Below are 72,089 nucleotides of genomic sequence, written 5' to 3'. Positions count from 1 at the left end.
AATCCAAGTACATTTTTCACCCTATCATCCTTTGTGTTTTCTGCAAGTGTTGCTCAATTTGGGGTGAAATGATTCATCAGCCAAGGGAGGACAGTATGTAGTAATCAACAGGGTGTTTCCTTGTCCATGTTTAACCTGATGCCTTGAGGCTTCATGGTGGCTTGAGCCAATATCTTGGACTCCCAGGGCAATTCCATTTTGATTCTAGAATGCAAGAGGGAGTGTCTTAGACTGAAGGATGATTGTGATCATTTCTGGGGAAGTTGGGTCCTGTACAAGCAGAATAGTCTGCACGGGTACCAGAATAGAACCAACTTGCTTACGGTTGGGTTTGCTAATGCCAAAGGGAGGAATTTAAGCTCGTTCAACTGTGGGAGAGAATATAGTGTATGAGTATAATAAGAACACAACATACTTTAGTGAAGGAACCATGGTAGAGGAAGTCCAGGCATGATGAGTTCCAAGGGAGTAATGTGAGGCTGGATGGCAGTATTATAGGTAATATAAATTATGATGAATTCCTTCACCAGGAAAGGGCTTTTGCCCGAAACATCGATTGTCCTGCTCCTTGCATGCTGCCTGACCTGCTGTGCTTTTCCAGCACTACTCTAACCTTGACTCTAATTTCCAGCATCTGCAGTAGCCACTTTAGCCTAGTATTATAAGTAAGACATATGAATTAAGAGGATGGATTGAGAGGTAGAATTATGATGCTGATGTCATCACAGAAAAGTGGTGGAGGGAGGACAGGACTGGAAATTCAACATGTTGGAATAAAATCTTCCAACAGGACAGGTAGGGTGTAAAAGAGAAGGCAGTGTCACATTATTAATTGAACTATCAGTTCTGCAGTGAGGAGGAACAATATCTGGAAAGGGTCTTCAAATGAGGCATTGTGGGAAGAGTGTAGGAATAGAGCATGGCTTTATCAGAGGGAGGTTATGCTTAACAACTATGACTGATTTTTCAAGGAGATGACCAGGTATGGAGATAAGGAAGTGCAGTTTGTGTAGTTTGTATGGATTTTAGCAAAGCTGTTGACGAGGTCACACATGGCAGACTGATAAAGAAGATAAAGACACATAGGATCCAAGGTACCTTGGAAAGTTGAATCCAAGATTAGCTTGGCGGCAGGAGAAGGCTGTTTAAGTGACTTGAGGTCAGTGTACTGTGGCATATATATACAACAATATAGAAGAAACTGGGCAGGGGACGACAAATGCAGATGACACAAAGATTGGCCAGGTGATTGACACTGAGGAGGAAGATCTTGGGTTACAGAAACATATAGATGGGTTGGTCAGATGGGAAGATCACTGGCAAGTGGAATTTACTCTGATAAGTGTGAGGTGATGTTCTTCAGAACAAGTAACAAAACAAAGGAGTACTCAATGAAGGACACGAGGAAGCTCAGAAGAATATTGGGGTTTTGTGGAGCTTGTCCACAGATCCTTAAAACTGACAGAACAGGTTACTAGGATGATTTAAGAAGTCGTACATGAAACTTGCCTTTCTCAGTTATAGATTATAATAGCAGGGAGGTTATCTTGGAGCTGTACAAAACTTTGGTTAGGCTACAGTACTATATGCAATTTTGTTCACTACACTATCGGAAGGATGTGATTGCACTGAAAGGATATAAAGGAGATTTACCAGGATGTTGCCCATTTTAGCAATGAAGAAAGTTTGGAGAATCTCAGGTTTTTTTCCTGAAAGCAAAGAAGGTTGAGATGGGACTTAGTTGAGGCATGTAAGATTATAATAGGCATGGCCAGTGTGGACAGAAAGCAGCTGTTCCCCTTAGTTGAAGAGTCAATAACAAGGGTGATGATGATTTATTGTTACTTATATCAACAATGAACAACAGTAAAATACAGCGAAAAACTTAACCTGCTGCCACAATCTGGCACCATTTTGAATAGTTTAAGAATAAAAAGAAAAAAAAAGACATAGCTGAGAGAGAGTCTATCGTTGTTCCAACTCCTCTACCATGAGTCCAACCCTGAACTGGCTTGCCAACGACAACCGCATCGCTACTTGTGCCAGACACACCAACGCTGGAGTCGTCACTCTTTGAGTGCCATCTCTTTGTCGCTGGGCCGCTGATATCGGGTCCCATCCTGGGTCACACTCACCTTGCAACAAGAAATCCTCGGCCCCGTTGCCACCACCACCTCACTAATAACTACGAGACCCCAGCTCTGGGCCTACTGCAACCAGGAATCCCCGGTCCCATTGCTGCCACCACCTCACCGATAACCAGGAGAACCCAGCTCTGGGCCTACCACAAACAAGAATCCCTGGCTCCACTGCTGCCACCATCTCACTGATCACCAGAAGACCCCAACTTTGGGCCTGCCACAAGCAGGAATCACTTGCCCCACTGCTGCCACCACCTCGACAATGCCTGGAGTCCCTGTTCTGGGCTTTACTGACATCCAGGAGTCCCTAGCTCCGCTGCCAGGTCAGGCACTTAGCCAAGACTCCCAATCTGGCTGTTATCTTTGCGATGTTATCTTCTTCTCCACTGCCACCAGAAGCAGGTGAAGAAAAAAAACAAAGAAAACAAGAAGGGTAAGGAAAGAAGGGAGGAAGACACCAGTCTGGAGCAGATGGGCCCAGGATTCTGATGCTACCTACCCTGCTGGCACTTCTATCTTGAGGCAACATTTTAAGGTGAAAGGCAGGAGGTTCAGAGGGGATTCGAGGAAAAACTCTTTTTACCTAGAAGGTGAAAATGTCTGATGGATAGTTTGGAATTCTTGATGTTGTGAGTTTCTTTTATATTGTACATTTATATTGCTCCTCCTGGTCTTTTAAGTTTGTGATGTCATTGACTCTATGACTCTACTTGTAGCTCAAAGCACCTGAAATGACAGAAATGACCTTAAACATTTTGAAATGAGGCAGATCTTGATCTCAGACCAAATGATTTCTTGAAATGTGAGAACTCTGCTGTGGAATTGCCTCTTTTTACTAAGGCCTTAGAACTTGATGTTCCTTTTAGCAAAGTATAAAGTTTGTTTCTCTGTTGTCCAGTCCTCAATTCACGGAGTTCTGTTCCACCTCCAGGTTATATGCCATCGCCATTTCATGAATGTCATAGATGACACACACATGCGACAAGCCAGTGAGCTATGAAATGTGGTAGCTAATACAATTAAGCTCTCTCTTTAGCTGTCCCGGCTGTATGTTAATACTATTCACCATAACATATTATACATATCATAATCAGTTGCAAAATGCCTGAAAACCATTACACAATATCTTGATTTGGAGATGTGGGTGTTTGACTGGGGTGTACAACATTAAAATCACAAAACACCAGGTTGTAGTCCAACAGGTTTATTTGGAAGCACTAGCTTTTGGAGCACTGCTTCTTCATCAGATGATGACGGAGCAGTGCTCCGAAAGCTAGTGCTTCCAGATAAACCTGTTGGACTGTAGCCTGGTGTTATGTGATTTTTAACAATATCTTGTGTGTCATTACCACATGAAAGGCAAGAGTTCAGCTGGGAATCTCTCCCTACTTTTTATCCTCGGAAGCATTGTCTGTGCTTTTGGCATTTGTTAGGTCTATAACTATATTTATAGCGCAGTTTTAAAGACAAATAATATCTGCCCTCTACACAAACTGTCCCAAGAGGTGTGGTAAAGTGTTATATGAATGGAAATCTTCTTTCTACTAAACTTAATATTTCTTCTCATGATGATAAAATCAGACCATTTTACCTGATCTAGCACTCCAGAAAAACACAGCTCAGTCCCATTTCTCTATTCAATGCCTCAGCTTCTTTAAGATCTTTTTTTAAAAATATCTATCGACCACTCTTTTGGTAGCATTAATGGATTCTGTTTCTGTTACTCTGTTTGATAGCGTTGTTCTAACAAATGTCTGAGTGAAGACATTTTCCAAACCTTACCTTTTGTTCTTTTGTGATGATCTTAAATTGAAGTCCTCCAGTCATTGTCTTTTGAAAATCACTCTTCTGCATTGTAGCCTTTCAGTTTTCAAACATTTTTCTCGGGTTTATTTTTAACCTATTCTGTTCGAAAATGAAAGAATCCTCTATTTCTCTGGTCTCTCATCAATCTAACTCCTTTAACCCCTGACCTCACCTTGACAACTAATTTTTGTACATCTTCATGCAACTTTCCTGAAATAGGAAGAAAAACACTGAACAGTAATTTAACAAACCATTTGAATAGATTCAATATTATATTTACAAGAGTCATAGAGTCATAGAGGTGTACAGCATGGAAACAGACCCTTCGGTCCAACCCGTCCAGGCCGACCAGATATCCCAACCCAATCTAGTCCCACTTGCCAGCACACGGCCCATATCCCTCCAAACCCTTCCTATTCATATACCCATCCAAATACGTCTTAAATGTTGCAATTGTACCATCTTCCACCACATCCTCTGGCAGCTCATTCCGTACATGTACCACCCTCTGTGTGAAAAAGTTGCCCCTTAGGTCTCTTTTATATCGTTCCCCTCTCAACCTAAACCTATGTCCTCTAGTTCTGGACTCCCCAGCCCCAGGGAAAAGACTTTGCCTATTTATCCTATCCATGCCTCTCATAATTTTGTAAACCTCTATAAGGTCACCCCTCAGCCTCCGACGCTCCAGGGAAAACAGCCCCAGCCTGTTCAGCCTCTCCCTGAAGCTCAGATCCTCCAACACTGGCAACATCCTTGTAAATCTTTTCTGAACCCTTTCAAGTTTCACAACATCTTTCCGATAGGAAGGAGACCAGAACTGCACGCAATATTCCAACAGTGGCCTAACCAATGTCTTGTACAGCCGCAACAAGACCTCCCAACTCCTGTACTCAATACTCTGACCAATAAAGGAAAGCATATCAAACGCCTTCTTCACTATCTTATCTACCTGCGACTCCACTTTCAAGGAGCTATGAACCTGCACTCCAAGGTCTCTTTGTCCAGCAACACTCCTTAGGACATGAAGTGTATAAGCCCTGCAAAGATTTGCTTTCCCAAAATGCAGCACCTCGCATTTATCTGAATTAAACTCCATCTGCCACTTCTCAGCCCATTGGCCCATCTGGTCCAGATCCTGTTGTAATATGAGGTAACCCTCTTCGCTGTCCACTATGCCTCCAATTTTGGTGTCATCTGCAAACTTACTAATTGTACCTCTTATGCTCGCATCCAAATCATTTATGTAAATGACAAAAGGTAGAGGAACCAGCACCGATCCTTGCGGCACTCCACTGGTCACAGGCCTCCAGTCTGAAAAACAACCCTCCACCACCACCCTCTGTCTTCTACCTTTGAGCCAGTTCTGTATCCAAATGGCTAATTCTCCCTGTATTCCATGAGATCTAGCCTTGCTAATCAGTCTCCAATGGGGAACCTTGTCGAACGCCTTACTGAAGTCCATATAGCTCACATCTACTGCTCTGTCCTCATCAATTTTCTTTGTTACTTCTTCAAAAAACTCAATCAAGTTTGTGAGACATGATTTCCCACGCACAAAGTCATGCTGACTATCCCTAATCAGACCTTGCCTTTCCAAATGCATGTACATCCTGTCCCTCAAGATTCCCACCAACAACTTGCCCACCACCAAGGGTCAAGCTCACTGGTCTATAGTCCCTGCCTTGTCCTTACCACCCTTCTTGAACAATGGCACCACGTTTGCCAATCTCCAGTCTTCCGGCACCTCACCTGTGACTATCGATGATCCAAATTTCTCATCAAGAGGCCCAGCAATCACTTCTCTAGCTTCCCACAGAGTTCTCGGGTACACCTGATCAGGTCCTGGGGATTTATCCACCTTTAACCGTTTCAAGACATCTAGCACTTCCTCCTCTGTAATCTGGACATTTTGCAAGGTGTCACCATCTATTTCCCTACAGTCTATATCTTCCATATCCTTTTCCACAGGAAATACTGATGCAAAATATTCATTTAGTATCTCCCATTTTCTGTGGATCCACACAAAGGCCGCTTTGCTGATCTTTAAGGGGCCCTATTCTCTCCCTAGTTACCCTTTTGTCCTTAATATATTTGTAAAAACCCTTTGGATTCTCCTTAATTCTATTTACCAAAGCTATCTCATGTCCCCGTTTTGCCCTCCTGATTTCCCTCTTAAGTATACTTCTACTTACTTTATAATCTTCTAAGGATTCACTCGATCTATCCTGTCTATACCTGGCATATGCTTCCTTCTTTTTCTTAACCAAACCATCAATTTCTTTAGTCATCCAGCATTCCCTATACCTACCAGCCTTCCCTTTCACCTTGACAGGAATATACTTTCTCTGGATTCTTGTTATCTCATTTCTGAAGGCTTCCCATTTTCCAGCCGTCGCTTACCTGCGAACATCGACCTCCAATCAGCTTTTGAAAGTTCTTGCCTAATACAGTCAAAATTGGTCTTTCTCTAATTTAGAACTTCAACTTTTAGATCTGGTCTATCCTTTTCCATCACTAGTTTAAAACAAATAGAATTATAGTCACTGGCCCCAAAGTGCTCCCCCACTGACACCTCAGTCACCTGCCCTGCCTTATTTCCCAAGAGTAGGTCAAGTTTTGCACCTTCTCTAGTAGGTACATCCACATACTGAATCAGAAAATTGTCTTGTACACACTTAAGAAATTCCTCTCCATCTAAACCTTTAACACTATGGCAGTCCCAGTTGATGATTGGAAAATTAAAATCCCCGACCATAACTACCCTATTATTCTTACAGATAGCTGGGATCTCCTTACAAGTTTGTTTCTCAATTTCCCTCTGACTATCGGGTGATCTAAAATACAATCCCGATAAGGTGATCATCCCTTTCTTATTTCTCAGTTCCACCCAAATAACTTCCCTGGATGTATTTCCAGGAATATCCTCCCTCAGCACAGCTGTAATGCTATCCCTTATCAAAAATGCCACTCCCCCTCCTCTCTCACCTCCCTTTCTATCCTTCCTGTAGCATTTGTATCCTGGAACATTCAGCTCCCAGTCCTGCCCATCCCTGAGCCATGGTTCTGTAATTGCTAGGATATCCCAGTCCCATGTTCCTAATCATGCCCTGAGTTCATCTGCTTTCCCTGTTAGGCCCTTTGCATTGAAATAAATGCAGTTTTATTTATTAGTCCTACCTTGTCCCTGCCTGCCCTGACTGTTTGACTCACTTCTGTTCTCAGCTGTACCGGTCTCAGATTGATCTCTTACCTCACTATCTCCCTGGGTCCCACCGCCCCCCCCCCCACCCCCCCACCTTACTAGTTTAAATCCTCCCAAGCAATTCTAGCAAGCTTCCCTGCCAGTACATTAGTCCCGTTCCAATTTAGGTGCAATCCGTCCTTCTTGTACAGGTCACATCTACCCCAAAAGAGATTCCAATGATCAAAAAATGTGAATCCTTCGCCCATACACCAACTCCTCAGCCATGCATTCATCTGCTCTATCCTCCTATTCCTGCCCTCACTAGCTTGTAGCACTGGGAGTAATCCAGATATTACTACCCTTGAGGACGTCCTTTTTAAAATTCTACCTAACTCTCTGTAATCTCCCTTCAGAGTCTCAACCTTTTCCCTTCCAATGTCATTGGTTCCAATGTGGACAGAATCCCCTAACATAATTGATCTCTTGGAAGCCGACGTACCCCTCGTTGCATTAGAGCCAGTCTCAATACCAGAAACTTGGCTGTTTGTGCTACACTCCCCTGAGAATCCATCACCCCCTACACTTTCCAAAACAGCATACCTGTTTGAAATGGGTATATTCACAAAAGACTCCTGCTCTAGTTGCCTACCTCTCTTACCCTTCCTGGAGTTAACCCTTCTATGTGACTGTATCTGAGACATTCCCCCCTTTCTATAACTGCCATCCATCACATACTGTTGCTGCTGCAAATTCCTCATCGCTTCTATTTGTCTCTCCAACCGATCCACTCAATCTGATAAGATTCGTATCCAACAGCATTTACGGCAGATATAATCCGCAGTAACCTTTAAACTCTCTTTAAACTCCCACAGCTGACAAGAAGTACATATCACTGCAAAGGCCATTTTTGCTCCTTCACAATCTATAGACCCAGAAAATAACACTGTTTTATTCCTCTACAAACACTGCCCCAGGTTAAATTAATAGCTATGGCTTATATTTTATGTTTAATCAAGAGACTTATCTCCAAAAACATATAATCAAGAAAGAATCCACTGTACCCACTACGGCAGCCTTTCTATTGGACAGACTTAAAACAACAATTAACTTATCTGATTCTGTGCTGTGAACTTCGCCCAACAGTTCCTCCAAGATTACTTGTGAATTTCACTGTTAACTTGTATGTTATGTATTATTTAAATGCTATTGTACTGCACCACAATGTGGTTGCAGGATAAAAACAAACCATTTCATCTAACACATCTATCCTAGTGATTGTACTTCACATCATCCTCCTTCCAGCCTACACCTTGCACAGATGGTGCAGAGTTCCTGCGTATATTTAAGGCTGAGTTAGATAGATTAGTGATCAGCGGGAATCACGGGTTATGGGGAAATGGCAAAAACGTGAATGTGAGGAATGCCGGATCAGCTATGTGGCAGAGGAGGCTTGAGGGGCAGAATGACCCTTTTCCTTGGCTTTTGGTGTTACTCCACACTATAAAAAGGACATAAAAGTAACAGAGACAATATAATAAATGTGTTTACAAATATCAACAGGCACTGTCCAGTCTGAGGCTTATTTCTCAAGAAAGAGAAGACTGAAGTGAGTGAATATTGGGCTAAAATTAGAAGGGTAGAGTATTTTTCTTCCAACAAGAGAAGACTTTGAGAAGATCCTATAAGAGAAGCCAAATCTAGGCACCATAAATGCAAGCTCATTACAAATTAAATGGAGAAATAATGGAAATTTTCTTGGAAAACAAAAACACATATAATAGTACACAGAAAGGGACTATTTAGCTAATTGCGTCTGTGGATTTTGTTAAAAGAACAAACTCTCTCCTCTAGTCCATTCCCTTATCACTGAAATTATTAAACTTTGCTTGAATCTGCTCTGCCAAGGTACAAAAGCAGGAAACTTTGGAGAAACTCAGCAGATCTGGTCACATCTGTGAAGAGAGAGAAACAGAGTTATAGGTCCGTATTTTCCACTGACCAAATAATCTGTTTGGGATTGCAAATCCTCAAAATATCCCATCTCATGTTTCATGTCCAATATGACTCTTCAGTTTTGATGAGGTTGATTTTCCATTTGAAGTGAAGGGAACAAGTCCAATAGGAAATTTCAGGGATAGAGAATTATTGAGATGGGTCTTGCTTTTGGAAGTCTGGTCTGGAACACATGGTTTGAAGGACACTGGAACTTCCAACCCAGTGTGACAGGGAGAAGTAAACTGGCTAGAAGTTGGGAGTGCCTTGAGACTTAACCTCACATTAAATCCCATGAGTGAGAAGTGTGGCAAAAGGTATAATGTGATTTAGCTAATGCAGAAATACCTGAGGCCTGTTAAGTAGTATTTGATGCAAGTTGTCTCAGCTATTCAATTCTGTGGGATTTTTCACATTCTAATCATTATTTTTGGATAACAGAAGGATCAATGTTTAAGCCCCTTCATCACTTGAATAATAAAGCAGTGAAGTAGTTCAATTGCTCATTTCTGAAGCCAGCCGACTTATATTTTGTGGAGGTGAAAGACACTGGAATCCAGGCAGGATTAGTCCACTGACCAAGTGGTGGAGGGGACAATTGCTCCCATTTTCAGCTAATTTTGAGGCAACAGAACTGGCTTACTTTGGTACCAGTGTGGCAAGTTGGAAGAGGATGAGCAATTCTGGTTGAAGGTGTGGATCAATGCATTAGTGTCAACATCAAACATCAGGAATGTTCAAAACAGGAAATAACAGCTGGAAGTCCAAGATTATCCCACTGACAGGATGGAAAGTTGGACCTAACTCCCTGCAAGCAAGCGCCAAGACCTTGGATGACATTTGATTAACAGAAGCCAATTAAGAGGCTCCCCCTGGGATTGCCATCCAATGTTGACTGAGGTGGCTGCTGCTGAGCCTACAGGAAGAAAAGAGCTTCATGCTGTAGTGCCCTCGCCATTGGGCCAGCTTTATTTCTCATTCACTGCACTTGGAACATGCAACTGATCACTGGAAATGAGGGTGTGGACCATCCAATGGTAGTGCTGACCCCCTCTGAGAAAATATTCTGTTAAAATTTATTTGGTTGCTTCCTCATGTTGATTCATTTGGTTGCCTCCTCATCTGCCACTTCTTGGCCCTTGGCCCATCTGATCAAGATCCAGTTGTACTCTGAGGTCCCCTTCTTTGCTGTTCATTGCACCCCCAATTTTGGTGTCATTTGCAAACTTAATAACCTAGACTAACCTTCGGTCGGAATTTTGCAATATTGAACAGTTATGCGTTGTATTCAGGTTAGTCCAATAGCAAAGTAATATTGGAAACATTTTGCTGAAAAGTTGTTAACCAGAAGCAATAATGTTGTTTCACCCTACAGATGCTATTGTTTTGGCTTTGTTTCATACTGGCTTATTCTTTCATGTTGCTTCAGAAATAGTTTGCCACAGTCCTGAGGTGTTCTCATTGTGGTGACTTCGGACTTGTGGATGACAGCATAAACAGCAGCTTTTAGAAGAATAACAAGCTGGACATCACTACATAGGATGCTAGACCCAGAGGAAGCACTGCTCCTGTGTTAATTTTCATCAGAAATGAATGGCGAGATCTTAACTGACTCTAAACCCATTTACTTACACAGGATTAAAATTGGCCCCATTAATAAAAGTCTCAGATAGCTTTGATTGATCAAGTGCACTGTAGCTTACTGCAGCTTCACACTAGGGCCTGGGTAGGCTGACAAGTTAACTGCTAAAGTGATAAGATCTTTTCATTCTACAGCAGGTGACATTCCTCCCAGGTTGCAAAGTTTGAACGTTATAGGCTCTCTATTGTTGTTTCAAGGAAATTTCCAATTTTCGCTATGCTAGGAGTAACCTTTCAATCTTTCCCCATGGACAGAATGAATCAGGACCAAAGAGAATTAGACTTGAAGAATATGCAAATTACCACTGACTGCACCCCCAATGTTCTGCAAGATCCTTTCTGGAAGTACAGGAATTCCATTCTCTCAATGTCCAAATTGTTTGTGACTGAAGATAGCCCACAATCTAATTCTTGAAATCCTGATGCATTAAGTCCATGCCACCTTTGTGTCACCTTTACTCCAAATATACCATCAGGTCAGAGACTGACTACTTGGTGACCAGGACCTAACACCTCCAGACATAATTCCTACCTTCGATCAAGGTCCGAGGTAAAGCTGCAGAGGTGACCAATAACAGAAGCCGGGGTACCAGGAGAAATGTAGAGAATCAGTGTGTATAAGCTGGGAGATGAGAAGCTGCTGTGCTTCAGTTATAACATCCAAATGTCGCAACACTTTAAAAGTACTTCATCATTTGTGGTGTTCTGGGGTTATGAAAGATGGTATAAAAATGCAAGTCTTCCTTTATTTTCCTCAAAGTCTTTGCTGATCCAGTGGAGATAATCCTAACATAGTGATTTCATGACTATTTCATCCCGATTTCTGGCATTAACCTAATGAATCAATGCTGTACACGGCTGCGTGCTCAATTCTATTTGAGTATTTTAGTGTCAATTCCTGTTCATTGCCCTTGATAAGCAAAAAGGCTTCCACACTTGGGAGTTGTAACAATTTGATCTGACCAGTTGTCTTCAGTCCAGCTGAATGAATGTGAGTGTAATGTATCTGAGCTGCTGGGAATGACCTTGTGCCCCAACCAGTATAAACTGGAAATGAGAGATATGGCTCCTCTGCCATGTATCAGTGCCAAACATTTCCAAATGAATGAATGCAGCATGAAGCATGGCTCAAGCCTAACACATGCTTCGATGGGCGGCCAGGAAAATGTTCTCCTTCAATTTGGGCTAGAAAGGATCCAATTTTCTATAAATTAATTCATAAGTTTTAAAACAGCAGCTAATCAAATTAAGTCAAACTGATAGAAGCACCTTTTTAGATTACATTCCCTACCGTACGGAAACAGGCCCTTCGGCCCAACGAGTGCACACCGACCCTCCGAAACATAACTCACCCAGACCCATTCCCCTACCCTATATTTGCACCTAACACTATGGTAATTTAGCACGGCCAATTCACCTGACCTACATACCTGTGGATTATGGGAGGAAACCCACGCAGACACAGGGAGAATGTGCAAACTCCACACAGTCAACTGAGGCAGGAATAAAGTCTGGATCCCTGGTGCTGTGAGGCGGCAGTGCTTGCCACTGATCCACCATGCCACCCCTTTTATATAGAGTTGATGACATTGTCATAGTTTTGCCATTTTTATTTGCATAAGTGCAACGGTGAGAGAGCTGATGATAGTACAGTGAGTAATAAAATAATAGCTGGGGAAACGTATTGTGACTGAATTGGAATTTTCTGTACAAACCCCAACTATCCACAAAAGCCCTACCCAGTTTCAAGCATGTGTTTTAACACAATATTTATATCACAGGACCAGGCCACTCAGTCAGGCCTATGCTAGTAATGATGTCAATCGTATTTCATCTAGCCCCAGCAATCTATCCAGATGCTCCTTCCAGATCCCTGAGTGCTCACAGACTGAAGGATGGACTTTTTGGGGAGCTTTGTTTTTCTGGTGGCAAGGGCTCATGGCCGGGGTGGGATCTGGACATTTCCTTTTAAGTTTAGCTGTTTCTTTTATTTCTGCTTCTGTTTTTAATCCTGCCTTTTTGTATACTAAGATGGTGTTGGAGCATGGAGACTCTGTAACCTTTCACTGTACTCCTGTATTCCTGTACTCAAGTATACGTGATAATAAAAATCTAAATCTAAATGTATCTAAGCAAGGTGCCTAACAGCGCTATCATGTACTGAGTTCCTCATTCTGTAAAGAGTAAATATTGAAAAGGAGTTTTACTTAGATCCATGTTATGATCCAGTGGATCCCAGGAGAAGATTGTATTTGTACCTTGACATTCAAAAGAGCATTTCATCTCAGTGTTTCAAACAATCAGAAAATACTCCTCCAGAATGAATTTACAGAGAGTAAACAGTGTGAGTGAAAACATACAATCCTTCCCTAATGTTAAACAGATCAATAAGTGTTTAATTTAAAGACCTTTCAGCAATAAAACACTGACTGCTCCCTCAGAGTACACAGCATGGACTTTTATCTTTTGATTGGTTACTTGTTTGAAATAATAGAACAGTTGCTTGCGCGACACCCAATGCTTCATTCACTGAGTCTCCTATTCAAGGGAAACTCATTGCTGTTTTATTTTCCTCGCAGGGCTTGGTGAGAGCAAGGTTCAATTTTGAAAATGGGGCTGACACTTAGAGGACCTGTAGTAGATGAAACTTCAAATCAGCAGATGTTATTGCAATACAAAATTGAAGTGTTATCGTTCGATTTTGGATCGAGGAGTGTATTGAGACTGCCAATATAGCTATTAGCAGCATATTGATGCTGTGTGTTGGGTACCTACTCCTGATATTGGTTCCAGACTTGCAGATCTACTCAGCATCCTGCTTGCACATCAAGGGATACCTAGCACAAACCATTCTGCAGATGTGTTGCAAATGATGCAAGGAAACAAAGCTGGTGGCCTATAAGCCCTACAATTCAAATTAGATTGCTCAAAAGCAGGATTATGTGTGTAAATCACAGGAATTATAGATGAACAGTGGCAATCCTTTCTCCCTTTCATGAAGTCTGCTGGAAAAGGTTATTTTAACTGTACTTTCTGTTTATTTTTTAATTGAACTGAATTCGCTTTATTGTCACATGTGCTTACATGAATACCGTGAAAAGTTTGCAAATCGTCACTTCTGGCACCATCTCAGAGCCAAAGGTACAGATCCTTCAGTCTAAATTCTTAAGGAAAAAAATAGAAAAATAAAGAAATAAAATGTCCAGCCTTACAGACCTTCAGAAGTGCAAAGTTATGGTGATAATTTAGAAAAATAAAGATATAATAATTCAGTAGAACAGTCCTTTCACGTTAATATAATAAAGAAAAAAAAGAAACTTTTGAAAAAAGAAAATTTAAGACAAAGCGCACTTAGTCCAGCTCATGTTCTGGGCTCGAGGACAGGACCCCCCATTGGAATCCTGGGCCGGATCTACCATGATGCTAAAGTAAACACCACCTGGAATCACAGCTGCCATAAGAAGACCCAGACCAACACCAATGGCAACAGTCACTGAAACCACTGAAAGGGCTCCCAGGCCACCATAGAAGCTGCTGAAAGGAGTCTCAGGCCACTACCGTAGCCACCTAAAGGAATCCCAGGTCAGGCCAGACCAACAGTGCCTCCACAAAAACATTGCAAAAGCCTCACGGAAAACCAGAGCCTGTGTTTTTCACGATTGCAGTGTTGCTTTGCTGTTGTGGGAAGGAAAGAATTTAGTGAGACTTTTTGTTTCACTAGAAGGAGGTAGATATAGTTTTTGTAGCTAAAGGCATCAGGGATATGGAGGCTGGCAGGATTAGGGTGTCGAGATCGATGATCAGCAACAGTCAGATTTAATGGCAGAATAGACAAGAGGGGTCGAATGGACGAAAGTAAGGACTGCAGATACTGGAGGTAAGAGTCAAGAGTGTGGTGCTGGAAAAGCACAGCAGGTCAGGCAGCATCCAAGGAGCAGCAAAAGCCCTTCATCAGGAACTCCTCTTATCATCTATGTTTCTATATTACTGCCATAGATCATAACCCATGATCACTTGTGGCGAAATGAAACTTCAACTGCAATATTTGCTTTCATCAGAGGTCTGATGCAACTAATGTGCACAAGCAAAGTTTGTATTTTTCTGGGAAAAGCGATCCTGGTATCCCAAAGCAGATGGGATATCAAAGAAGCTTTAAGTGATTGGACTTAAAAGAATGAAATGCACTACAAAAGGAACTGTTATCTCAGGGGAGTTATCTCTGACTCTGAACATGATGGGAGTGAAGACAACAGTATGACCATCAAGAATTCAAAAGTGAGCTTCAATCTTGGTCTGTGTATGTTAGTGATTTGACATTCCAATCTTTGCAACTATGAAGGTTGCAATTTTGAGAAACGCCATTTAGAGACCCTTGCACTTCAGGTAAACAGAGATTCTCTCACTGAGTGCTGCCAGCAAATCACTGTTGAAAGGAATCAAGACAAAAGAGTTTCATGAATCTACAAAGTCAAGAACATCAAAATTGATTGTTCAGTTACCAATGTAATCACCACTGGTAACATTCACTGTAGCAGTCACAATATTCTATTATGCACTCTGCATGATCAACTCTAAGACTGACTGACATATCTTTTTTAACTTTCATCTTTGTTTGGACCCCCTTCTTATTCCTTATCTCTGTGCATATATTTTTCATTATTACTTCTTCTCATATTAAATAACAAATACACTCAGTATTTTCATAACTCAAGAAAGCCTGATTAAATTGACTCCTTTCCAAACATAAAGCCATTGGGTCTATGAGAAAGCTATTGACAATTGAGAAGATATTTTATAACATGTCTTGTTACAACCAAGTGAGGGGCGGGTGAATAAACTGGGAGAAACTGTCCATTCAGCTTCACCCAAGAGCTTAAGGATTTGGGTTATCCCATTTGGAACAATAATAAATTGGAAAATCTTTTTGTATTCACTCACAGGATGAGGGTGTCTCTAGCTAGACCAGCATTTATTTCCCATTCCTAATTGGGCAGCATGGTGGCACAGTGGTTAGCACTGCTGCCTCACAGCACCAGAGACCCAGGTTGAATTCCCACCTCTGTGTGGAGTTTGCACACTCTCCCTGTGTCTGCGTGGGTTTCCTCCGGGTGCTCCTGTTTCCTCCCATAGTCCAGAAAATGTGCAGTTTAAGTGAATTGGCCATACTAAATTGCCCGTAGAGTTAGGTGAAGGGGTAAATGTAGAGGAATGGGTCTGAGTGGGTTGCGCTTCAGTGGGTTGGTGCGGACTTATTGGGCCGAAGGGTCTGTTTCCACACTGTAAGTAATCTAATTACAGAGAGGGCAGTTAAGAGGCAACCAATTGGTAAGAATGGCAGATTTCCTTCCGATTTGTCTGACAGTTGATTCATAAACATCATTAGACCGTTAATTGAACCCGGGCCCCCAGAATGTTACCTGAGTTTCTGGATTAATAGTCTAGTGATAATACCACAAAGCCATCACCTAACCCTAAATAGAGGGAAAATCTTGCCCAGGCTGAACTTATAACAGCTTCTGAATAGAATTATATTCAAGTGACTTTAAGGGAGTGGTGAGAAGAAATGTTAACCTTGTGAAGACTTCTGTAAGCATGATCAGCTGCACTTTTCCAGCACCACGCCCTCAGACTATGTAGGGAAGTGGCACAGTGGTTAGCACTGCTGCCTCACAGCACCAGGGACCCAGGTTCAATTCTACCCTCAGGTGACAGTGTGGAGCTTGCACATTCTCTGTTTCTGCGTGGGTTTCCTCTCACAGTCCAAAGACATGCAGGTTAAGATGAATTGGCCATGTTAAATTGCTCATAGTGTCCAGGGATGTACAGGCTAGGTGGGTTAGCCGTGGGGTTACAGGAATAGTTTGTCGATGTGGCATGCTCTTTGGAAGGTCAGTGTGGGTTAGATGGCCTGCTTTCACACTGCAGTGATTCTATGTAACTGTGTGTCTCAGAACCTAGCAGCTGTTTAGATTGTTTTTGTCTCTGAAACAGGTTTCTCAATCCTCAGGAAATACAGCTGCTGAAGAAAATGAAATCTGCTGGGACCAATGGTTAAGTGCTTTATCAATCCCTCTTGGAAACCAAAGGGGTATCAGGTCTTTCCACCAGCCCCAGTGATTGGCCACAATCTCTAGACACTCCTGATGTGTGCCCGCCCTCCCAGAACATGCTCCACTGTGTAACCTGCTCCCTCCCCATGACCTCTTTCTCACAGTCTCCAGTCTCCAAGCAATGAGCAGGAACATCACTAATCCCGTGTTACTAAGTTCTGCCAATATACTGAGGCACCTGAAGTAAGTTGTATTGCTCTTCCATCTTGCTGTCCCATCCTTTGATACATTTTAACTTCACAGATTGAAGGTCTGGTTCATCATTGCTATTTCTCCCCAGCAACTCCCTCTTCCAAAGGATTATCAATGCCTGGGGCTGAACTCTATTCCTTCACAAAGTCAGAAGTGAAGATGACAGCCGATCAGATAGAATCACATTTCCACCACCGCACAGTAACAGCAGTGTACTATCATCTACAGTCAGTTCTGCTATAACGCGATAGTTCTGTTCTCGTGCAATCCCATGATATAAGAAAATCGCATAATAGCAGCACCTTTTAAACTAATGGGATGAATTGTGTTATAACCAATGCACGCTTTAAAGTTTGTGCTACAGAAACAGTGTCCCCAATTTGCCAATCGCATTATAGCGAATTTGCATTAATGAAACATGCGTTATAGCAGAACCATCTGTAGAAGATTCCTGATGAAGGGCTTATGCCCGAAATGTCGACTCTTCTGCTCCTTGGATGCTGCTTGTCCTGCTGTGCTTTTCCAACGCCATACTTTTTGACTCTGATCTCCAGCATCTGCAGTCCTCACTTTCTCCGACCTGTACAAGATAGAGTGCCGAAATTCATGAGGCTCCTTCAACAGCACCATCCCAACCGGTGACCCCACCACCTACTGTGTTGAAACTTACCAAATGATAACCATCACTAATCACCCAAATCGTGTTTCTTCAAAATGAGGAGGGTTTGTGAATGTAACAGGACGGAAACCATAAGTGCCCATCAGTGATATTCTGGCATTATGATGGACTGCAGTGGTTGGGCTGAGGGCACTGCAAAGCCTTTTTGTGCTGTCCTTAAGTTGACCCCTTGCTTCACTCCATCACCTTTCAGTCCCCTCGCACTGCCCTTACTCTCAGTTACTGTAGTGCGTTATGGCATTTTTTACTTGGTGCATTGGTATTCTTACAGTTGTTATTTTAAATTTTGATCATCGTGTTAATTGTGGTTGACGTAAGGCTGAACTCTCAGTCTGCTGCAACCTAGAATTTCACCCCCATCTGGTCTCTGAAGCTGTGAAGGAAGCTATCAATTGAGGCACAGTGGCAGAGTCAGGAGATTGGCTGCAGGGCAGGTGGCCAGCTTTGTGTAGGGTTTGTATTTGGGATTCTTACAGATTTTGGAGAGGTGGGGGATGGTTGTTTGTGACAGTGTTTTCTGAGGGGTGTACATTTGGGAACCAAACAGGAATCTGGTTGAAATCTTTAAATCTTTGCATCACAGAATTCAGGAGGACCCCTGAGCATAGTTTGAAACCATGCATCAATCTATCAAATCAATAAATAACTTCAGCAGGTCTGGCAGCATCTGTAAGGAGAGAAAAGAGCTGACATTTTGAGTCTAACTGACCCTTTGTCAAAGCTGTTAGACTCGAAACATCAGCTCTTTTCTCTCCTTACAGATGAAGCCAGACCTGCTGAGATTTTCCAGCATTTTCTCTTTTGGTTTCAGATTCCAGCATCCGCAGTAATTTGCTTTTATCCAATAAATAACTTTCTTTTTCACTAATTGTAAACTGTTAACCTATTTACTCAATAGGTAACTTACTTGTGCGTCCATGTACAAACCCCTGAATGCAATTATGTGAGAGTCAGACAGTTTTTATTGTTTCTATTTACATCGGATACTAAGTGTAATAAATACTATTCATTTATCTTTGAGAAATACACACCTTATACTCATTTCTATTCATGTTACAGTTATAATAGTTAAATAGTTCAACACTCAGAGTTATTGTCAAATGAGGTATAAAAGGAAGGGGAGCCAATCTGCCACTTCCCACCTACCCTTAACAATGTTATATTTCAGAAGATGTCTGCAACTGGAGATGACCAATACAAAATTGAGGTAATTCAGACACGCTTTGATAGTCTAACTCAGTTTTGGAATGAGTTATGCTGGATGCCATGTGGGTGGAGGTGTTTGCATGTACAATGAAAACTAATGACAATATATCGAGCAGACAACACCTGATGTAGATTGTTGCCCATAATGCTGTGCTTCAGCTAATGGTTTTCATAAAAGGATTGGACAGACACTCCATCTGAGTTATTTCAATGTAATGTTAAGAACTGCCGGCTAATTCCTAGTTATTTCTTCTGCATACTGTTTAATTCGATAAATGGTAGCTGCTTTCTAGTTTCATGAGCAGTGTGGCAGGTGTTCATGGACTGAATAGAGTCATAGAGATGTTCAGCATGGAATCAGACTCTATGATCCAACTCATTCATGATGACCAGATATCCTAAATTAATCTTGTCCCATTTGCCAGCATTTGGTCCATATGTTTCTAAAACCTTACTATTCGTATACCCATCCAGATGCCTTTTATACATTGTAATTGTACCTGCATCCATCACTTCCTTTAACGGCTCATTCTATGCACGTCCCAATTTCTGCGTGAAAATGTTGCCCCTCGAGTCCTTCTTACATCTTTCCCCTCTCACCCTAAACCTATGCCATCTAGTTTTGGACTTCCCTGCCCTGGGGAAAAGATCTTGTCTATTTACTCTCCCATGATTTTATAAACCTCTGTAAGGTCACTCCTCAGCCTCCAACATTCCAGAGAAAATAGCCCCAGCCTATTCAGCTTCTCCCTAGAGCTGAAATCCTCCAACCCTGGCAATATCTTTATAAATCTTTTCAGAGCAACTTTTTTCTGATAGCAGAGGAACCAGAATTGAATGCAGTGTTCCAAAAGTGGCCTAACCAATGTCCTATACAGCTGCAACATGCATCACAACCCTATACTCAATGCACTGACCAATGATGGCAAGCGTGCCAAACACCTTTCTACCTGCGACTCCACCTTCAAAGAACTATGAAACTGCACCCCTTTGTTTGGCAACACTCCCCAGGATCTTACCATTAACTGTATAAGTCCTGCCCTGATATGCCTTACCAAAATGCAACACCTCACATTTATCCAAATTAAACTCCATCAGCCATTCCTTGGCCCATTGGTCCATCTGATTACATCCTGTTGTACTCTGAAATAACTGTCCACTGCACCACCAATTTTGGCGTCAGCTGTAAACTTACTAACCATACCTCCTATATTCATATCCAAATCATTGACATAAATTATGAAAAGCAGTGGACCCAGCACCGATCCTTGTGGCACACTTCTGGTCACAGGCCTTGAGTCCAAAAAACAATAACTGTCTATGTCAAGGTTTGTGTACAAACCTAGTTGATCCCCAACATTGGTGTATCTAAAGACTTTCCTCAAAATATGGAATGAAATGCAGAATGCACAGAGCTCCTCACAGAGTAGGCCAGATTGTGAAAAGTGGGTGGAACGGGTCAGGGGCAAGAGATTCCAACGGGAGGTTTTATTTGTTCAGGAAGCAACTTGTCTCTCTCAACAACATTATGAGAAGCCTGCACTGCTGTAACATCCTCACTGATATCAGAAAGCTGGTGCAGCCATAATTACAACCTCAGAGCAGGGCAAATACTAGAGGTCGTGATCATTCTTTTGTTCTTTCCAGACTGGAACTGGATATACTTACAATATCTCACTGTTTGTTATCTACAGCTGTATGAGACAGGTCAGTGCTGTTCTCTATTCATTCATCACTAACTACATTTCGGTCTTTTTTGCCAGAGACAAGTGGGCAGAGCCAACACCTCATTTGACTCAGCTTGCAGCTTATCTATGGACAAGGCATGTCAACACTGCCGCACATTGGAACTTAAATGCCAACATATCCTTTCCCTCAATGTTCGGATGAAGTGTGACCATTGGCAGAGAATCATGTGGTCTAATGCCCGATAGACATTGCACACATACAATCAAAGCTGCATGAAATATGATAGAGCACTGGTTTGCTATATCAATGTTACCGCAGCCTGAATCTCAAAGGGGAACCCCTGTACCATTTAGCAGAGCAGGCATTCAACTTCTTGGCGGTCATCTGTATTCTGCCCAGCCTCAACAACATAAATGGAAAACAGAAGGAATGACTGACATTTATATAGCATTTCTCACTGCCACCAGCTGTCTGAAAGTGCTTTGTCACCAACAATGTACTTTTCTGAAGTGTTGTTTTGGTTGTGAAGAGGTAAACAGAATATGGACATAGAATCATACTGCACAGGAGAGATCCCACCACCATTTGAGTCTATATTGCCAAAGCTACATTCAATCTGCACTAGTCCCACTTTCCCTTACTTGGCCCATAGCCGTCAATACTATGACATTTCAAGTTTTCATCCAAATATTTTTAAAGGTGGTGGGGATTCTTGCCTCAACTACCCTCCCAGGCAGTGCATTACCACCCTCTGGGTGAAAATGTTTTCCTCAAATCCCCTCCAAACCTCCAGCTTTTCTTTTTTTTTTTTTTTTCTTTTTTTTTCCCAAGAACACCCGGGCATGGACGTATCCCCTATTTATATATTTTTTTTTTCTTTTCTTTTTTTTTCTATCCCCACACTACCGCCTAAGTGCGGTAGTGCTTATTTTTTTCCCCAGCACCCATGGTGTGTGTGTGCAGGTGTGAGACACAGTGAAAGACACAAAGTGCACAAATCTTTATTCAATTTCCACCACCAGGAAGATATGAAAAACACCCGAGTGGCCAGTGACAAGCACTGCCCTTCAAACCACAGGGCAATGCTGTGTGAGCAAAACAGTGAAGGGGAGGGTAGGGACTAAATCAAAATAGAGTTGGAGGGAGAAATGATGCACTCCACTCCCTGCGGCGCCCACCTCTCCCTGAACGACTCCAGGGTGTCGGTGGATACCGCGTGCTCCTTCTCCAAGGACACCCGGGCTCTAACGTAACCCTGGAAGAGGGGCAGGCAGTCGGCCCTAACGACCCCCTCCACGGCCCGCTGCCTGGACCTGTTGATGGCCAGTTTGGCCAGGCCCAGGAGCAGACCCACGAGGAGGTCCTCGGACCTGCCCTCCCTCCTCCGTACCGGGTGCCCGAAAATCAGGAGCGTGGGACTGAAGTGCAGCCAGAAACAGAGGAGAAGGTTCTTAAGAAAATCAAAAAGGGAGTGCAAACGCCCACACCCAATATATACATGGTCCACGGACTCCACAGCGCCACAGAACAAGCAGTTGGGCTGGGAGTCCGTGAACCACCGCAATCTGCGGTTGCAGGGGACTGCTGCGTGCAGCACCCTCCACCCCAGATCCCCGAGAGAAAGGGGGAGGACTCCCGCGTAGAGAGCCCTCCACTGGGGATCTCCACCGCCCGGTGGCAAATGGGCACGCCAAGGCGTGTCCGGACGGTGGATGAGGGAGAAGAGGTGGACGGTGTGCAGCAGCAGTCGATACAGGGCCCACCTTTTTATGTCCCTAAAAGCAACAAAATTAAAATTCCGGAGGCGGCTCAGGTTGTGGGGCACAGGCTCCCGCAGGAAGTACGGGACCTTGGGGCCAATGTGAAATTCCGTCCGGGCCGGGGTGAGCGCGGACGGGATCCCACCGCACACCTGAGCGTCCTCCAACTGGTGCACTACGTCGGGTCCGAGCACCGCCGTTTTAAGGCGTCGGATGGCGGTGGCCACGTACCGGACGCCTCCAGCTTTTCAGCTTATAATTGTCCCCTTGTGATTGGTCTTTCAACTAAGGGGAATCGTTGCTTTCTATCCACCCTGCACATGTCACTCATAATCTTATTCCACTCTATCTGATTCCCTCTCAACCTTGTCTGCTCCAAAGAAAACAACTTGAGCTTATGCAGCCTCTTCTTAAAGCTAAAGTGCTCCGTCCCTGATTAATCTCCTCTGCATCCCTTCAATGCAATCATATCCTTCCCATAGTGCAGTGTCCAGAACCAGACATCATGCTCCAGCTGTGGCCTAACCAAAGTCCTTGACGGCTGTAACATAACCTCCCTGCTCTTATAATCTATGTTTCAACTGAGAAAGGCAAATATCCCATATTCCTTCCTAACTACTATATTAACTATCCGTCACCTTCAGGAATCTGTGGACAAACGCCCCAAGCTCCTTCTGAGCTTCCTTGTGTCCTGCCATCCAGTGAATACTCACCTGTCTTGTTACTTCTACAATAATGTATCATCCCACACTCATCAGCATCAAATTATCATGCACCATTGATCTGCCCATCTGACCAGTTCATTTATACCTTCCAGTAACCTAAAACCTTCTTCCCCACTGTCAACAACCCAGCTAATTAATAATATTGTGGTAATGACCAGGTCTTGGAGTAATATATACTCTTTGAGGCTCTTCTTACCGTTTTACCATGGGCTACTTTCTGCTTTTCAGAGGCTACTTTTTCTGTTCCCACTAATTAATTTGTCAGGTGATGCAGCAACATACTATCTTCTGTACTTGTATTGACATATTTTCCAGTAAGCTGAGCAAGTCCATATTGATATATCGAAACAATAATAGAAGAACTACTCAGTATATTCAATAAGCATTAATCCACCATTAAACTTATCACTACAACACACTAGAAAAACGTTAATTTCCTATACACAACCATATTTAAATTAGCATAAAAACATGCATATGTTACCAATGAAAGTTTTCTTTTTCAAAATAAATCCATCACTCAAAACATACCTCCTGCAGACTGCTGGGGCATCGCGAATCTGTTTCTAATGCTTTCCCGCAAGGATGGAGCATTTTAACAAGGCATTTATTATCATTTTTACTGCATCTCAGTGCTCAAAATCAAACTTAAACTTAACAATTACCAGATTTCTCACTGGAATAGCAGCCACCATACTTGGTCCACCTGTAGTAGTTCCTGAACATGGGCAGCCATGAGCTGAAGATCCCACATTCATTTGCAAGTAATTCATTGCCTCAGTAGTTTCAAGTTGACCTGGTTCCCTGTTAGATCAGTATTTATTTGCTGATGGGTTCAGAACTGTTCTCTCTCCCTCAAAGCTCTCCCGTTCCACCATGTAGTCTCCTTCCACCATTGCAAACCCCACATACCCTTTTTTACAGTCTCTTTTCAACACTGGACCTAAACAGACAAGACAAAAAACAGTAACTGCTGGAGAAACTCATCAGGTCTGACAGCATCTGTGGGAAGAAAGCAATGTTATGTTTTCACTCCAGTGGCTCTTCATCAACTGACAAGACTCCTGGGCCCACCAAATGGATCTCCCACCCCCAGTTAAAGGCCACTCCACCATGTAAAAGGGCAGGCGAAAGTGAGGACTGCAGATGCTGGAGATTAAAGTTGAGAGTATGCAGCTGGAAAAGCACAGCAGGTCACGCAGCATCCGAGAAGCAGGAGAATCAACGTTTTGGGCAAAGGCCCTTCATCAGGAAATAGCTCTGGCAAAAGGTATCCACCCCATCCTCAGCGAATGGTATCCCCATCAACCTCAACAAAGTCCTATAACCCTGTTAAACTCTGACCATGGACTAGAAAATGTCCAACCCACTGCATTTCCCTCACTGCAACAGTTTAGGTTCCTATTGGTTGATGCAAGTAGCAAGTATCAGTAGCAAGTATTGGGAAAAAAAACTGTGATTGGAACAGCAATTCTCACCTAATAAATTGATTTTACCAATAGGGATTGTGAGAGGTGACTTCTATCTGATTGGGCATCCATATGATTGAATTTCCCAGGACATTTTGGTCACAGTTGCGAGTGAAGTCATCTGACCTATGAACTTTGAACACTGGACATGTAATCTGAGTTTGTATGCTTGCTAAGAAATAAATGTCGGCCAGTGTAAGTGGGATATCTCTCCTACTCACCTTTAAAGTAGCAGCATGGAATATTTCACATCCACCTGACTAAGTAGATCGGGTCTCAGTTTAACTCAGTTTAAGTATTTGAAAGCATCTCTGACACTGTAGCTCCCCTTCAGTACTGCACTGGAATGTCAGATTTTCTGATTTCTGTTCTCAAAGCTCTGGGGTGGATTTTGCAAGTGGATGGATTATCCACACTCACGACCCTAAACATTAATCAACAAATTGACAACCTGTGATGCAATGCTGGAACAGGCCTTAAGGAAATTAGAATTGAACATCAGGTGAGGAGGTGAGGAAATATATTTTCACTCAGAGGGTGATGGGTATCTGGAGCTTACTGCTTATAAGGGCGGTAAAGGCCGAACCCCTCACAACATTTAAGAAGTAATTGGATGTGCATTTGTGATGGCAAGATTTCATACAAGGCCATAGGCTAATGAAGTGAAATGAGATTATAATGGTTAGCCGCTTGTTTTTTTCATTGCGGATATGTTGAGCTGAAGGGCCTAACTCTGTGCTGTAGACCTCTATAACATCACCCCCTATCAGAAAGGAAGTCCCATTCGAAATGCAGTTAGCCTGACTGACTAGCAGCTCCGTGACATGGTGTGTACAGAGAGAGAGAGAGAAAAGTTTTCATTCCAAAACCATATTTACAAATGAAATAATTCCATGTGGCACATGACATTAACAATTCAACCTTGCAAATTCCTGTTTTCTGATTGGCAAATTCATTACTTTCTTGAGCATGCAACAGGCAGGGTGAATCGTGGGGAACCAGCAGATGCTGTGTACTTAGAATTCCAAAAGGCATTTAATAAGGTGGCACTTAAAATATTATTGGACAAGATAATAGCTTATGTTTGAGCTGATGGATTGAGGATTTGCTAAATAACATAGAACAGGTAATAGGAATAATGGGATTTTTTCAGGATGACAAACTAACTAGGTCAGTGTGACAAAGATTAGTGCTGGGACCTCAACTATTCACAATCAATATTAACTACTTGGATGAAGCAGTTACTATCTTGTAGCCAAGTTTGTTGACAATACAAAGATAGATGTGAAGACTGGTTGTGAGTAGGACCACATGCTGTTAGGATAAGAAAATATGACCACTGAGTGACAACGGCAAAAGGTGTAACTTCTGGCCATTTTCAGAGAGTGGGATAGGGGATGGAACATGAACACCATTCATACTGCTTTACAAATTGATGGCATGATTTTAAAGTAATCCATTTAGAAATTCTGGAAATGTAATTGTTGTATCAGCATTTTTTAAGCTTGAATAATAATCCCTGGGCAATTGATTTATGAATGCTTCTGGAGGCCCGTCATATAAACTTGTGAACACATGTATGAGGAACAAGAGCAGAACATCTGGTCCCTGAATCCTGCCCTGCTGTTTGTTAAAATCATGGCTGATCCAACAGTGGCTTCTGCTTTATTGTCTACCCTCTACAACCTTGGACTCCTTCATCAATTGAGCCAACTCAGTCTTAAAAATATCAAGTGACTTTGCCTGCATTGCTCTCTGGGAAGAACACTCCACAGACCAACACCTTCTGAGAGAAATAAACGGTTGCTACCACCATAGAAATCACTGCCTCAGAAGAGAGATACCTTATTAGAACATAGAACATAGAAGAATACAGCGCAGTACAGGCCCTTCAGCCCTCGATGTTGCGCCGATCAAAGCCCACCTAACCTACACTAACCCACTATCCTCCATATACCTATCCAATGCCCGCTTAAATACCCATAAAGAGGGAGAGTCCACTACTGCTACTGGCAGGGCATTCCATGAACTTACGACTCGCTGAGTGAAGAACCTACCCCTAACATCAGTCCTATATCTACCCCCCCTTAATTTAAAGCTATGCCCCCTTGTAATAGCTGACTCCATACGTGGAAAAAGGTTCTCACTGTCAACCCTATCTAACCCCCTAATCATCTTGTACACCTCTATCAAATCACCCCTAAACCTTCTTTTCTCCAATGAAAACAACCCCAAGTGCCTCAGCCTTTCCTCATAGGATTTTCCTACCATACCAGGCAACATCCTGGTAAACTTCCTCTGCACCCGTTCCAGTGCCTCCACATCCTTCCTATAGTATGGCGACCAAAACTGCACACAATATTCCAGATGCGGCCGCACCAGAGTCTTATACAACTGCAGCATGACCTCAGGACTCCGGAACTCAATTCCTCTACCAATAAAAGCCAGTACGCCATATGCCTTCTTCACTGCACTATTTACCTGGGTGGCAACTTTCAGAGATCTGTGTACATGGACACCAAGATCCCTCTGCTCTTCCACACTACCAAGTAGTCTACCATTAGCACAGTAATCCATCTTTTTATTACTCTTACCAAAGTGAATCACTTCACACTTAGCTACATTGAACTCCATTTGCCACCTTTCTGCCCAGCTCTGCAGCTTCTCTATATCCCGCTGTAACCTGCCATATCCTTCCTCACTGTCTACAACTCCTCCGACTTTCGTATCATCCGCAAACTTGCTCACCCAACCTTCTAACCCTTCCTCCAGGTCATTTATAAAAATGACAAACAGCAATGGTCCCAAAACAGATCCTTGCGGAACACCACTAGTGACGGCACTCCAAGATGAACCTTTGCCATCAACTACTACCCTCTGTCTTCTTCCAGAGAGCCAATTCCTAATCCAAACCTCCAACTCACCCTCAATGCCATATCTCTGTATTTTCTGCAGTAGCCTACCATGGGGGACCTTATCAAACGCCTTACTAAAATCCATATATACCACATCTACCGCTTTCCCCTCATCTACCTCCTTAGTCACCTTCTCAAAGAATTCAATAAGGTTTGTGAGGCACGACCTGCCCTTCACAAAACCTTAGACTGTGTCCCCTAGTCTAGTCTCTCCGACATGGGGAAACATCTGACTTCACTGACGTTGTCAGTGACCTTGAATTTCTTTGCATAGGGATCATTCCAGGGCTCAGCTGCAGGTATCTGTGGTATCTTGCAGTTTGCTGGACACTGATACATCACTACAATTAGAAGTGCCCTCTTTATGGAGGAATACAATTACACTGAGTTCAACACAGATTCTATCTCCCAAGTGCAGAGGTCAATAGGATTTGACCCCTTCTCCAGATTCCTCTAAGTTCTTCCCGTTATTGACGGGTCTTGAGGCTATCAGGGCACCTACTAATATGGCTGAAAAAAGACAGAAATAGGAACCTATTCAATGGTGTCTCACGAAAACCATGTCTATCTCAGTTCACGCTTTCCTGGCAGTTACCGTGACTCATTCACACTATACCAGTCAGATTTTCTGCAGCTCTTTCATCCAAACCCCTCACCAGCTACATAGTTGGATTCTGGGCAATAAGGGTTACCCTCTGAAGAGACCATTCCTCACAGCCCCGCAAATACCTCAAGTGGATCCCCAGCAATGTCAAATGAGTGCTATCTGCTCACTGTTTTTCATCTGGCCTGGCAAAGGATCTGCTTTCACTGCCTGGGTTGCTATGATGGTGTACTATAATGCAAAATTGCCAACCAGCAGGGTGTGGAGTATGGCGGTCATGTACAACATGCTGCCCAATGTGGCCCAGCAAAGGTGACTGAGGCTCAAAGAAGCAGAGTATCAATTAGACCGCAAATATCACCGATGTTTACACACTCTGGCAGGCAGACTTGAAAGTTACTTCAGCTGCAGAGGTTTGCAAGGTGACAGCAACTTTGAACTTTCTGCAATGGAAGATATAGCCAAACTCTCCAACCTCTGGCATAAAGCAGCATGAAGTGAGTGACACAGGCTTTATTCTCTCAAGCATCATTAAATCTTCCCAAAAGGTTAGTGATTGTCTAAATGCAGTCCCATTGGCCCCTTCCATCTTTTTGTAAGTTGCAATGTTCTGTTGGTTTTACAGTGAATCCACGGTTCTGGCACTCAGGCTGTGAGAGCTGGGTGGAGCTGCTGTTGAACAATGTACTATTCACTGATTCAGTATGTTTACACTTCAGACGTTTCCAAATATGTCAGGTGTAAGCGAAATGACACACACTGTGGATGTGCTATTGATGGCCTTCAACAGCACAGACAAGAAAATATTGCCAAACATTTTGTAGCCCTTTTGTATTTATACAAAACAGTCCAGGAGAAAGTGAGGACTGCAGATTCTGGATCTCAGAGTTGAGAGTGTAGTGCTGGAAAAGCACAGCAGGTCAGGCAGCATTCGAGGAGCAAGAGAACCGATGTTTTGGGCATAAGCCCTTCATCAGGAATGAGGCATGTGGGTCGGGGCTGACAGATAAATGGGAGAGGGGTGGGGTTGAGGGGTAGGTAGCTGAGAAAGTGTAAAGGTGGATGAAGGTGAGGGAGAAGGTGATGGGTCAGAGGGGGGAGTGATGGACACATCGAGAGGGCAGTGCCGAGTTGGAGGCTTGTGACTAGGATAATGTGGAAGCTGTTGGAATCCACATTTATCCCATGCGGTTGCAGGGTCCCAAGGCGGAATATGAGGCATTCCTCCTCCAGATGTCGGGTGATAATGGTTTGGTGGTGGAGGAGGCCCAGGTACTGTATGTCCTTGATGGAGTGGGAGGGGGAATTGAAGTGTTCAGCCACGGGGCAGCAGGATTGGTGGGTGCAGGTATCCCAGAGATGTTCTCTGAAACAATCGGCCAGAACGCATCCTGTCTCCCCAATGTAGAGACCACACCGAGTGCAACAAATGTAGTAGATGAAATTGGTAGAGGTACAGGTACATTTTTGATAGATATGGAAGGATCCCTTGGGGCTTTGGATGGAGCTGAGGGGAGTGGTGTGCGCACAGGTTTTGCACTTCCTGCAGTGGCAGGGAAAGGTGCCAGGGCTGGTGGGGGATGTGGACCTGACAAGGGAGTCGTGGTGGGAATGGTCTTTTTGGAACGCTGATAGGGGTGGGGAGGAAAATATATCTCTAGTGGTAAAAGTGGTGGAGGATGATATGTTGCATGCAGAGGTTGGTGGGATGGAAGGTGAAGACCGGGGGAGGGGAGGGGATGCTTCTGTCCTTGTTGCATTCGGAGGGGTAGAGTTCAAGGGGGGTGGGGTGTGAAGTGGAGAAGATATGCTAGAGGGCATTGTCAACGTGGGAAGGGAATTTGCAATCATGGAAGAAGGAGGCCATTTGGGACTTTCTGAGGGTGGAATTGGTCATCCTGGGAACAGATGCAGGGGAGGTGAAGGAATTAGGAATAAGGGGTGGCATTTTTTCAGGAGGTAGGGTCAGAGGAGGAAATGTCAGCAGGCTTTAGCATATGTCCTGGTTAGTTGGTCACCAGAAACAGTAAGGGGAGGGGTCCAGGAAGAGGAGGGAAGTTTCTGAGATGGTCCAGGTGAACTTGAGGTCAAGGTGGAAGGCGTTGGTAAAGTTAATGAACTGTTCAACCTCCTTGTGGGATCTTGCGGCGGCCCCGAAACAGTCATCGATGTAGCGGAGGAATAGGTGGGGGTTGGTGCCGATGTAATAGGGGTAAATGTAGGGGAATGGGTGGGCTGCGCTTCGGCGGGTCGGTGTGGACTTGTTGGGCCGAAGGGCCTGTTTCCACACTGTAAATCTAATCTAATCTAATCTAATCTAATTGCGGAAGTTGGACTGTTCCAGATATTCGACAAACAGGCAGGTATAGATGGGTCCTATGCCGGTTCCCCAAACTACCCCTTTGGTTTGGAGGAAGTGGGAGGATTGGAAGGAGAAGGGTGGGGACCAGTTCAGCCAGGCAGATGAGGGTGTCGGTGGAAGAGTATTGGTTAGGAATGTGTGAGAGGAAGAAACGGAGGGCTTCGTCGTGGCAGATGGATGCGTTCAGGGACTGGATGTTCATGGTGAAGATGAGGTGTTGGGGGCCAGGGAAACGAAAATCTTGGAGGAGGTGAAGGGCGTGGAAGGTGTCACGAACATTGTTAAGAGAATTCCTGGACTAAGGGGGACAGAACAGTGTTGAGGTAGGAAGAGATGAGTTCGGTGGGACAGGAGCAAGCTTAGACAATGGATCGACCAGGGATGTCAGGTTTGTGAATCTTCGGTTGGAGGTAAAATAGGGTGGTGTGGGGTTCACGAACAATGAGGTTGGAGGCTGTGGACGGGCAGGAAAGTCTGTCTGCTGCCTGCAGCCCTTCCAGTATGCAATTTAATCCAAACAGTAACTTTTATACAAGCAATGCTCAACTTGCATTGTAACATAAGGCCAATTAACTTTACCGCATGATACGTATAGTACCTGTTTATCATTGTTGTTAGAATCATAAGATCATGGAGTCATAGAGCTGTACAGTATGGAAACAGACCTTTTGATCCAACACGTCCATGTTGACCAAACATCCTAAATTAATCTGAACTCATTTGCCAGCACTTGGCCCCCATCCCTCTAAACCCTTCCTATTCATATACCCATTCAGTTGTCTTTTAAATGCGGTAATTGTACCAGCCTCCACCACTTTCTCTGGCAGCTCATTCCACACACATATCACCCTCTGTGTGAAAAAGTTGCCCCTTAACTCACTTTTAAATCTTGCCCCTCTCACCCTAAACCTGTGTTACCTTGTTTTTGACTCCCTCACCCTGGGAAAAAGAACTTACTCACTCACCCTATTCATTCCCCTCATGATTTTATAAACTTCTATACAGTCACCCCTCAGCACAGACCAGTAAAGGAAAGCATACTAAACGCCTTCTTCACTATCCTATCTACCTGCGATTCCACTTTCAAGGAACTATAAACCTACACCCCAAGGCCTCTTTTTTCAACAACACTCCCAAGGATCTTACCATTAAGTGTATAAGTCCTGCCCTCATTTGCCTTTCCAAAATGCAGCACCTCACATTTATCTAAATTAAACTCCATCTGTCACTCCTCAGCCCATTGTACTTTGAGATAACATTCTCTTTCCAGTGCACTTCCAATTTTGGTGTCATCTGCAAACGTACGAATTATGCCTCCCATGTTCACATCCAAATATAAATGATGAAAAGCAGCAAACCCAACACCATTCCTTGCAGCATACCACTGGTCACAGGTCTCCAGTCTCCAGTCCAACCTTCCACCACCACCCTCTGTCTCTTACCTTTGAGCCAGTTCTGTATCCAAATGGCTAGTTCCCCCTCTATTCTATGTGATCTAACCTTGCTAACCAATCTATCATGTGGAACTTTGTCAAACACCTTAATGAAGTCCATATAGACCACGCTCTACCCTCATCAATCCTCTTCATTAATTTTTCAAAAACTTAATCAAATTAGTAAGATATGATTTCCCACGCACAAAGCCATGTTGACTATCCCGAATCAGTCTTTGCTTTTCTAACTACAGGTAAATCCTATTCCTTAAGGTCCCCTCCAACAACTTGCCCAACACTGATGTCAGGCTCACCGGTCTCTGATTCCCTGACTTTTCATTAACCACCAGAGATATTGCAACTTAGTAGGAAGATATGAAGTTAAGCATTTTTATCAGAAGAATAGAGGCACAGACTATTTTCTAAATGGACAAAGGTTTTGGAAATCTGAAGCGCAAAGGGACCTAGGAGTCCTAGTTCAGGATTCTCTTAAAGTCAACATGTTGGTTCAGTTGACAGTGGGAAAACAAATGTAATGTGAGCATTAATTTCAAGAGAGTTAGAATACAAGAGCAGAGATATACGCTAAGGCTGTATAATGCTCTGGTCAGATTGCATTTGGGATATTGTAAACAGGCTCTAGGCCCGTAACTAAGGAAAGATGTGCTGGTATTGATGGGGGTTCCAGAGGAAGTTTAAAAGAATGATCCCAGGGATGAAGGCTTGTCATATGAGGAGTGGTTGAGGACTCTGGGAGTTTAGAAGGATGAGGGACATCTGATTGCAACTTACAGAATTCTGCAAGGCCGGGATAGAGTGGATGTGGCGAAGATATTTTCACTTGTAGCAGAGATTAGGATTCGAGGGTACAATCTCAGAGTGAAGGATGACCCTTCAGAACTGAGATGAGAAGGAATTTCTTCAGCCAAAGGACTGGGAATCTGTGGAACTCATTGCCGCAGAAGGCTGTGAAGGCCAAGTCGTTGAGTGCATTTAAGATATAAATTGATAGGTTCTTGATTACTTAGAGGTTCAAGGGTTCAGGCATGATCAAATGGTAGAGCAAATTCGATAGACTGAAAGGCCTCATTCTACTCCTATATCTTGTTATGGTCATATATTATCTATCTGTAGAAGACATGCAAACTCAACTACTCGCAAAAGGTGATCCTGGTTAAAATCCAATGGACTTAACTATACAAGTAATCATTTAGAGTGATAAGCTAAACTATAACAGAAGGCTCTTTCAGTTAACAATATGGCACTGCCAAATTACAACCATTTCCACATGTGTTTATAACTCAAAGCCAAATAAAACATCAATTCCATTGTCCTCAAATTTACCTTTGTAACCAATAACATTTCACACCAACTGCTTTTAGCCAACTCACTGCAGATCAGCTGTCAACGCACATTGCTGCATTAGACATGTGGAGAATGGTTGACCTTGGTCACATCTTGCAGGGAACGCTGCCACTATTTCTCCCTCTTTTATATTTTCAGTAGCCTTGTAAGAGGTAATGCTCATGAAATTCTGTCTGCTGCCTGTAGCCCTCCCACTGTGCAGCGTACTCCAAGCACTAACTTTTAAAGATGCAACTTACATTGCAACATAAAGCCAACTAACTTTATTGCATAATGCACACAGTACCTGTTCTTCATTGCCATTAGACCGGCACTAATCTATCAACCCCTTATGGTATCAGTTTACATCTTTGTACATCAGTGTCATCCATCATATCTCAAAATGTATCCCATACGTGAAAATGGAGATCACCCTCAAAATAGAAGCCACCTTTGAAATATGTGTTTAGCCTCAACATGCAGAAAAGGGAAAATGGCTGAAACTAATAATTTCAAACTGCTAATGTTATTGATTATATCCCACTGATTAAATGCAAAAGTGACTACAAGTCATTCCTGTTTACAGCTTGGTCAGGAACAAGCCAGCATGGAAAAACCAGCCAGTCAAAATGTTAATTGTTATTCAAAGCTACCGTTCAGCGAACCTCATAAACTAATATATCAAATATCTCATGTTTCAGCAGTCAACTTGTTATCTGGATTAGCTCCAAGTACATGTGTGGATAAATAATACCCATTGCATAACACATCGAAAGTTGAATAAATCAAACACCACTCATTCAATTTACCCTTCTAGCTGTTCCACATGATTTCTGCCCTCAGAGGCATGATTCTGTCTCAGGGATTCAACTATAATTCTTTCTCTTTTAGTTGTTAAGTTTGGTCTCTCTGTGCATTTCTTCCCTTGCAGTAGGGCCCCAGCATTCAAGCATGGCTTGTTCCCAATATTTTACAGCAATTTTATTGTTTTCCTTCCTTCACGTCAAGTAATATTTTGCCAGAATTTTTTTTAAGAATTCTTGTCCTTTTGGCACCTCACTTTTGGCTTGATAAAGGCTTCAGGCCAAACATGACATCTCCTTTCTCGTATCATATACACTAAGTTACACTATTATAAATTGTTGCATTTTTTAAAAATAAAAATTTTCGTTTGATTCTGAGATTTGTTTTTGGCTTTTGAGATTGAGTTTGAACTCTGAGTACACATTACAAAACACACAGTTTTGTAAAACTGCCATTTTATATTGTGTTGCCAGTATTTATTTTAATGGTTGCTCAAAATCATAATGTTATTTAGATAGCCAATTTTAATTTTAATCTGAATTTATTTTCTCTGCTCAACGTTTCTGTGTGGGCTGTGTGAGCTTTGACCTAGCCTCCTCAGGGACCTATATATTAAACCTCTGAACAAAGAAACTTGTTTTTGACTGTAACACTGACCTGCCAATCCTGTCCACAAAGACAACATGAAGGAGTATACCATCTTTCCAACTGGGTGTCAAACATGACTTGTATGAATGCAGAAAGAAAATACAACAAGAGGCTGGCATTCTTGATCCATCAGACTGACTGTCCATTAATTTAAAGAAACTTAAGTCATTCTATCCGTCAGCCAATTTTCTCCAGATGTTGCCTAGCACCCAGATGAAAACTAGCCCAAGCCATTCAAACCATCATGGTTGTAGTAGAGCTAACCAATTCATCCTACTCCCCTGTCTTTTTTTCCTAATAGTACTGCATGTTTTTCACCTTTAGTTATTTATCCATTTCTCTTTGGAATCTGCCTAATGAAACTTTCAGGAAGTTCATCCCACATTATGACAACTTGCTGAACAAAAAACTGCCACCTCATTCACCTGTTTTTTTTGCAAAATGACTTTAAGTCACAGAATCTCTACAACATGGAAGCAGGCCATTTGGCCCATCTAGTTCGCACTGACCCTCCAAAGAGCATCCGACCCAGATGCATCCCTCTACCCAAACCCAGTAACCCTGCATTTCCCATGGCCAATCCACCTAACCTGCACATCTTTGGACTATGGGAGGAAACGGGAGGAAACCCACGCAGACACGGGGAGAATGTGCAAACTCCACACAGACAGACAGTCGCCTGAGGGTGGAATCAAATCTGAGTCCCTGGTGTTCTGAGGCAGCAATGCTAACCACTGAGTCACTATGCCTCCTATGCTCTCTGGTTCTCAATATATTTGAAAGTAGAAATTGCTTCTTCAAAGCCATTCAAGCCTACAAAAACCACTGTCAAATTTCCTTTTCATCTACTTGAATCTGAGAAACCCAACTTCCCCAGTCTCTCCACAAAACTATTCCTCCATGAGAAGTGGGTGTGATGACTGAGCTAGCATTTATTGTCCATCTCTAATTGCCCCCTGAGTTGAATACCATGGCAGGGCATTTCAGACAATTGTTGAGAGCCTCTTTCATTGCTGTGGTATGGATTCACATGAAACCAGACTTGGTGAAGATTTCCTTTCTTGAAGGACATTGGTGAACCAGATGGGTATTATAGCACCACCATTCGACTAGCTTTTTAATTTCAGATGATTGCTGAATTCAAATTTCACCATAGCCCATGGTGGGATTTGAACTTATCTCACCATAGCATTATCCTCTAGATTGTCGGTCCAATGGCATTATCCCTATGCCTCCCTTCGACTGGCAGACCCTGAGAGGTGGCTCATTCAACGAAGATGTCTTTCCATCTCTAGATATGTAGATGAAAAGCTGACATGAGTCTCAGGGGGGAAGAAAATGCCTTCTCTTTGGTGTAATGCACCTTCTCCATCAATCAGGTCCACACTAGGTGCTCACTGGAGGGTAGGTCTGCCCAGTAGACACACAGGCATTGTCAGGATCATGGGCAAAAAAGAATTAACACCTATTCAATTGATACTAAATGACTAGATTATGACCCATTTGAGCATGTGTATTGAATTAGATCTTCTGAGAAAATTGGACTCCTCCAGTTACTTTTGATTTGGCTGTTGGGTGATTAATGGTGCAAAGCACGTTCAGCTGTGGAATCAGTGTGCGTGTTGCTAAGAGACACGTATCTCATTGATTTCTATCCTCTGGAGACAAAGTATTAAGGAAACCCCACACTATCAAGATTATTGCTATATCTAAGAGTGATGGAATAGCCACTCATAGAATATAGAAGGTGACATAAAACTAGAGGTGAAAATGAGTTACGTTAATAGTCCATCTGTTACAGTCTTTCCAGGAGTATGACACAGATTCACGGAAAGAATCAGCTGACTGGTTTAGGTGGAAGCATTACTGGAAAATGGATACAGTGATCATTAGTCTAATTATCCTGAACATCATCCATCCAGTTTGCTGAAAGACAGTATATTAGTCCGTCTGAACGATTGCAAATTTAATCATTTCTCTCTTTCAGTAAGCCAAAGACATCAAGGCAGATATGAGACGAATACGAGAAAGTGAACATTAAATGAGCTTGACATTCATTTAGGACGATTTTGGTGATCCTATATTTTGCCACAAGAATTATACTGTCTAGACTGATAGAAATCAGATTAGGAATTCTGTGTAATGACTGGCATATTAACTCGCTGTGTAATGCTACTTACCATGCTCCTAATTCTCATCATGACCTTGGGAGACAAATTTGCACATAGGAATGTGAGGCTATCTGGAAATATTTCAGATTTTTGACAGATTTCAAATAGTATTGAATCAGCATTTCAGCTGAAGATTCATTGCCAGATAAAATATTTAAAGAGGCCATGTTCCTTTTCATTTAATTTTATAACAAAAATCTAACCTGCTCGCAAATTGAAATTCTCTTCTCACTAAACATGCAGGTATCTCAAACCTTGTAAAAAAAAGGTTCATAAAGCATGATCAATGTTCTTGACGTGCTTTTAAACACAGAATAATAAAAAGAAACTTTAGTCAAATTTGACTTCCTTGTGATAGCGTGGCTTACAGCAAGCGACAGGAGAACACCATGGACTCAATCACTGATCAGTTTCACATTCACTGTTCTCAATCAGAGCAGCAACAATGCAGGTATAATTGGCCTTTGTGCCTCTAAGTTAATTGCTAGAAAAATCAGATTCCATGTTGCAGTCTCTGCTAGAACAGCTGTAAGCCAACTTGCTCAGATTCTGAGGTGGTCTAGTAGAGGCAGAGCTTCTATGTGCAATTACAATGTCATTCAGATTGGTGTCACAAGCTTTCGGTGTGCTGCCCCTTCATCAGATGATTTTAAATAAACCTGTTGGACTATAACCTGGTGACATGTGACTTCTGACTTTGTCCACCCCAGTCTGAAAAGAGCACTTCCACGTTAGTGAGATTGATGAGTTGACTAGTATCAGGAGTGCTGAAAGTGTGGTGTTCTCCTGTTATAATCCTCATTCAGGATCATGTAGATCATTGCTGGAAGTGTACCTGATCCTACCAAGTGTATCTGCATAATTCCCCTGTATATAGTCGGAGTTTGTAGCTTAGGGCAAGATTGGGGCTTGGATTTATGAAAAGGAAGGCCTTTTTTTCTAAAATGGTTGCACACAATCCTTATGTTAAAGTGTTTCCTGATTCCACTCCTGAAAAATCTGACTCTAATTTATAGGTGGTGTTCCCTTGTGCTAAATCCCCAAGCAGAGAAAACAGTTTCTCTCTATTGGCCCTGGAAGTTCTCTTTGACATCTTGAATTTTATATTTGGTCAAATCATCTAAATCCTTCAGGTGGAGTTACACTTTGATCCAACAAGCTATATCAGGGCTGATGATTACTGGTTACTCTTGCTTCTCCCCAGACACCAGCAGCTAAGGCCCCCATCCCACCTTCCTCCACCCCCATCCCCAGCGTGGCCTGAACTGCATCATTCTTGCAATGCTACTTTTAAAAGAAATGAGCTGATTGGCCAAGAGGCAAGCTTGGCAATGTCATGTCATGGGGTATTAGCAATTAGAGACACCAAGGAGATGGAATTGTCTGCTTGCTGCCAATGGTAAAGACAGGTGGTAGCCATGTTAGGGACTGCTACTGCCTTGCTGAGGCAGCTTATAATAGGACCAGAAGCATAAAGGCAGCGTGACATGGACATGGATGTCAGCCCTCAGCCTGGCATTCATTGGCCTCCCAACTGTTGGAATTGTACATCCTTTCTTATTGCAAATGTGCATCAGGTTGTTCAGCTTCATCCAGAAAAGGGTTGAAGATCCCATTCTGTTCTGGCCAAGCCCCTCAAGATGTTCCTTTTCACAAATGTTGTATATGTAGTAAATATAGTGGGCTGTCACTTTAACAGTCCAATCATGTGATGTCATTGGCCAAATTAGGCAGGAAACAACATCGCCTAACCTCGCTTGAAGAGTTAACACCTCCTTAGTAAAGCCTCTGCTGTTGTTAAACACTTTAGCCTCTTGGACCTTCTTGAAATGTAATAACAAGCCTTTGAAAATTGTGACAGTCCCAAAGACTGCAAGATCTGGTACCACTTTCTGGAACCACAATTTCAAATCATGTCAGCAGCCATTCCTACCTCTTTGTCCTCAAATTTCCCCCACAATCTTCATCCCTCCACCAACCGAGCCCATTATCCCCTGCCTTCCCTACTCACACTGGGACTTGAAAATCCAGCCCTTGGGATTAATGATTCCATGTATACTGGCCCAGCTTGGATTGGTATCTTTAGGAGGTGGGAGGAAAAAAAATTCAGAGATTGCAGAAAAATTAGCATTGCATGACATAAACATGTTCCTGCTTCCTATTCAGACTTTGAACGATTAGCCTGTGTTAATTGTTCATATTAAGCAATGTAGTAAAGAACTACTTAACATTCCTGATGAAGAGCTCCGACCTGAATCGTCGATTTTCCTGCTCCTTGGATGCTGCCCGATCTGTTGTGCTTTTCCAGCAACACACTCTCAACTCTTACTTCCTAATTAGTCAGACCAGGTTAACTTCAGGCCCACTGAAAGTGATCTGAGGAAGACCCCATTCTGCCTTCTGCAGGACCTCTATTGGTGGTCTCATTTTGATTCCTGATGAAGGAATCTGCCCGAAATGTCAATTCTCCTGCTCCTCGGATGCTACCTGACCTGCTGTGCTTTTCCAGCACCACACTCTTGACTCATTCTGATGATGTCAAATCACTAGGGGACCTTGACCAGACCCAAACCCTGAGGGGACATGACATAACTAGGCTTTGAGTGGCCCATGTTGTTCTTCACTGAGCATAGCCAATCATTGATTAGGAGTCCATGTCTCATATAATTTGTTTCAACATGGAACCTCCCTACACGTAACTGCTTAGCCACAGGATGGCTGGCCTTCCACCTGTAGTTGGTTCAAGCCCTTATTTATTTTCACATGTGGTCATGTGACTACTCACCAGCCATGAGGCATTTGTGTGGATCAAAAGATGAACACAACCAGAGCCAGCTTCTTCATTAGTAATCATTTTAGAGTGAATGTCAGCCTTTCTTTTAAACAAACGGACACAAGAATTCTTAAGTGTGTTCCGCCCTTTGGGCGCTTAAACTATAAATCCCAAAATGGTGCTATTTTTTGAATGTATGTATCTGCTTGCCTGCAATTGTGCAACAAAGCAATCATTACTTAGGCTGAAATATTAAATCATTACAATTGCCATTGTAACCTTAACAACCACATCAATCACCCTGCAGACGTAACTTGTGCAGACTGCATGTTATGACATGTTAGGAACATCCCACCCTTCCAATTAAGGTTTGCCTACACCACAGTGACTGACTGTGACAAGGCAAAGCTATACCGACCTCATAATTGATAAAATCTTTATTAGGCTGCTCTGCATGTGTTTAGAAACAGTGCTCCAGTAGCCTGAAGGAGCCATTTTAAAGAAACAAAATCTAATTAATGTGACAACGTAACTTTCCCTTGTTGTACGAAAAGATGGAATGATTTTGGGAATATCCATAAGGAAGCAAAAGAGAAATGTGATGATACAATGATAATAGAAGTCTGGGCTTGGCCGGAATGTTATCTGGGTTGGTGTGTATCAGACATCCAGTTTTAACATGATTTCATTGTTGACTTTGTGGCACAGCACAGAGTCGTAATCTGAAGATATTTCAACATGAGCAGAATAAGTAGATATTGTTGAACCAATGTATTCAGAGATGCTATTACACAGTCCTGGAACTGATAAGTCTTGAAGGGTCACTGGACTGTTTTTATTCTCAACAGATACTGCCAGATGCGTTGTGCTTCTCCAGCATTCTCCATTTTGTGGATTTCCAGCATCCACAGTTCTGTGTGTTTATTTTGTTATACAAAGGAAGGCATGTCGCGTACTGTGAAATAAGTGTTCTCACTGAAAAGGCTAAATCATTTTCTACATAGATGTATAGTTGGATTTAAGTGCAACAAATATGAGAGATATCAGTCAGACAATGACCCGTTATTCAATACCATACAATGATTTGGTTCAGTCAGATTAAGTATCTTTTGTAATTTTACAATAACTGCAGAAGGTGGACATCAGTTATACTTCAAAACCATCCTCTGCTATTTACTTTATCTGTGTGGAGTTTGCACATTCTCCCTGTGTCAGCATGGGTTTCCTCCGAGTGCTCCGGTTTCCTCGCACAGTCCAAAAATGTGCAGGTTAGGTGAATTGGTCGTGCTAAATGGCCCATAGTGTTAGATGTAGGGCAGTGGGTCTGGGTGGGTTGCTGTTCAGAGGGTTGGTGTGGACTTGTTGGGCCGAAGGGCCTGTTTCCACACTGTAAGTAATCTAATCTAAAAAAAAGTTCACTTGTGTGCACTATTTATAAGTTGCACTCCAGCAACTCACTCAGTCTCTTTCAACAGCACCTTCCAAACCTACATTCCTAACCGCTGAGAATTTCAAGGCCAGCAGAGGCATGGGAACCCTATCACCTGCAAGTTTGCCTCAAGTCACAAACCAGCATGAGTTGGAACTTTTTTTCCATTCCTTCCAGGTTGCTGAATCAAAATCCTGGAACTCTCTTCCTTATTAACACTGAGGGAGTTCCTAGACCCCAAGAACTGCAGTGGTTCATGTAGGCAGCTCACCACCACCTTCTCCAAGATATTTCATTACTCTGGCTCAGCCGTCAATAGCCATATTCCTTTGAATAATTGAATATCAAAGACACTGGGGCATCATGCATCACCAAGACAGACCCCTGCAAAGTAGCTCAACATGCAATCCAAAAAAATGAAGCCCTCAAAAGTAACGTTGAGGCTATTTGTTGGCACCACACTCAAACTGAGAGGACAGATTGCTCTGAAAGCTCAATGCAGTGTCAAGATTGAGGATCTTGAGTTTGAAATCCACCCAAGAGTCGTGAGTCTCAAGTTTGGACTGGCAACCCTCAACCTGCCAAACAAGATTTGCAACGTGTTGCAGCTCATTAAACAATTGACTGTGAAACAGATCCTCAAGGAGTACAATAATGTTTTCACAGATTTAGAAAGTCTTTACTGGGGAATATCAGCTCAAAATAGACAAGAGTGTACAACCAAGTCGGCATCTGCTGAGCAAAGTTTCAGTTACCCCCGAGGCAGAACTGGGAAAAAGTGAGTAATCAAGAAAGTGACAACACCCACAGAATGGATTAGCAGCATGGTAGCAGTGAAGCAAGCCAGAAAGCTGAGAAGATGCATCTATCCAAATGTGCATCACAGTTCTTATGAGAGCTCACCGCCACTTGCCAACTATTGACAAAATGTTGCCCCAACTTGCAAAGGCAAAGTTTTTCACTAGGCTTAAATTATGGTTACTGGGTGAAAGTACCAGGTTTTAATGAATTTTAGATGCTTTTTGGGTAAACAAAGACAATTAATTTGCCTTTACACAGCTCCAGAAGAGCATCAAGGCTTATTATGAGATGGGAATTGATATTGCCAGAGTGGAAGTTACATTGAATGACCTTCCATTGCTGACCATGATTAAAATCTAGTTCTCACAAACTTAATTGAGTTTTTTGAAGAAGTAACGAAGACATTGATGAGGGCAGAGAGGTGGATGTGATCGATCCAGACTTCAGTAAGGCATTTGACACGGTGTTTTATGGTAAACTGGTTAGCAAGGTTAGATCTCATGGAATACAGGGACAACTAGCCACTTGGGTACAGAACTGGCTCAAAGGTAGAAGACAGAGGGTGGTGGTGGAGGGCTGCTTTTCAACGTGGAGGCCTGTGACCAGTGGTGTGCCACAAGGATCAGCGCTGGCTCCACTGCTTTTCATCATTTATGTAAATGATTTGGATCATTTGAACATATGAGATATAGTTAGTAAGTTTGAACATGACCCCAAAATTGGAAGTGTAGTGGACAATGAAGAATGTTACCTCAGATGAAGACGGGATAGCAGATGGGGTTTAATTTGGATAAATACGAGGAGCAGCATTTCAGAAAAGCAAATCAGGGCAGGACTTATACACTTAATGGTAAGGTCCTGGGGAGTGTTGCTGAACAAAGAGACCTTGGTATAGATTCATAGTTCCTTGAAAGTGGAGTCATAGGTAGATAGGATCATGAAGGAGGTGTTTGGTATGCTTTCTTTTATTGTTCAGAGCATTGAGTATAGCAGTTGGGAGGTCATTTTGCAGCTGCACAGGACATTGGTTAGGCCACTTTTGAAATATTCTGGTGTGCCTCCTCACAGAAGGATATTGTGCAACCTGAAAGGGTTCAGAAAAGATTTACAAGGATGTTGTCAGAGTTGGAGGTTTGAGCTATAGGGAGAGGCTGAATAGGCTGGGGCTGTTTTCCCTGGAGCATCGGAGGTTGAGGGGTGATATTATAGAGATTTATAAAATCATGAAGTGCATAGACAGTGTAAATAGACAATGTATTTTTCCTGGAATAGGAGAGTCAAGAACTAGAAGGTATGGGTTTAGGGTGACAGGGGAAAAGTTTAAAAGGGGCCTAAGGGGCAACTTTTCATGTACAGGGTGGTGTATGTATGGAATGAGCTGCCAGAGGAGGTGGTGGAAGCTGGTACAATTACAATATTTAAAAGGCATCTGCATAGGTATATGAATAGGAAGGGCTTTGAAGGATATGGGTCAAGTGCTGGCAAATGGGACTAGATTAGCCTGGGATGTCTGGTAGGCATGGGCAAGTTGGACCGAAGGGTCTGTTTCCATGCTGTACATCTCTATGACTCTACTGGTAGACAGAGCTTGCCAGATGAACTTGAACCTGAACAAGAAAGAATTGCAATTAAAGATGACTAAAGTCAAGTCCTGACAGTAAAAGGTCATTGCACGGATCTCAAAGTTTGAGAGTTGTAGCACGGATGTGATGATCAACAGGTATAACAATAGTGCAATGGCTTTTCAATTTTATCAACCATTCAGCAAAAATCTTGTCCAATTTGCCATCAGGGTGAATCATCGTGCCACATCACTGCCAAGAATACACAGTGGTTACAGGACACGGAACAAGAAGCAACATTCACCGAAACCGAGCAATCAAATATGTAAATGTTGTTGTTGAAATATTATGGCTTAAATAATTGAGTCACCCTGTGACGCATGTAAGATAAGGCAAAAGTGAGCACTGCAGATGCTGGAGATCAGAGTCAAGATTAGAGTGGTGCTGGAAAAGCACAGCAGGTCAGGCAGCATCCGAGGAGCAGGAAAATCGACGTTTCGGGCAAAAGCCTTTCATCAGGAATGTAAGACAAGGTCTGGATCAACCTATTGCAGCAAGGCAACTGGTTGAATTTGCATCCAATGTCTTAACACAAACAGAACAATATTACACTCAGATCGAGAAAGATCCCCTGACCATTTTCTTTATTTCTAAACATTTTCATGAATAGCTACTTAGAAGGGACAAAATGAGAGATGGATCTGATCAAAAGCTACTTTAATGCATTTCTCTCAAACCACCACCGTCCCCTCTAAAGAGTCTGCAAAGAATATTATTTTAGTTGCAGAGATACAATTTAGATGGGATATATTAGCAAGGGAAACATTACTGCCATGCTGTCAAGAGTAGCACTTCCTACAAAAAAAGTGGAAGATACGGCAAAAAAGTGTGAAATCATCCAGATCAAATGAGAAACAACACTTTAACATACTTTTGAAGTCATCAAATCAATAGAGACCTTGAATTCAACATACAAGCATCTTGCTCAAGTCAACAGAGCTGCCCAACAACATATAATTCTCCAAATGCTGCAACAAGTAATGATGAAAGAGTGGTCCAAAGCATGAAGGACATTCTTGTGCTCACAAGAGGGTAGTGGAACAACAGAGATAAATTGACAGCCTAAGACAGCATGCTATATAATGGAAATAGGGTCATTACCTTGAAAGAGTTCAGAGGAGATCTATTAAAGCACATCCATGCAAGCCACCAAGAAATTTTCTCAAGTCTAAGGAAGGCAAGAGTTGTGCTGTAGTGGCTAAATATGAACAATGAATGAAGAAAACATCAGCCAATGCAGTGTTTGGAATGAATATCAAACTAAACAAATTAGTTGTTAATGATACATGGCATTCTAGGCAAACCATGGGGGAAGCTGAAAGTAGACCTCTTCATTGGCACAGACACTGATTATCTGTGACCATCGACTACTTTTATGTTTAAAGCTTGTTCAGACATGTGATGACACATATCAGAAGCAGATGGAACCTGAACCCAGACTACCTGATCCACAGAGAGAGGCATTATTACTGTGCCACAAGAACTCCAACAGTAGATTACTATTCTGACTAACAGGAAGCAGACCAGCTGACTTCAAATGCCTGAAAGCATACTTCAGCAAATAAGGCATTCCTGACATTGTGATGAGCAAAGATGGTCCTCAATCAATGAGGGAAGAATTCAGCTACTTTTTAAAAATGTTGGGAGATTGAATACCACACCATATCTTTGCACTATCCTCATTCAAATGGAAAGACTGAGGAGGCAGTGAAAATTATCAAAGAAATTGTATAGAAGTTAAAACAAATCAGCAAAGATGAATAAAAGATTAATAAACTAGATATATCTCAAGAAGGTGGTGGAGTAGTATTTTAGTCAATCCAGAACCCTGCATGAAGCCATAAAACATGAGTTGAAATCCCACCACTGTAGATGGTGAAATTTGAAGGCAATACAATTTTGAAATTAAAAAAAATCTAATCCACGGTGGCTCTCATTAAAAAAAAGTATCAAGTTCATGAATATCCTTTACCTAAACTTCAATTTTGTCAAGTTTTGTGGTAGTTTCTTTCTGTGACCCCTCCTGAGTATCTTCATGCAACTTTCCCAAACTAACCTTATTACCTATGTGCGCAATTGAAGTTTTACGTGTAGTTTTGATCTTCCTACCTAAGAGAAGCCATAGACAAAGTGCAGCAGATATTCACTCAGCTGATACTGGGCATGACAGGACTGTCCTATGATGAGAAATTTGTTTGACTGGGCCTGTATTCACTCGAGTTTAGAAGAATGAGAGAGGATAAAGGGAAATGTATAAAATTTTAACTGGACAGACTAGATGCAGGGAAGACGGTTAAGGAGCACAGAACCAGGGGACTGATTCTCAAGATAAGAAACATCTTTTTGCTCAAAACCTGTGAAATTCTCCAATACACAAGTCTTTGTGGGCAAAGTCACTGAATATATTCATGAAAGAGATAGATAACTATATTTTGAAGGCATTAAGGGCAAAAAGTGGAAATAGGACATTGAGATGGAAGATTACCCATGCTCATATTGAATGGTGGAGCAGGTTCGAAGGGCTGAATAGCCTATTCCTGTTCTTAGTTTCTGTTTCGATGTTTGTATGCCTCTATGGAGCCCAATACATCATATAGTCTCACTCACCAGAGTCAAAAATACTGACCACTGCTGTGACTTCTTGGGATTCCTGGTACGATTGTCACATTTAAAACTGAACTGGGCACTCACTCAAGTCCACATTTACCCTGCACGGTTCCTGTCAATTGCCCCAGACATGTCACATGAAGGGAAACTGGAACCCACTGGCAGACTGGGTTTCCTGAGACTCCAGAAACCCAGTAACTAATGGGAGGTGGGAACTAACACATGGAAAAGGCAAATGTTTCCCGGGCACTGCTTTGCAGGTCAATAGGAGTGCACCAACACCACCATCTGCTCAAGGTCCCACACACTACTTTTGAAAGTCTCACCACTTCTCCACAAGTTCCAAGGTAGCTAAAACCTCTCCTCCAACCCCATCCCCTCCCATCAACCACCCAACCCCCCAATCCTCCATCTCCTCTCCTTCCTCTACCGCCCCCCCACCCCACCCACCCAACCCAATAAGATCACTAGTCACCAAACTATCATGTTCTGGGCCAATGGCCTCCGTTGAAGCCATTCTCACGTGTCTATCAAGCTGGCTTCCAGGATGGGATTCTCTGGGGAATAATGGCTCCAACTGTCGAACCAAAGGCCCACAGTGGCCACAACATATTCTCGCCTCCCCAGTCATGACTGGGATTTCAATTTGACAGACTCTGGCCTATTTTGTTCTCCCTTCCTTTGACACCATCATTGATGGTTGTTCCTTAAGTTGTCTTTTTGAAGTATAAAGACATCGAGAAGGCATGGGCATTAGCACAGTTAACTCTTATTCTTGAGTTCTGAAGGAAATTCAGGCTAAACGTGAAACACATCTGCTACCTCCCAACAGAAACTACCGGACCTGCTGAGTTTCTCCTGAATTTTCTGTGATGGTTTCAGATTTCCAGCATTATGAGTGTTTTGTTTTAATAAGAATGTAGCCACCCATCCAATCTTAATTCACATACCCCCATTTATTCCAAACTGGGAATATACTGCGGAGAACCCATAAAAGTCCCTCCATCATCTGTTATTCTCTAAGTCAAATAGTCATGGTGGAATTTTTTAAAGCTTTATTTTCTGGAGGGGATTTTTCCAGTGAGTGATAGAAAGCAATCTAAACATTAAAATTTGTAAACCTCAGATTGGCACACAATTGCTGCAGTTTGGTTTGCCTTTTGCCAGTTTAGTACTGTCGTATTTATAAATGGCCAATTAACATAATGATTACTTTCGCCCGAAACGTCGATTTTGCAGCTCCTCGAATGCTGCCTGAACTGCTGTGCTCTTCCAGCACCACTAATCCAAAAAAATAATGATCACTGCCACATTCTTTCATAATCACACTCATTGACTTATGGTAAATCAGCCTATGGCAACAGTTTGTCTGTGTTTATTTTCTAAACAAAAGTATCAGCCGTTTCTTAGAACTTTGTCACTGGATAAATGGTTAGTGCATTCCTTATCTGCTTGTAATTTTCTATGGAGAGTCTGTGCTATTCTATTTAAATAAATAAAGTTACACAGGCATTGATTGTTTTTCTACCATTTGTGATTATTTGAAACTGAATGAAGTGTTTAGAAAATAGCTATAAGGGGCGGTTTTAAAATGAATCTTCAATTACTATAAAGGTAAATTGCTAATGCTAGTGCCTGGAATAGAACATTTCATCCAGTCTGAACAGACCATAAATCTATTTAATAAAGAAAAGTTTTATGGCATTTTGTGTCAATTTTCTCAGATTTCAAATGGCCGAGGGACAGTCATTGACTATCAATCAACTAGTACGGTACAAGATGTAACAGGATTCAATTAACTGTTGGCTGAGGCATGTCAAAATCCTCACTCAATGGAAATAGGGCAAATTGAAAATTCTTGTGCTCAATCTCACAATTTTCTGACTGTTCATTTTAAAGAATTAGGGGCACGATATGTTCAAAATTACTCATTTCAACTGTGGGCAGATGATGCACTGTATTGGTAAGGCAGTGTTGTAAAGTTATGTCAAACCAAACATAGAGGGATGTGAAAAATGTATTAAAATATTGTTCATGATTTTCGTTTTCTTTATTTGCAGCTTTGACAGATTCTGAATATAATCAGACTCAATCAGACTCTACATCCACTGCACAGCCAAAAGTTGATTTAAAGCATCTGCGTTAGCCACTTGACAGAAATTAGGGCCCAGAAATTCAGCAGCACATTCAGATAATGAATAGCCTATTAAGCCTCCAATGTGGTGTGCAAAAAGTACATATTGTTAAAGTTGGTTGTGTGTCGCCTTTTATGCTAGAAGAGCTTACGGGGAGGTGATAGTCTAGTGGCATTAATTCTGCCTGATTAATCCAAAAACCCAAGTCATGCTCTGGGGACTGAGGTTCAAATCCTGCTATGGCAAATGGGTGGAATTGAAATTTGATACCTTTTTTTAAGAATCTGGAATTAAGAGCCGAAAGATGATCATGAATCCAATGTAAATTGTCAGAAAAATCCACCTGGTTCACTAATTTTCTTTAGAGAAGGAAACTGCCATCCTTACCTGGTCTGGTCTACACGTGACTCCAGACCCACAGCAAAGTGGTTGCCTCTTAACTGCCCTCCAGCCAATTAGGGATGGGCAATAAATGTTGGCCTGGGCAGTGACACCCTCATCTTGTGAATGAATAAAAAACAAAACAAAAGATTATTCAGTTTCTCACACCTGAATGCTTTTTTCGTGCACACGTAGGATACAAATCCTATTTGAAGTTCTCACTGTAAGTTTGGCTAGCTAGAAACAGACATCATTAAGCTCAAGAAATTCAGGCCTGAAAACAGCCTAACAGGGCTAAACAAGCTTAAAGGGTTCAACTTCCTTTTTGACCACAATCGACTGGGCAAGGTTTATACACATTTACCTGAACATGGAGAACTGCTAGAGCAGGAGGACTGTTGTGACGCAGCCGTAGTGTCCCTACCTCTAGGTTGTTTTAAAGACATCATGGTGGAGCAGGAGTGCTGCACAAAATTCCATATTGTCTGGGTTGTGTAGTAGCTCGAATTTGGAAGGTTGAAACTTGATTGAATCCTATTAGGGCATTTGCCAGGGAAGATGTTATTCTCTCTTGTGGGAGAATCTAGAAGCAAAGGACACACTTGCAGCCTAATGGGTTTCCTATTTAGGACAGAGAAGAGGAGGAACATCTGCTCAGAATCTGGTGAATTCATGAAATTCTTTCGTGCAAAGGGCTGTTCAGTATTTTCAAAGCTGAGATAGGCAGATTTTTAATCTGTAAAGGCATCAAGGGTTATGGAGCAAAGGAAGAAAAGTGGAGCTGAGAATTATTAGATCAGCCATGGTTTAATGTCAGAGCAAACTCAATGGGTTGAATGGGGTCAAGATTGGAGTGGTGCTGGAAAAGCACAGCAGGTCAGGCAGCATCCAAGGAGCAGGAAATTCGATGTTTCGGGCAAAAGCCCTTCATCATTCCTGATTTCCTTATTTTCCCCCACCCTTTCATCACTCACTGGTACTGCTAACATTTCAATGAGCCAATTTTCAGTCAAGTTTTGCCAGGGGACTAAATATTACAGCCTGCCACCAATGTTGGGTGCATCTCAAGCCTTACAATTTCGATACAGGGATTGATCCACGAATTGTACAGCTTACCCCACTTCCCCATACACAAAGGATTCCAGGCCAAAATAATCCATAATATGTTAATATTTCTGTTACATGGCCGTTTGATGAAATATTTTATTGGGACATTCGAACTAGGAGCAGACGTAGGCATTTCAGCCTCTTCAGCTCGTGGCACCATTAAGATATGATCATGACCGCTCTCAACTTGGCCTCAACTTCACTTTCCTGCCCACTCCCTTAACTCTTTACTAATTAAAAAGCTTTTAATCTCCTCCTTAAACTTACTCAATGTCCCAACAATCTGTGTTGGAGAATTCCATTGACTCTTGCTTTGTGAGAAGTTATTTCTCCTCAGCTTTGTTTTAAATCTGCTACCCCTTATCCTAAAACTTTGACATCTCATTCTAGATTGTCCCACATAAAGACAATCTAGAATGTTTTATGTTTACTTTGTCAATCCCTTTTAGCATCTTGTACACACCAATTGGACCTCCTTTCATTCTTCTAAACTCCAAAGAGAATATGCCTAAACTGCTCAATCCCTCTTCATACGACAACGATGTAAGATTCATCAATCTCGTGAGTGTCCTCTGAACTGCATCCAATTCAAGTGCATCCTTCTCAAACACATGGACCAAAATTCTGTGCAGTACCCCAGGTGCAGTCTCACTAGTGCCTTGTACAATTGCAGCTGAGACAGCAGTCAGGTCTTTGATTGAGTGTCTCTTTAAAACAAAGCTACTCAAACACTTACAGTGGCAGTAAAGATTTTGTGAGCAGGTCTCTACTTTCATGCTCTATTCCTTTATTATTAGTCAAATGATTGGGACCTGGTGGTGATTTATGTTGGCAAACAATATATCCATATTGTAAATCGTTAAAATGCTTTCAGTTCAAAGAAGAATCTCATGTACAAATATTTTGGTGTTTCTAGCCTTTCCAGATTTGTTCTCTCCAAACGCGAGAGCCGGTAGTAAAATAGGAATCTGTAGCTGGATATCAGTCTAAATCCTGCAAAGACTTCATCATATTGTTTATTTTGTTTTGCCATCATATTATTATATCATTGAAAAATGCCTATTAAATTCCAAATTCCAATAAAAAAATCAGAGGACTTTATCATGTTAAACTGTCTCTTTCTCACCTTTCACGTTCAGGCTCAAGAGCACAGTTTTATTGGAATGATTTCAAAACTGTGCTTCTTCTGCTTCCTTCTGTAAATTACTCTACTCACAGATAAATCCAGTGAAAAGTTTTCCTTGTTATAAAACTGTCTGCTGTGGCTGACATTAACCATCTTTTGAATTGACGTAAAATGCAAAAGAATTCATGTTATCTGGTAACATTAAAAAGGTTCTATTGTTCACCTTAAGCATGCAAACCCAGATTAGTTCACACATAAGGTAATTTTTGACACAAAATAAAAGAGAGCTCAACTTTAACAGACTTTTTTTTACATTGGTTTTGACAAATATTAAAAGGAATGAGCCTGAATCATAGTGCATAAGTATAGGAAGATTTCATTGTCCAATTTCTATTGCCTGCTGAGAGACAATACCTCAGATTCCATTGTGGTCAGAACAACATTAAAGCATTTTGGAGATAATTGGGCACTCTTGAGACTTGATTTCTTCCACCGAAAAAAATTCTGTCAAAAGTGTCTTGTCACTGAGTCGGAAGATTTTGCATTCAAGCCCATTTCAAAGACCTGCTCACAAAATCTTTACTGCACCTTTAAGTGCTTGAGTAGCTATCTTTCAAAAGAGACACTCAAACAAAGACCTGACTGATTTATCAGGTGAAGAAAAAGACCTGGGATTTCTACATTTTAAAAAAAACTTCATTTACATGATATGGGTATTCCTACCCCAACCTTTTCCCAGCTACAATCAGTTCTGAGGAAGGGTCACCTCACTCAAAACATTAACCCTGTTTCTCTGCACAGATGCTGACAGATCTTTTGAGTTTTTCCAGAAATTTCTGTTGAAGCGGGAGAAAGTGGTTTGTAGAATGTTGCATGTAAGTTATTGCTAATGAGAAGATCATGACACAAATATTGTCAGAATAACCACAGTGCAGTATAAAGGGTGACTTATGTAGCTAATTTAGTTAGATGGCTAACAGTATGTTAGTGTTCTTAGTGTTGAATGATCAAGAGGTGGAGTATGATGATGAGTGCCTTCCACTGCAGTTAGGTAAATGAACTTTGTATTTCAGTATTGGTCTATTATTCCTCAATTGATAGTGCGTAATTGGCTACCTCCTGTTGACACTGACTAATCTTTTTCTCCTTTGCTTCATTCCCTGTGAAAGCTTTTTAAAGTCAACTTCATGAAAAGTTTGCTGACTTCTTCGCTGTTTCCTTCCATTCCCCTGATTTGTTCTTTCACTGCTTCTGAGGAACTCTCCATTACTATGAAAACAATTAACTTCCTACCACACATAACCAAGTTACCTTTAGTCATCCAAAACATTTGGTCTCTCTGTTATAGGAAAGATATTGTTGAATTTAAAAGGGTTTAGAAAAGATTCACAATGGTGTTGCCAGGATTAGTGTTTGAACTACAGGGAGAGGCTTAAGAGGCTGGGGCTATTTTCCCCGGAGCGTTGGAGGCTGAGGGGTAATGTTATAGAGGTTTATAAAATCATTGGGGGATAGTGTTTCATCTTATTCATGCAGACTGCAAAGGTGGTTAAAGAGATAAGCAACAGTCTCGGCAGCAAAGCAAGAATCAATTTGTGTCATAGCCACCTCGACTATATCACAGATAATCAGCCCTTTCATAAAGCCAACGTGGTCACCATAGGGTGAACAGCCATGGTCTTATTATCAGGGTAAAGGAGTCCAAAACTATAGGAAATAGGTTTAAGGTGAGAGGGGAATGATTGAAAGGGGACCTGAGGAGCAACATTTTCATGTAGAGGGTGGTCTGTGTGTGGAATAAACTGCCAGAGGAAGTGATGGAGGCTGGTACAATTACAACATTTAAAGGGCATTTAAAAGGGTATATGAATAGGAAGAGTTTGAAGGGATATGGGTCAAATGGGACCAAAGGCTCTGTTTCCTTGATTGATAACTTCCATGAATCTTATTTGCTGATGCTTCATGTCCTGCTGCTGAAATCTGTAGCCACTTTAGGCTCTGATGAGTCTGGTTCCATTATCCCCGTCCAGTAACCCACATTACAGGGGAATTACATTCAACCAGCATCAGTGCATCATTCAATCAGTTGACAATATGATTAAGGCAGAGATAAATAGATTTTTGCTAGGTAAAGATAGGGAAGAAATTAATTTAAGATATGATTCAGCCATCCTCTAATTGAACGGCAGAGTTGGCTTGCTGGGGTTTTTTGGAGTTTTGTAGTGGATAAGTGTAGAGGGGTGAGTAGTTGAAGTAACTGCACAGAGTCCGGTATCCCATCACCAAGTCACCCTTTGTTTACTTGTGTATAGTACACTGGCTGTGGCCAACCAGCTTGGAGTCAGTTGTCTGAACTGAAGAGATTCTAATCTCCTGGTTATATATATACATATTTTACAAACCCCACACCACCACCAATGTCATGTGGAAGTAGGTGTAGGACATAGTGAAGAAACATTGAGTGCAGAAAACTTTATTCATATTCTCCTGGCTATTTTTTTTCCTGAGGAGGCTCTAGTCTCCTGGTTATATCTATATGTTTTCTTTTATTAAACTTCTCCTAGTTATTATGATTGCCCGGGCTATCCTGATTGGCCCACATTAACAACCCCAATGAACGACCTCATAGTCAACAAGGTCAACCAGTTTCAATCGCTACATTAGTGTACTGCTGTTCCTATCATTTAAAATGGGATGAACACGAGCATCATCAAAGGTTGGAAATATTGTCTGTTAGGTGGCATGCAAAACACAGGTAAGTGACTCTGTGTATTTTGGGGGGACTTTTTAATGGACTCTGCCCTGAAAGTATTGTTTCATATTGTGATGTGAAATTGTTAATGCTCAACTTTGTGAAAAAAAATTGTGAGGTGTTTATACATTCCATTCTACTTGAATGGTTTCATTGTCTATTATAACATGGTATAGCTGTTTTAGAGACTGCAGTGGCTTTATTGAAACGCTGATTTGCTGCAGCACACTTGAAGTGGTTATGATAAGAATTGATTCTTGCTTTGCTGCCTAGACCGATGCTTATCTCTTTAACCACCTTTATAGTCTGCATGATAAAATTGAAACGCGATCCCATACATTTCATTTGTAATCTTCATTAAACAGTCCTTGTCGAGTTGGAAGAACCATGACATTTTATTCACTTCTGTTAGATGTAATGAAAGTCTTGAGGGATTCACTGACTAACTGGTTGCATAACCTCAATTCACATCAATGTAGAAAGCTCACTCTCTCTTACTACTGATTGATGTGTATTTCTAGAAACACTGGTATTTTTTAAGAACCTTCTTGAAGGTTGTTTTGGGTTGAAGGAAGCACTATTGAATTAAAGTGCCTCCCTGCACAGTGGTGATTTTACTGCTGTATTCCACAATGTGTATCTTTTCAGAACATTTGATATTCAGAAAACACTTGGCTCTGGAGAAGTAGATTGGATTCTTCATTGCATGGGCAGTAGTCCAATCAGGCAGATTGTACACTCATTATGGAACCTGCCTGATTTTTATCTCACTGATTGCATATTACAACCCAGGAGGTGAAGATGAAGATCTGTTTCATTAGCATAAGCAGATAATGTAACAACATTTGTTCATCTGGAGCATCTACTGTGCTTTAAATGACACAGGCTATCAAATAAAGAAAATTTATTCTTCAATAATGCACGCCTTTATTCCTACTTCAGTGGCTATGCTTGTGCAGCACTTGTACATATTTTTGGCCCTTTTGTTCAGTCCTGTAATGCTCTGCTTGATTGCATTCTGTCCAAAACCACTGAAATATTACTACTCAAGCTCTTCAGGCTCAGAACATCCTCATTTTCACTTGTCTTAGCAGCTCCTGACAACAACTATGCCACCATACTTCCCCATACTTGCAATGTTAGGTAAAAGCAGAAAATTCAACATTGATTCCAATTACTCTGAGATCTTGGTGGGGAGGTGGTTGGAGATTGACTTTGAAGTGGAAAACTTATTGAAACAGTGAATTAAAATAAAAAAAATCCCACACATCTTCCAGACAATAAAAGCTTATGTCTCAAAGCTACAATAAATCTGCACTGAATACAAAGTAGAAGTTCAGGGCCCATTATTTTTCCAGTCATTTTTGTGTTCCTGTGCAAATTGTGTTTCACAATGCAAACAGTTTTTATTGCTGCATTACAGTTTAATTTTTTCCTCTTAATTTTGTTTTTGCACCAGCTTCCACCCAAAAGAATTTCCCGGTGATCATCAGCAGTCGCTATTGTACAGGACTGGAAACTCATCTGAACAAAGAACTGTTTAGCCTGTGCCGATCCAGGTCCTCTCTCTAAACTTGCCACTTATTTTCTAAGGATCTATAAGCACTTTGCTCCTTGCTTCATGTATTTGTCAAGAAATATCTTAAATGATGCTTTCGTTCCCACTTCTACCACCTCCGCTGGGAACATGCTCCAGGCTCCCACCACCCTCTGTGTAAAGAACTTTCCACGCATATCACCCCTAAACCTTTCTTCTCTTACTTTGACCTCAAGAAGCTGAAGGGATCTTGAATAGATGTTTCTCTTCAATTGAGGAAGGAGTGTGAAGTGTGGTGTGTTCTCAGGAAGGGTCACTCAGCCCAAAATGTTAATTCCGATTTCTCTCCACAGATGCTGCTGAGCTTTTCCAGCAATTTCTATTTTTGTCTCTGATTTACAGCATCCACAATTCTTTCGGTCTATATTGTCCAAGTCTAGTTGAAATCAGGGACAGAACCGTTCAAAGCAGCAATGATTACCATCACCACTGGCAGGTCACAGGAGATTGGTTGTCCAAGAGCGTGATGCAACAAAGTATCTGCCTCTCTGGTGCAGCATCAGCAGCAATGACACAGCTCCACTGACACATCCAGACAATCGATTATCCAAATATCAATTATCCAAATTACGGATTATCCGAACAAGATTTCAAGGTCTCATAAAAACATAACATTGAAGAGGTAAGTGAATTTGGATTACCTGTACTGAAGAACATATGAAAACGTTGGCAAAAACAAAGAAACACAAGCACCTCAAGCAACAGCAACTGGATTTTTTTTAATGCAAATGTTAGTTACACAGCCCTTTGCAACAGTCACTTTACAGGCCATGGAAAAAATGGTAGAGAACATAAACAAATGCATGAGACGATGCTTCTGTCTTTCTATCGCCACACCGAGTTCAGCTGAAACTGACAAATGCTCTTGTGATTGTAGAAGCTGTTCAGGACCTTGCTCAATGATGAGATTTCATATCGTTATGTGATGGCAAGGGTTAGTCCTTCTCAGTTTAACCTGCAATTTGCAGAATGCAAAGATTAGATTGTTTGAATAGCAGACTCATCAAAATTATAGATTTAAACAAACTATCCAGTAGAGCACAGTATTAGATTAGTAAGCCTTGCTTTTTTAAGGTCAAGTTAATTATCCAAATAATCAGTTGCCCGAAATTAATACTGGCCGCCCATTTCATTCGGATAATCAAGGTTCCTCTGTACAACAGATAAACCCATAACAGCAAGCCCAGTTCCACAACCAGGCACACACCACACTTCACACTCTTTCCCCAGTTGAGGAGACACATCTATTCAGGATCCCTTCAGCGTCTTGAGATCAGACGAGTTTCCAGTCCTATACAAGAGTGACTGCTGATGATCACTGGGAAATTACTTTGGGTAGAAGCTGGTGAAAAAATAAAATTAAGAGGAGAAAAAACAAACTGCTATGCAGCAATATAAACTATTTGAATTGTGAAACACAATTTACACAGCAAAAATGACTGGAAAAAATTCACTCTGTATTCGGTGCAGGTTTATTGTAGATTTGAGACATGCTTCTATTGTCTGGAAGATGTGTGGGATTTTTAATTCACTGTTTCTGTCAGACCTGCTGAGCTTTTCCACCAGTTTCTATTTTTGTCTTAATCAACATAGAAATTGTAGTACAGAAATAGTCTAGTTTACTTGATCAGTCCCTGTTCCTGTTTACTCCCCATATAAGCACCCGTCCTCACCCACTGTGCTTAGTCCATTCCTATAACTCCTTGGTCATCTGACCTCCAAACGTATTTCTAACCAATCGGAAAATAATCAAGGCAGCTAATAGAATGCTGGACTTAATATAGAACATAGAATATAGGACAGTACAGCACAGGACGTCCCCTGCACAAATCCGTGCTGACTCTCCCTAATAAGTCTATTTGTTTCCAAGTGCAAGTAAATCCTTTTCTCAAGAATCTTCTCCAATAATTTCTTTGCCACTGATGTACAAAAAGGATTCAAAAATCTCTGTCAAGCCATAACAACCTCATCCTTTGCCTCCCTTAGTATCATCTTGTAGATCCCATCAGGGCCGGGGGAATTACCCATCTTAATGGTTTTCAAGACACCCAACATTTCCTCCTTTTCAATATAGACACGCCCCTCAATATCAACACACCTCTCCCTAATCTTAGCATCGTCTGTGTCCATCTCATTGGTGAATACCAATGCAAAGTACTCATTAAGGAAATCACCCACATTCACTGGCTTCACACATAAATTACCTCCTTTATCCTTGAGTAGACCTATCCTTTCCCTAGCTGCTGTCTTGCTTTTAATATACAGATAAAATGTCTCGGGATTCTCCTTAATTGTGCTTGCCAAGGACATTATATGGCCCCTTTCCAACCTCCTAATCCCCTGTTTAAGTTTTGTTTTCCCCTGATTCCTTTATATTCCTCAAATGCATTGTTTGATTTCAATTCCCTGGACCTTACAAATGCCTCATTTTGCTTTTTGACTAATCTTTCAATACCTCTTGCCATCCATAGTTTCTGAATTCTGCCATCTTTATCTTTCATCCTCACATGAATATTCTGATCCTGAACTCTGATCAAGTGAACTTTAAAAGACTCCCACCTGTCAGATGTGGATTTGTTCTCAAATAGCCATTCCGAATCTAATTCCTGCAGTTACTGCTTAATGCTTTTGTAAATAGGCTTCCCCAGTTTAACATGTTCACCCAAGGACCAGTGTTAGCCTTGTCCATAACTATCTTAAAACTTATGGAATTATGATCACTGTTTACAAAAGGTTCCCTCACTGAAACTTCAATCAGGTGGCCAGACTCATTCTCCAATACAAGGTCTTGAAGTGTCACAGCATTTAAGGCTAAGGGTCTATTTCAGGAAAGTGTGAGTAGTGTATGTAATATATTTTTGGCAGTACAGACTCGATGGACTGAAGGGCCTCTTCTGTACTGTATATTGAGATGACCAATGATCCAGTATGGCCCTTTCTCCAGTTGAACCATCAACATATTGTTACAAAACATTGAAAGGACTGGAATATAAGGATACATAAGTTATGCTGCAATTAAACAAAACAATGGTTCGACCCTACTTATCCTACTGTGAGCAGATCTAGGCACTACACCTTAGGAAGGATATATTGGTCTTGGAGGGAATTCAACATAGGTTTTCAAGAATGATACCTGGACTTGTGAAGCGAGATTATACAAAGTAGGCCTAATTTAGAGATATCGGGTCATAAAACATATAGCATGGAAACAGACCTATCAGCCCACCATTTCTATGCCAACCAACAAACATCAAATCACACTTAACCAATTTACTTGTATTTGGCTCATAGCTTACAACGCGCTGGCAATGTAAATACTCATCCAGATGTTTAGATTCCTTGGATGGTGATGGCTACCACATGGAGACATAGCTTTAAATTGAAAGCTGATAGACATAGGACAGATGTCAGAGATAGGTTCTTTACTCAGCGAGTAGCAGGGGCATGGAATGCCCTGCCTGCAGCAGTAGTAGACTCATCAACTATACAGTTCAGGCAGCATCCAAGGAGCAGCAAAATCGACGTTTTGGGCAAAAACCATGATTCCTGATGAAGGGCTTTTGCCCAAAACATCAATTTCACTGCTCCTTGGATGCTGCCTGAACTGCTGTGCTCTTCCAGCACCACTAATCCAGAATCTGGTTTCCAGCATCTGCAGTTATTGTTTTTACCTCATCAACTATACAGGCATTTAAATGGTCATTGGATAAACAAATGGATGATAATGGAATTGTGTAGGTTAGATGGGCTTCAGATCAGTTTCACAGATCAACGCAACATCAAGGGCCGAAGGGACTGTACTGCACTGTATAGTTCTATGTTCTGTGTTCTATGACTCATAGAGTCATGAAGATATACAGCAGTGAAACAGAACCTTCTGTCCAACTCATCCATACCGACTAGAAATCCTATATAAATTGAGCTCCATTTGCTAGCACTCAGCCCATATCCCTCTAAATCCTTCCTATTTATGTACCCATCCAGACAAGTTGTAATTGTACCAGCCTCCACCACTTCCTCTGGCAGCTCATTCCGTATATGCAACACCCACTGTGAAAAGGTTCCCCTGAGATTCCTTTTCAATCTTCTCCCTTTCACATTAAACCTATGATCTCTAGTTTTGGATTCCCCTGCCCTGGAGAAAAGACCATGACTATTCGCTCTCTCCATACCCCTCATGATTTTATAAACCTCTATAAGGTCACCCCCTCAGCCTCCAGCATTGCAAGGAAAATAGCCCCAACCTATTCAGCCTCTCAGTAACATGCAAACTCTGCCTAAACTCCCACATCTGACAAAATCTGCAGATCCAGAAAATAGCAACGTCTTATTGCTCTAAAAAAAACACTGCTCCAAGCTAATTTAATACTTATGGCTTATATTTTTTTAAAAAATTTTAATCAAGAGACAGATCTCAACAAAACATATAATCAAGAAAGAACCCACTCTACTCACTATTGTAGATTTACAGCAAGGCTACACCAAAAAAAATGATGCATTTATTTATCCTGTGCTATGAGCTCTCCCATATAGGTTCCTCCAAGATCAGTTGTGAATTTCGCTCTCTCTCTCCTACACTGATGTATAGGAGATGCGCTGCCTATTGTCTGTCCTTCTCCCTTTTAAAAGTGCCACTGTTTTGATTTTTTTCTCCAAAGTTGTAAAACAATACAAAATTGGAGGGGTAGTGGACAGTGAAGAAGGTTACCTCAAAGTACAACGGGATCTTGATCAGATGGGCCAATGGGCTGAGGAACAGCAGATGGAGTTTAATTTAGATACATGTGAGATGCTGCGGAAAAGCAACACAGAATGCGACTTATGCACTAAATGGTAAGGCCCTAGGGAGTGTGGCTGAACAAAGCGACCTTGGAGTGCAGGTTCATAGTTCCTGGAAAGTAGAGTTGCAGATAGATAGGATAGTGAAAAAGGTGCTTGGTATGCTTTCCTTTATTGGTCAGAGTATTGAGTATAAGAGTTGGGATGTGATGTTGTGGCTGTACAGGACGTAGGTTAGGCCATTTTTGGACTATTGTGTGCAATTCTGCTCTCCTTCCTGTTGGAAGGATGTTGTGAAACTTGAAAGGGTTCAGAAATGATTTACAAGCATGTTGCCAGGGTAGGAGGATTTGAGGTATGGGGAGAGACTGAATACCTTGGGGCTGTTTTCCCTGGAACGTTGGGGGCTGAGGGGTGACTTTTTAGAGGTTTATAAAATCATGAGGGCATGGATTGGGTAAGTAGAGGAGGTCTTTTCCCTGGGGTGGGGGAGTCCAGAACTAGTGGGCATAAATTGAGGGTGAGAGGAAAATGATATAAAAGGGACCTAAGTGCAACTTTTTCATGTACAGAGTGGTGGAAGTACAACTAACACTTTATCCTCATTGGAAAAATTGCAAATTTTTGTTTTCTTGTCTGTTTCCTGTTTCATTCTATGCAGTGAAACGTCTAAATATTGTCTAGCCAATTCCCCTGCTCTACTTAATCACTCTCTAAAATTTGACATATAGTCTAAATATGTGGTCTCTGAAGTCTGACCTATCAATTTCTCCTTAATCAATTTTAGTCTTCTTCTCACTTCATGGCCAAAAACTAATTCAAATGGTAAATTTAGTTGATTCATTTGGTGATTCTCTGATCATGTAAAGTATAAATGGAATTCCCTTGTCCCAACCATCTGGATAGTCTTGACTCGAAGCCCTCAGCATGATCTTTAATGTCTGATGTCATCTTTCTAGCACTCTCTGCGACTCTGGATTGTACGGAGTAGATTTGAATTGTTTTATTTCTAAGCTGTTCATAATTTTCTTGAATAATTTTGACACGAAGTTTGAGCCTTGATCTGACGGTATTTCTGTGGTAGTCCATATCTAGTGAAAAATTTGAGTAACTCCTCTTTAATCCTTTTAGCTGTGATATTGCATAATGGTCTGGAAATCTAGTTATTATTATTAACAAATACTATTTCCCACTTGTCATTGTAGGTAGGGGTCCTACGCAATCAATTAAGACTCTTGTAAAAGGGTCCTCAAATGCAGAAATAGGTATTAAAGATGCAGGTTTTATTACTGCTTGTTGTTTTCCAATTACCTCACATGCATGACATGTGCGGCAAAATGTAATTACATCCATGTGCAGTTCAGGCCAATAAAAATGTTTTTGTATTTTAGCTTGAGTTTTTCTCACCCCTAAATGATCTCCTTCTGGTAGTTCATGCACCACTTGTATCACCTCCATTCTATACCCCACTGGCAATACAACTTGATGAACTTATGCCCATTTCCCATCTGCTTGAATATGTGATGGTCTCCATTTCATCATTAATACATCATTTCTAAGATAGTAGCATTCAGCGATACATTCGGATTCTTTTTCTGTGCATGTTTTTGATACAATCGCTTTAAATTTTCATTTTTCTGCTGTAATTCAGTTAATTTATCTGAGCTAAAGAAGTCTGTTTTGTCATCTGTCTGTTCCTGGTTTGTGTCATCCATTTGATCAAATAGGGTCTCTGCTAATTCCACTTCAACTTTATTATCGAACCTCTTTGATCTCTCCTGTTTCAACTGGTGACTTTGTAACCCTGATTACACAAAGTCAGGAAACATACCAGAATATGTGTTCTGCAATACTTCAGTTGCCTGAGTTTCCACTGGCTTTTCAACCACGGTAGGCAGCACTCCTACCTGTGAACCAGCTATATCATTAGCAATGACAAATTATATTCCTGGAGCTGAAAGTTTGTCCAGCACCCCTACCACACTTCTCCATTCTTCACTGGACACTTTAACTTCACTTTACATAATTGCATGCTTCTTATCCCACTGTGAATTTCCTTTTCTGGCAATAGTCCCTTTGAGGTGCATATCTCCTCATCTTTCAACATCACAGATTGAGCGGATCCCATATATCTTAATCTCTTTGCCTGCTGCCCTTGGCCTATGCGAGTAAACTTTACTCTCGCAGGTATATGGTTTATGAAGATCTGGCACTTCCTCCTTAACCAACCTCTGACCAGCCTGAACATTCTGGTGCAGCTTTCTAGCCTCCACTGTGCTTTCCATTACCACTCCAACAAATTTCACTGGCTCATCCTGTTTACCTACATCTGGCTTCCCAGTGCTTTGAGGTAAAAACAATGACTGCAGATGCTGGAAACCAGATTCTGGCTTAATGGTGCTGGAAGAGCACAGCAGTTCAGGCAGCATCCAAGGAGCTTCGAAATTGACGTTTCCCAGTGCTTTTCCTAACCCACCCACACTGTGATTTCATATAGCCGACTTTATTGCAGTGAAAATAACAGAACTTTTTAACTTCTCTTTCCCGTTCAAAGGTTGTATTTTTACCCTGTGGTAAGTTATCCTTATGATCTTCACCGCTATCTACCTTTCCCTTCCAACATGAGGATTTCTCTTTTCCTCAATTTCTATCCCTCATGGATTTGAATTGATTTTGGAAGCCAAACTTTGATTTATGAACCAACTCATAATCATCAGCCATTTCAGCTGCTAACTTTGCTGTTTTAACTCTCTGCTCTTCCACATAAGTTCTCGTTACTTCAGGCAGTGAATTTTTGAATTCCTCCAAAATAATCATCTCTCTGAAAGCGTCATAGTTTTGCTCTATTTTTAATGCCCTTATCCATCTATCAAAATTATTTTGTTGGATCCTTTCAAACTCTATGTGGGTTTGACCAGGGTCCCTCCTTAGATTGCTGAAATGTTGTCTGTAGGTTTCTGGCACAAGCTCATATGCACTTAAGATGACTTTCTTCACCTCCTCATACACCTCAGATACCTCCTCTGATCATGATGCGAAGACCTCACTCGCTCCACCAACAAGTTTTGTTTGGATCAACAAAACCTACATGATCACTGGACACTGGATTTGTTCAGTCACCTTTTCAAATAAGATGTAAAAGTCTTCCATATAATTTTCATCAAATTTACGTAATGCTTCATTATATTTAAACAACTTCTCACCAAGCCTTTGTCTACCATGGGTTTGCTCATCCTCACCCTCTTCCTCACTAAGCTTACCTTCAGCCTTCATCTTCATTCTTTTAAGCTGACTTTCCTCTCTAAGAGCCAATTTCTGAAGTTCAAACTTCCTCTCTTTCTTCCTTTCCTCTCTCTCTATTTCTCTCTTCTCTCTCTCTCTCTTTCCCTCTCTCTTTCTCTCTTTTCTCTCTTTCTTTCACTCTCTTTTTTCTTTTTGTTCTGCTGAAGTAATTGTTTCGTTTTATCTTTCCTCTGCTTTCAATCATAATTCAGACTATTTCATTTCTATTGCACTTTCCTTGTCTTTTGCCTCTAACTCAAGCTGCTTCATTTTCAATTGAATTTTAGACATCTCTAAAGATTTTGATGGTGTTTCAAGCAAATATTAATACTGAGCTATTGCTGTAATTATCTCTCCTTTCCTTATGGAGGGAGGCAGCTCCAACCCCAGCTTGACCACTAATTCCAGCAGCTTGGCCTTAATCACCTTTTGTAAAACCCGCAAAGTCACTTCTTCCACCCACAGAAAACTCTTAGGGACTATCCCAACCAAAGTCAACATCTGGAACAAAAGACACTAACATGTAGCACTTGTAGCCTTTGGGTCCAAGAACCTTCATCTCAACTTGGAACTATAGAACCAATCCTGGATGACCCCTCTATACTTTTCAACAAAGTAGCCCAGACCCTAACTTTGGTAGTTGTTTTAAGCAGGTGTACAGTGGATATTCCAGGATTAATACAGTTGGCCCAAACACTTAGTTTTAAACAGGACTGAAGTCATTTGCAAAATTATTAAATGAAACACAAACAAAAGAGAACAGAATACAGGATAGTTTAATCTGAAAACCCAACAGATTATCCCAATTTATTAATGCTGTTCAAAATACTTGCAACAACCCCCATAAACACCCCTTGACACACAAGGTAAAATCAAACACAGGGTCTTACAGGAGAGATGTCAGAAAGAGGGAGGATTGACATGGACCTGCTTCTTTGGGTCCAGTAGCTTCACCACTGACTGCCTGCTAAAACCAAACCAAACCAACTCAGAGAAAAGCTGAGCTGGGAGAACTGGCCACTCCCCTTTCATTGTACAATTTCTTTTTTAACTTGAAAGCATTCTCAAGTAGTTAAACCCAGACTTTTCAGAATTGCTGATTTCTGACCTCTCCAAAAAAGAAAAGCCAGGGACAGCATAACCTTGTTAAAGGGGCAGTATTTTCACATCTTCGAAAAATTTAATGAAGTTTGTGAGACATGATTTCCCACACACAAAGCCATGTTGACTATCCCTAATCAATCCTTGCCTTTCTAAGTACATGTAAATCCTGTCCCTCAGGATTCCCTCCAACAACTTGCCCACCACTGATGTCAGGCTCACTCGTCTGTAATTCTCTGGCTTTTCCTTACCACCTTTCTTATATATGGCACCACGTTAGCCAACCTCCAGTCTTCTGGCACCTCATCCGTACCTATTAATGATACAAATATCTCAGCAAGGGGCCCAGCAATCACGTCCCTAGCTTCTGACAAAGTTCTAGGCTACATCTGATCTGGTCCTGGGGATTTATCCACCTTTATGCTTTTTAAGACATCCAGCACCTCCTCCTCTGTAATTTGGACACTTTTCTAGATATTACTATTTACCTACCCAAGTTCTCTAGCTTAAATATCCTTCTCCCACAGTAAACACTGATGCAAAATACTCATTTAGTTTCTCATCCATCGTCTATGCTTCTTAAATGTTGTGAGAGTACTTGCCTCCACACCTTCTCAGGCAGCACATTCCATATATGTATCACCTCCCAGCTGAAAATGGTTTCCTCAGATCCCCTCTGAACCATGACTCTCACCTTAAACTTATGACCTCATTCTCTAGAATTTAGAATGTTAAGGGATGATTTGATTTACGATATTAACAAGAAAGACAGGTTAGATAAAAATAAATATTTCCCCTGCCCAGAGATTCCAGTAGTTCTAATGGATTCTAGAAAAGCGTAGCCTAAAATTGAGGCCAGACCATTCAGGAGAGATGTTAGAATGCAATTCTGTGTCGTAGGTTTGGAATTCTCTTCCACAAATGGTAATGGATGCTGCACCAGTCGTTAATTTTACATCTGAGATAGATAAACCTCTGTTAAGCAAAAATATTAAGAGATATGGGCTGTTGTGGGTATTTGGAGTTAGGTCACAAATCAACAATAATTTTATTGAATGGCAGAACAGGCTCAAGGGGCTGAATGGCCTATTCCAGTTTCTGTCCTTAGTTTTTTTTATATGATGGTAAGGGATCTGTATATACAGAGCCATGTCAATAAGACTCACTTGATTGATTAAATCAGAGTCTTGTGCTGGTTCAAATGACTCTGAAAGACATAAATAACAAAGTGCAGTAGTAATAAATATAGAATATGTTAATTCCACAAAATCCAATGTGAACAGAGGCAACTTATATTTTTCTACCATAGGCCCCTGCAGAATTTCACTCATCATAGTCTGCCGATCAGAAAAGTATCCATTTATGTATATTTTCTTTTTCGCTAGCAAGTCAATCTATTCATTCGATATCTCACTCCTTAAAGCATCAACTTTTATTTCCTTTCATGTGATATTTTATCAATGCCTTCTAGTAATCCTGGAAAATACAGGCCCCCTTTAAACAAACCTCTTGTTCCTCTTTCAAATAAGTCTGATCAATCCGTTAAACATGATTTCCTTTTGACAAAACCACGATGACTCTTTCAAATTGCCTTCTTTCTTTTTAAAGTGCTAACTGGATTAGTTTCATGTTTTCTGTTTCCTTCTCCTCGTGTATGGACGATTTATATTTCCTGCTTTCCAGTCCAATGGAATATTTAATAAATCTAACAAATTTTGGAAGATTGACACAATTATCACATTAGCTTCCTCATTTAAACCCAAGAATAATAACCATCAGACACAGAGACTTGTCAGTCTTCAGCTCCATTAGTTCACTTACTATCACTTACTTTGTGGTTGTAATGCTATTATGTTCCCCTCTCACTCCCAGCTCCTGATTTATGGTCATTACTGGGATGTTTCCTATATTCTGTATGGTCAATGCAGAGCAAACTATTTGTCCGATTAATTCACCAGTTCTTTATTAATGACTATTAACTCCCCTATCTTGCTCACTAGAAGACAAGCATTCACTTACCCTTTTCCATAAGACCATATGACCAAAGGATGTAGGAGCAAAAATAGACCACTCAGCCCATGAAATCTACACTGCCGTCAATGAGACCATGGTTGGTCTGATATTCCTTATATCTACTTTCCTGCTTTATCCCTATAACCCTTGATTCCCTGTCTCTCTCAGCCTTGATTGTTCTTCACGACACAGCCTTTACAGCCCTCTGCAGTAAATAATTCCACAGATTCACCACCATCTGAGAGAAAAGAAAATCTCCTCATCTCTATCTTGATGGGGTGATGCCTCACCTCAAGATTATACCCTTTGGCCCTTGACTCTTCCACAAGGGAAAATAGCCTCTCTACATCTACCCTTTGAAATCCCCAAAGAATCTTATAAGTTTCAGTAAGATTTTCTTTCAATCTTCTAAACTCCAGTGACACATAAAAGTGGATAAGTCCCCAGCACCTGATCAGGTGTATCCTAGAACTCTGTGGGAAGCTAGCAAAGTGATTGCTGGCCATCTTGCTGAGATATTTGTATCATCGATAGTCACAGGTGAGGTGCTGGAGGACTGGAGGTTGGTTAATGTGGTGCCACTGTTTAAGAAGGGTGGTAAGGAAAAACCAGGGAACTATAGACCAGTGAGCCTGACGTCAGTGGTGGGCAAGTTGTTGGAGGGAATCCTGAGGGACAGGATGAAGATGTATTTGCAAAGGCAAGAACTGATTAGGGATGGTCAACATGGCTTTGTGCATGTTAAATCATGTCTCACAAACTTGATTCAGTCTTTTGAAGAAGTAACAAAGAGGATTGATGAGGGCAGAGTGGTGGACGTGATTTGTATGGACTTCAGTAAGGTGTTCGACAAGGTTCCCCATGGGAGACTGGTGATCAAGGTTAGAACTCATGGAATACAGGGAGAACAAGCCATTTAGATACAGAACTGGCTCAAAGGTAGAAGATGGAGGGGTGTTTTTCAGACTGGAGGTCTGAAGTGCTACAAGGATTGGCACTGGGTCAACTACGTTTTGTCATTTATATAAATGATTTGAATGTGAGCATACGAAATAAAGTTAGTAAGTTTGCAGATAACATCAAAATTGAACAGTACAGAAGGTGAACTCAGATTATAACAGGATTTTGATCCGATGGGCCAATGGGCTGAGAAGTGGCAGATGGAGTTTAATTTAGATAAATGCGAGGTGCTGCATTTTGGGAAAGCAAATCTTCGCAGGACTTATACATTTAATGGGAAGTCCTAGGGAGTGTTGCTGAACAAAGACACCTTGGAGTGTAGGTTCATAGCTGTTTGAAAGTGGAGTTGCACATAGATAGGGTAGTGAAGAAGGCATTTGGTATCCTTTCCTTTATTGGTCAGAGTATTGAGTATAGGAGTTCAGAGGTCATGTTGTGGCTGTACAGGACATTAGTTAGGCCATTTTTGCAATATTGCATACAATTCTTCCTCTCAGAAAGATGCTGTGAAACTTGAAAGGGTTCAGAAAAGATTTACAGGGATGTTGCCAGGGTTGAAGGATTTGAGCTAGAGAAAGAGGTTGAATAGGCCGGCGCTGTTTTCACTGGAGCATCAGAGACTGAGGGTTGACATTATGGAGGTTTGTAAAATCATGAGGGACATGGATAGGGTAAATAGACAAAGTCTCTTTCCTGGGATGGGGGAGTCCCGAACTAGAGGGCATAGGTTTAGGGTGAGAGGGAAAAGATATAAAAGAGACCTAAAGGGCAACTTTTTCATGCAGATGGAATAGGCAGCCAGAGGAAGTGGTGGAGATGAGTACAATTGCAACATTTAAAAGCAATCTGGATGGGGATATGAATAGGAAGGGTTTGGAGGGATATGGGCTGAGTGCTGGCAAGTGGGACTAGATTGGGTTGGGATAGCTGGTCTGCATGGACAAGTTGGACTGAAGACTCTGTTTCTGCATTGTACATCTCTATGACTCAATGACTCTTTGAGTGTAAGCCTAACTTACTCATCATCTCTACATAAGAAAAGCCCTCCATGCCCAGAATCAACTGAATTGCTATCACTGGACCACAGAACTGTTCTCTTATTCGAAAGAGAGAGACAATTATTGATGGTTTAACCTGAGGGTTACCACACCTCTGAGGAGGAGAGTCCTTCATTGTAACCTCAGCCAGTCTTGAAGTGAACCGCCATTGTTGTTGCTGCTCTGCATTGCAAACTAGCCATCCAGGCAGCTGGTCCCCAGAAAGGTAAAGTTGCCATAACTCTACCAGATTATGGGGCTGCTCTCTCATGAGAGAGAGATCTGATGATGGTTCTATTTGTGGATCACCACATTTCAGGTGAGGGGAGAGGTTACAAAGGAGAATCCTTCATGACAACCTTAGCTAGTGTGGGAATTGAACTGATATTGTTGACATCATGCTGTATCACAAACTGGACATCAACTGACCCTCTTCTCACATGCAATATATTCATCTTTCACCCATTAATTTCCTTTGCACTCTTTCTCCAATTAGAGTTACTGTGTTTTCTTCTCTATCCCCTTTAAACTCTTGATTATTTAGAATTCTTTTGGAATACCATTAGTGTCTTCTGCTGGAAGTAGTGATGAAAATATTTCTTCAACCTTTCTTCCAATTTCCTGGCTCAACACTATTATTCCCTCAGACACATTCTCCAACGGGCCGAAAGTTAAAGAAGCTCTTATTGTCTGTTTTTACATTACTTACTAGTTTGCCCTCATTGTTTATTTTCTTGTCTTGTCATTTTTTTGTTCATGTTTTGTTGGCTTTTAAAACTTTCTCAAACCTCTGGTTTGTCAATAATCTTTGCCACATTGTAAATTTTCTCTCTTTCAATTTGTCATTGTCTTTACCTTCCCTGGTGAACCATAACTGGTTTGTCCCCATCATAGAATCCTTCTTCCTTACTGGAATATATAATCTTGAACTTTTTTCAGACATTTGCCAATGTTGCAAAATTACCATTTTTGATAAAGTTTTTTTCCCACTCTCCTTCCACTAACTCTAACCTCATCCCCATGTAATTATATTTAGTTTAGTATAATTGTTTCCAACCCGATTCTCATTCTCAATCCAAATGCTAAATTCAACATTTTTCTTTTTTGACACCATTAAACCTTCTAACTAAACTGAAGCCAATATTACATGATGTAAAACAGTGATTCATGATCTACCAAAACTTTATGGAACTGAGAAGACCTTCCTCTCGTGGCATCATGGTGTTACAGGGTATGCCTGCTTGCCTCAACTCTGGTCATTGTTCCTTAGCAATTTAGTATCAATTATATTGAAAAGACATGAATAGGTGAGGGCAATGCATGTTGACAGCACTCTCAAGCAGACTGCCTCCAACCGCTACCATTCCACTGGATCGTGGAGCTTTGTGCCACAAATAGAAAGAAAGTCTAAGAGTATATTCTAACAAGGTTCTCAGCATATTTCATATCTTATTCTTCCAAATAGCAAAGCAAAGGGAAATTTCTAATGGATAACAAATTGTGCTTTGTTCATAATGGAATGTAAGGGTTGTCCTTTTAAAAAAAAAGACAAAGAGAAGAGAAAATTCGATCGGCCAGCAAAATACAAAATGGCACTGTAATACAATTTGTACTGGACAATACCAACATTTCCCTTTTCACTGACATTTGGTTTGAAACTCAATTTGTTCACCTTCTATGATTAACACAGCATAAGCAAGACAGCAATTGTTGAAATAAGGAACGTCGACATTATTGTTGGCATTCTCTGCTAAATTTCATGTACCTACTCCAAAATAGATAGACACTTACATCAAACACTTGAAGTTAAATCTGTGCTCTTGTTAAGTTTGGAAGGTTCAGGTGTAATGGATCCCTGCTGTTCACTGACTGCTCAATTACCATGGAAAATCAGGTGGAAGATGACAGAAAACATAACATCATGACACATCAAGAAAGCAGGCAGCAAGTGTCACCTTTTTAAAGCAATCTTTGGATTGATTTTCAGTTCCATGAAATGATATGTTCAGAGGTATTTTTTGCAATGGCCTTTTTCATATCTCGTCAAAGTAAAAATAATATATTTTACTAGCAGCAATAAACTCCCATTAATAGTGTGCAAACATCAATGTTTATAGCGATGGTAGTAAAATAATGTACAGTGTCATATCTATAATAAGGCACTTACAAAATATGAGAATCTGGTCACTTAAAATCCTTGCTCTAAATAAAATCACAAAAATAATAATCAATTTGGCAAATGATTTTCAAACATTTTATAACATTTTAGATGCTGCTCCTTATTCTCTAAAGTATCACTTGTGCTGTCAATGTTTCCATCATTGCCTGTTGTAAATGATGTGAAAAGATTAATGTTCCCATTTATGACCATGCACACATAATAGCCAATGACCCATGTGAGATGGCTGATCACTGAGCTGATGTTCTGGGAATTGGGAGTTTTGAAGTCAAATGGGCAATTATTCTGATGTTTAGATAATTGAACATAGCAATTCTAGTTGACAATGACCTGTTCGTTGGTTACTGGTTGAATAATTGAACAATTACTGAACCCCGATTGAGAAAAATAAAAGATTGGGCTTATCTTTCATCAACACTCAGATTGTTCACTAAACATGAAAAGTGAGTAAGCTTTTAAATTCTTGCTAGGGGTTATTACATCATTTTCCTTCAACAACAGAGAATACGCAAGTCTGAGACTTGTTTAAAAGAATGCTAAAATCAATATTACTGTTTCTGCAGATCAAACTGTGAATGTGATGCATACAATTAAAGATTTTTAGCTGCAAATATTTATGTTCTCACTAGAGCAAGCTAATAGAAGGTGGTCTGCCATTTGCCAAAAGTCAGGACTTGATTTTCTAGGAGTGAAATCATTATATTGATGTTGGTCCTGCACAACTGATTAAAACACATAATCTTAAACCAGATATATTGTTTGACATTTCTTCTTGTGACTCTGGGAGTTTACTGTAAAGCCAAATCTATGCTGGATTCTGGAGAAAATAGCTCTCTGTAAACAAGGATTATGTATGCCCATAATGTTTCCTGTATGACTAGAAGGATGTTACCTGCATCGATGGAGGTTTATACTGGATCCTCCTTCGGGGGCCTTGGGAGATTATCAACTTGCCACTGGTTTTCCATGTGTCATTAAATCAAAGTTATGAACTCATAAACCACTAAGTTTAAAAAAAGTGTGGCCTGAATTCTGTGGTAAAGTGATTGAGTGGTTGAAGAGACTGAAAGAAATGTGTAATATACAATTTACTCCTGCTCAATTTTAGTCACGTTCTCAATTAAGTCCCATTTTTCAGACTGAGTTCATTAGTTGCTTGTTTGGCCTACCACTGGTATCTCACACAAGTGATTTCCTTGCATTCCTTTAGAGCTACAGCAAGTTATAAGGGTGTGATTGAATTAAAAGTTAAGTTCACAAGCTTAGGAAGTTTAGGCCACAACATTTAAAATGAAACTGATGAAGCCACGTCAAAGGAAAAAGACAGGTTGCAATGTCAGAAGCGGAACTCTTACTGACAAAAAGATGTAACAAAGGAGAGTTGTCTTGTTCAACAGTACTGTTCCCCCAATAGGACAGGATTGGGGGATGTGAAGAATAGGGTTGAATGTCTCACCATGCAACACATAGTGAATCTGAAACACAAGAAAATATTGCATGTTAAAAAATCTGTCAGGGTACTTCTTTGCTAAC

Source organism: Chiloscyllium punctatum, chromosome 8 (assembly GCF_047496795.1).
Source record: "Chiloscyllium punctatum isolate Juve2018m chromosome 8, sChiPun1.3, whole genome shotgun sequence".
In the NCBI taxonomy this organism is placed as follows: Eukaryota; Metazoa; Chordata; class Chondrichthyes; order Orectolobiformes; family Hemiscylliidae; genus Chiloscyllium; species Chiloscyllium punctatum.
Note: the sequence above shows the minus strand (reverse complement) of the source record.